This window comes from Aquarana catesbeiana, linkage group LG06, assembly GCF_042186555.1.
Source record: "Aquarana catesbeiana isolate 2022-GZ linkage group LG06, ASM4218655v1, whole genome shotgun sequence".
NCBI lineage: Eukaryota > Metazoa > Chordata > Amphibia > Anura > Ranidae > Aquarana > Aquarana catesbeiana.
Genome location: NC_133329.1, coordinates 213946331 through 214018419, shown reverse-complemented (window position 1 = coordinate 214018419; position 72089 = coordinate 213946331).

Here is a 72089-nt window from a genome sequence, read left to right as displayed (position 1 = left end):
CGCCTACAAGGTCAATACTCTAAAACTCTGACCATTGCAAGAGGAACTAGGCAGGGATGCCCACTTTCCCCCCTAATTTTTGCCATAGCTATCGAAACAATAACAATAGCAATAAGAGCAGACCCCAACATTCAGGGAGTCGCCTGCGGTGACCAGGTCCACAAATGCGGGCTGTTTGCGGACGATATGCTCCTTTTCCTCACATCCCCAACCACCTCCCTCCCAAACCTTTGCAGGCTCCTGAAAGAGTTTTCGGGGGTCTCTGGGCTTAAGGTCAATTATGCCAAATCTTCAGCTTTGAATATCTCCCTGGACCCTACCTTAGTGGCATCCCTGCAGAGTTCCTTTGATTTCAAATGGAGTGATTCTTACATTGACTATTTAGGGATAAGGCTCACAGCGAAAACTGAACTCCTTTATGCATCCAACTTCCCTCACACTTACCGCAAACTAGAGTCGGACTTATCCAAATGGGCCAGAGGGGGTTTATCCTGGTTGGGGAGGATTCATGCCGTCAAGATGACCCTACTCCCCAGAATTCTCTACCTATTTAGAGCCATCCCAATCAACATCAACAGGGAACATTTGAAATCGCTCCAACGGAAAATAGTAAAATTCATTTGGGGAGGGAAAGGGTACAGACTACAACAGAGCACTTTATACTTAAGTAGAACCCAAGGGGGTTTAGGCCTTCCGCATCTACTTTGGTATTTTCAATCGGCCAGATTAGCTCAGATTTCGACGGTATATGCGAAAGCGGAGAGACCGGACTGGATAATGATTGAGAGACAGGCAGTCCCCTCTTTCACTATTGATTTCCTTTTGTGGGTTCCCCCTAAAAAACGTCCCCCCATTCTATCCCCAATCCTCTCGCAATCCTTTCAGTTATGGGATTCTCTAAGAAACCTTCCAAACTTAACTTCCCGCAAACAACCACTGGCCCATATATTCAATAATCCTGACTTTCCCCCGGGAACCGACATTAAAGCATTCCGCTGGTGGCTGAACAAGGGGATGTACCGGATTGGACACTACTTCACATCAATGGGGCCTTTAACCAGGGCCTTCTGTGTGAGTCAGTTGGAGATGCCTGACTCCGAGAACTTCCGCTTTCAGCAGATCAGACACTTCCTCACAAATAGAGGTAAAGACAATCCTTCTAACCATTCTTTCACCCCCTACGAGGTATGGTGCGGTCGTTCCACGGAGCAGAGGGGTGGAATCTCCATCATTTATCAGTCACTCTCTAATCAAACAGCCAAGTCTCCATACATGGTAGCTTGGGAGTCTGACTTAGCCCTGGAGTGGGACCTGGAGAAATGGAGAGTCACCTATAATAGGGCGTACAAGAACATCCTGAACATCTCACTGGTGGAATCCAGCGTAAAGGTCATCACGAGATGGTACCTTCCACCAGAGAGACTGGCCAGAATGTTCCCCTCCACGGACTCCAGGTGCTTTAGGGGTTGTCTTCTTAGGGGCTCATTGACCCATATCTTTTGGGAATGTCCACGGCTGAGGTCTTTCTGGCATAAGATTTTCCAAATGATTAAAAAAGTCACCGGAGTTCAGGTCCCAAGAACCCCCGCCATAGCGCTCCTGAACGACCATTTACCCAAAACTCCAAAAATGTCACGCAGATTGATTCACTTTATTTTGCTGGGAGCTAAGTTATCTATTGCCAAGGCATGGAAACAACCCAAGGTACCCTTCCAAGCGGCTATCCGTAAGATTTCATGGATCATGGCCCAAGAGAAGGTGGCCAGTATCCTAAATAACACCACAGAGAAATTTGAAGCTATATGGGAACCATGGGCTAATTTCTTGGGCACCTCCTTGATCCCAGGGGTTAAACCCTGACGAATCAAACAGTATCTGGGCTTGGAGGACCTCCTCCCGTGGTTTGGCTTCCTTCCTCCTCCTCCTCCTCTTCTATCTCCCCTCTCTTACCTCTCTATTTTTTCCCCTTTTTTTTTTTTTTTTTTCCTTCATCTTGTTTCTTTGCAGGTTGATCTGTCAAGTAAATGATCTCCAGCCTTATTTCAGACCATTGCAGAGATCTCAGGGAACCCAGTTCCCAAGGGCAGCATGGAATGTAGACCGTTACTCTCTGTTTCGTTATCCAGAGACATGAAGCATCAACTAAGGGAGTGTCTGGGGCAGGTGGGAGAATTCCGCTCTGGCACAGTGTGTTCCCAGTTGGGGTGCAGACGGTCTCTCCTACCTCCTCCTCACCAAACGTACCCCGAGCTGCGGTTCTCCAGATCTATGCGATCTAACTTTTTCATATGTAGGTTCTCTTGCAAGGACGCAATTTTCTTTATGGTATGTTTTGTTTGTGCCATATCTAAGGTCATAAGGTATATATGTAGCCCCCAAGGGGTTTCATTTGTTTTACTATGTACGCCTGCATTTAAAGCGATGGTTATGTATTTTTGTTTTTGTTTTTGATCTATTGGAAACTTAATAAAATATTTTGAACAGAAATGATATGTAGGCTGCATTAAAATTGAGTTCTAGTTTTTTTGCTAGATTTTTGCGTTCCCGTTTAAATAGTGCCATTTGTCTTTGTATTGTACCACGCAAGACAGGCTTATGAGCTTCCCACAGTGTTATTGGGGAGATGTTTGTTGTATTATTAATTGATATGTATTCCTTTAAAGCTTGTTCAATGGCCATCTGATGTAGTGGGTGTTTGAGCATTATGTCCGGTAAGTACCACGTTGGGTCATGCGCTTTTGGTATGGCTGAGGCTATAGTAGTGTATACTGCATTATGGTCAGACCACGGAATCGGAATTATATCTGATGCAATAATTTCTGAAATCATTCCTATTGTTAGAAAAATATGATCTATTCTGGTGAAGGTTTGATGAGGGTGCGAGAAATAAGTGAATTTCTTTTTCATTGGGTTACTTTCTCTCCATGAATCTACCAGATTGTATTTGGAAAGAAGTTGAGAAAAAGGTAATCTAGAGGTTATTTTGGATGGTGTAAAAGGTGATTTATCTAGAAATGGGAGGAGGACCTGGTTCGAATCCCCACACATTATCACTGTTCCTATTTTGTGTGTATTAATCACTTGTAATATATGTGAGAGGAATGGTGTAGGTTGTTTGTTAGGAGCGTAGTAGGAAATCACCGTGATTGCTGTATCCATTATATAACCCATGAGTATCAGGTATCTACCTTCTGGGTCTTTAATTTCTGATGATAAGGTGAATGGTGTGGATCGGTGAAATGCAATTAGAGTTCCCCTTTGCTTGGTACAGGCAGAAGCCGTGTAAATTTGTTGATAAAAAGGAGAAATATATTTTGGAGTAGAATCTTTGGTGAAGTGTGTTTCTTGGAGGCATACTATGTGAGCCTTCTTGTTATGGAAAGTACGGAAGGCTTTGGTCCTTTTTTGAGGGACATTTATTCCCTGAACATTCAGGGAAAGTATATTCAGTGGTGCCATGGCAATAGATCAAATAGTTTTGACTTACTTTTTGTTATGCAGAGCTGACTGCGCAGATCAACCTGTGTGGACTGAAGAGATGAAAAGATAGAAAAGAAACCAGTGAATTCTGGAGTAAAGAGTAAACAAAAAACATATGAGATTAGATGATACATTGTATAAATTATTTTTTGCAAGTAATCACAATTTACCCGTGAAAGAGAATAAATATCTCTCTCAGGGGAATAAGTGCCTTCGTCACACTCCCACATAATATGGTTGGGAGAATGAGGAGGGTTAATGGGGGTACACGGATCTTCCGCTTACAGGAGAGAAGTGCTATGTCAAAAGACATCAAAATGATGTTTCATTAATTGGAGTGCAGAATATAGTTTTTGTTGAAATTATTTATTCCAGGGTGGTTGTATATGGTTAGTCTTGCCCTAGGCTAAATAATTCAGTTAGAAAGGTACTGTTAATAACTTTGGTATTGATGAAGATAGTTTGAATTATTTTGTGATTTTAACCTTTTTAGAGTAAACAATTACATATTTTATTCATATGTAACTGTTTAGATATGTTAACTCATAAAATTGAGGTTGTATTGCTTCAGATTAGAATAAACAAAAACATAATTCTAGGAACTAGTTAGGTAATAATATATTTGTTTTAAGAAAAGAAAGAAAAAGCTTCCATTACTTCTAGATTATTGAACATATTTGTCCTAAAAAGTAATAAATCTATTGTTATTATCTGATAATATATAACTGAACAAGAATTTCCTTATTTCACTTATATATTCTAAGGCTATATGAATCAGAAGTAATAAGAAATATAACTGGAATGTAACATGATCCCACACAGTGTGTGACTATCAGAATGCAGTTACATTCAGTTATAAATATAGGTTTTTTATAGAGAACCATCTCTTAGTATAATAAATGAAGAGATATCAGGAATTAGGATGTCAGTCCATTGAATCTTCTTGGTCCATGGATGATGTGGCATAACGGCCTCTTTTGTGAGAATGATGATTCCCATTTTGTTCTGAAATTTTCTGGGTGCTGCCTGAAGGTGAAGATGATGCCATTCTTCTCCGTGTGGGAGTGTTGCTGCTTGTGGGTTCTGTCAGATTTAATTTTAAAAGGGTTTGTTGTAGTTCATCTGCTGATCTGCTTCTGTAAATTGTACCTTGGTAGTTAAATCTGACTGAAAAGGGGAAGCCCCATTGATACATAATGTTGTGGCGTTGCAGTTCCATTAGTTGGGGTTTCATGGATCGTCTTTTAGTAATAGTAAGTTGGGATAGGTCAGCAAAAATTTGATAATTGTGTCCTTGAAAATTAAGTTCCTTTTTTTCTCTTGCAGCAATTAGTATTTGTTCTTTCGTTCTGTAATAATGGAATTTTGTGATTATATCACGTGGGGGTCCATCTTTCTTTTTGGCTGTGAGGGCTCTGTGTACTCTGTCCAGTTCTAAACGTTCAATAGGGATATCTGGCTTTAGTTCTTGTAATAGAGCAGTAATAGTAGATTGCAAGTCTGTCACAGTTTCAGGTATTCCCCTTATGCGCAAGTTTGAACGTCTGGCTCTATTTTCGTAATCTTCGAGCTTAGTTTGAAGTATTAAATTCTCTTTTTTTAATTGTTCCAATTCTGTTATATTTTCTTGGGTTGTAATTTCAATTTCATCCATTTTTATTTCTAAGGCTGCGGTGCGGTTTCCCAGCTCTCTTATTTCTTTGGTTAGGCTTTTTGTTATTTGGTCTGAGGTTTGTTTTAAAGCCTTATGAAGCATCTTTTCAAATTGTAATAATATTACTGGGGATACTGAGGAGGCTTGTGGAGAAGTTTGTGAGAGGATTTGTTCTGTATCTGACTCAAATGGAGAGTCTTGCTGTGACATTTTCTGTCTGTGAGAGCGCCCTGATGCTGTATCTTGTGAGGTGACTGGAGCTGCTTCAGCTGCAGTGAGTGCCTGTGAGCTCTTTGTGAGGTGATTTTTATTTCTGCCACGGTTTCCTCCCAGTACCATATTTCCTGCCCAAACTTTCACAGTTTGTTCCCAGGGGCAAAAAGGTTCAAATGGATACCTTTTGAGCCTGCAGGCTCTGCTTTGTCCTTCTCTTCTCTCCTCAGCGGTGTGGAGCTCTAACAATGCATGTCTGCTCCGCTAGGCTCCGCCTCCTGCCCCCTGACCAGCACTCACTTTCAAGGTTAAAAAGTTTGGATATGGCAGTAAAAACTGTGCTGCAAACTATTTCCTTGCACTTGACATTCATGAGTCCATCTTGCAAGCATTTTACAATTCACATCTGCTTCTTTCCATTTCCTATTTTAACAATGATGACCGGGTTGTGTACCTGTCAAGTACCAGAATTTGTTGATTGCCAGCCACAATTTGCTTTTGTAATTTGCTGTAGGCCGACCCCTCATTGCCTTCAATAAAGCAGTTACTTGGATCATTCAGTCCACAATTACACCTGAATGGTATACCAACATATACATATACCCCCATATGATGGTTCAGATAGAATCAGCTTGACATCAGTGTTTATCAGATCTTCTATCCAGACAAAGCGGTAGTGGAAATTCTTGCCAGTATCCTCACCATGAAAGGTAGAAAGGTCTTTTTCATCCATATATGTCATAGCCTTTAGTATATTATAAACAACTGATTCAACAAAGTTTCAACTCATGACTAGAGTGATGAATTTCACTCCCCCCTCTTATAAATTTAGGAAAACCACCCAACATACTATAATTTATGCTATGCCAAGCCATTGTGCAGCATCTCACCTTAGATGTCAAATATATTGATCAATACGCATTATGTAATATGTACATGTTATGAAAATTATTTTAGGTTTAAATGCTTCTCTTTGGTTTTAAGATAAAGTTCAAGAAATAAAACAAAGAAAATTAAAAAATGAAAAGCAAAATATATCAGGAAAAGGGAGAAAAATTAAAAATTAGGGCGTTGAAGAAAAAAGAAAAAAGGTCCATTGCTTGATGAATATTTATAGAGTCCATGGATTCTTTATAATTCCTTGTTGTCTATTCAGCATTTCTCCCATAATTCTCCCCCACTAGCCAGCAATTTCAGGCTGTGCTTCTGCTATTCACATGCAAACTAGCATCTCCAGCAGTACCTGAAAGACAAAACTCTCCAACAAAAACTCATTAGCAAGGTCCTTAAACGTTGTTTGAAGTTAAAACAAAGCACTATTTACACATTTACAGTTTGAAGCTAATTCACCCCCACTGCTAGAGAAGTGTCATCTGCATTAAAAAACAGATCTGGAGAATGTACATCTTGTACCCCCTTCAACTGCTCTAATAATTTATCACGTTCCCCTCTCATCTTGTCATACTCAATCTTCAGGTGGTCATACTTCTCTTCTAACTGAGAAAACGGTATCCAGGTTTTGGACCTTTTCTTATTATTATTTTGGTCAGCTCTGTTTTTCATATAATTATCACCTATATTTGACCCAGTGTCTCCTCTCAGGGTGTTATCATAGGATATTATCTTTTGATCTTTATGTTCAATATTTGTCCTAAACAATGTGACTAAATCAATTTTGACAGCCTGCTCATTTGACTTTCTCCATAAATGGTCTGCTCTCAACAATATGTCTTTTAAATCATGAGGATTTGGGGTAACTAATAAAATATTTTGTTTGATATCTTCATGCAAAGCATCTAGAAACATATTCATATGTATCAAGCTCCCACGCTCAAATGCAAGATTATTACCGACCAATAATTCCATAATAGTTGCTATCCTGTGTGACAATTCATATGGAGATTCATTTTGCATTTGTTGGATCCTCCCATGAATAGTAACATCAGAACGTACACCATACAAAACACATAATAATTCCAGTAATATGTCCCTTGTCCTCAGAGGCTGAATACAGATTTGTTTAATTCTCATCCAAAGACCACTTCCTAAAGAATGTTGCAAAACTCTTTCTAAGTCAGATGGGTTGAGATTGTACATATCTCTGACCTGCTGCACGTCACAAAACCATTTTAAAAATCTGTTTAAATCATGGTATGGAACCATTCCTATTTCTTTAAGAATTGCTTCTAATTCTTTTGGTTTTAAAGGCTTCATTACAAGTCAAACTTCACCTGTATTATTATTGTTGTTATAAACTGTGGTAGTCACAGTGGGGGCAGCTGGTAATGAATTATCAGATTTAATATGAGGTTCTGTTTCATTTGATAGAAAGTTTGTGTCTGTATTTTGCTGAAGATAGCTGAATCCAAGATTTGATGCATATCTGCATTCCTGAGATCTCTTCTCTAATTCCATAATTCTTCATTTTAATCTCTCATTTTCCTCTGATAATTCATCACAACGTTTAGATTTCTCAAGCAAAGCTCCCCCAATGGTAACTGCATGCAATTTTAAATTTACTGTTTCGGTGTCTGATTGGTTTTGTAACCTCTCACAAACATTGTTGCTATTATCAACTGCATTCTGTAACTGGGTAATTTCCTCAACCTTACCCTTCAAAGAACTTTCCATTGTTAAACAGCAAGATAATAAGCCCTGCACAATACAACCTTTTCTTTTACTTTCTGAAATTTTGCTCTCAAAAACATTTTTCTCTAAAAATTCCTTCATCATGGTCCATGTCTGCTTACATTTTTCTGGAATTTCATAAGGACCACCATGGCGCTTAATACATTTTAATACCCATCTGTTAACTTTATCAGAACTGACACTAGCTTCACGCTGAGTAAGCATTTTGACTATATTACTAATAATTAAAAAAATATATATATTTTACTCACCGCATTAGTTACTCCTTCAGCTTCAGGTCTTCTGGTACATGACACAGTCCTTTTTTGTTGTTTCCAGTCTCCAGAGAATAATTCTGGGGTTCCCAACTTGTTTAATTTTGTAGATCAGACTCTCTTATGTCACAGCCAGACATTAGAGTCACAGCACAGCTCTTGGTTCTTCATCAGACTTCTGTCCACCTCACAGGATTGTTGTCACCACGGACTTCTGTTACTAAGTCCGAAAATGCTCTTCTGGTCACTTGAACGGCACCAATGTAGTAATATGACCTTCAAGGAATGGGTCACGGCCCCAATGTAGTGATATAATAATAATATGTATAGTAGTATAGTAGTATCGTGGGTATGATAATTAATTAGTAAGTACTCTTCCACAGCAACCCAATTCTTCCAGAGAGATGCACTTTATTGACTTCTAACACAAAACAAAGTCCAAAGTCCACAGATGACAAAAATATCCGACAGAGTAAATATAATTCAGAGTCCCACTTTCTCTAGATTTGCGCCTTCATAGTCATACACAGACAAGACCATACTGACTATAGACTAAACACTGAATGGCTGAGCAATTTGATTGGCCGTCACCATTCAGGCCTTTGATATGCTTTAGTCTTTCAGACAGACAACAACCCCCAGCCGTGAACAGCTGCAGTCATAAACCGCCCCAATTTGCACTCCCGCATATCAACATCAACAAGTCCCCTTAGATATGTGTGATTAGATTAACAGATACCACCTGAACACCCTTTTGAGCCCTTGGAATACCTAAATTCCTAATCTGTATTCTTGCATATTAATATCAACAAGCCACCCTGATATATTAGCCCTCCAGGAGGGAGCCTCCGCTAGGCCAACCCAAAACACTCCTTGATCCCATTGTTACCCCCTCAAGTCTAATTACCATCGATAAATACTTCTTCTATGGTCCTTTAAACAATGTACCCTTTGAAATGTTCAATTAGGTTAACAGCCCATACCTCACACCCCTAGGTAGACTTGCATAAGATTAACACATCAAAGGGTCTTCAGCTGTTATATTAAAATTGAGTTGGCTCGGACAAATCAACCATTGTCAATTGAATTCTGGCCTGGTCAATATTGACCGTATGTTTACATACATATAATAATATAATGTCCCACATAAATCGGTGAACATATTACAACATATACAACACCCATCACCCACCGTGTGTTTGATGAAGACTGTTCTAATGACCGTGTGAAAGCAGAGTTCCCTCACAGATTTCCAGGCACCTCTAGCCCCCCACTGTGGTAACAGTCATCCACCTTCCTCAGCCCTGAGTCCTTGATGAGGAACTTGACCGGACCATGCGTTCTGACAGCTTCACCTGCCCCTCTGCTCCAGGAGTTCCCTGCCACCGACCGCGTGGTGACAGAGACATTGCCAATGACCGTGTAGAGGCAATGTTCCCCCACAGTTCTCCCCGGGCCTTCTCCTGTGATCGGCGCACCCCCCCAGATGGGGATGGCCTCCTGATGCTGCCTAGCATTCCATTCCTCACTTCACTCAGCCGACTTCTCCCCCCAGTGGCATATTGCCCTGCCAATTCCGATTGGGGATTGGTCAGGGCTCCCACATGAGCTGCCTGCCACTCCAGTTTTAGGCCCAGCCCCTCTTCCAGAATCTTCTCCCTGGAAGCAGGGGAGGTGCCCCAGAACTAGAGCACAGGTGGTCACACCCACTACTACTCTGACCACTCCCTGCCCCCAGATCAAAACAGACAGGCCTAGCTTGCAGCACAGGCCTGCCTAAATTTGCCTGTGCTGAAAATCCTAGTAAAATAAGGCTTACTAGCACCTATCTATTGGTAGAGGGTGCTACACTATAATGGCACAAGTTCCTCCTTCTTCCTCTAATCCCCAGATGGAGAGCTTGTAAAACTTGTAGTTATTATCTAGCCCCATATATATGTAGAAGGAAGATATACTTGTGAGACTTTGTTGAGGTTGTGATAAAGTAAAGTCACAGCATAAATGTTAGGACAAGAATATAAAAAGTAATTCAGGATACAAGTTAAATGGCTTAAGATTGTTAGTGAATAAGGCTGGTTATTTGAAAGATTGTTATCCCAATCTGAGCAAAATATATGGATTAAATTGAGTTAGACGGAGAAATGTACCTGCACAGCATCATCCCCTACCCTCCCCCAAACAAAAACTAAGCTATTGTTTGTGTATAAACACAGAAGGGCATTGTAAGAAGGAATCTATGCATGAAAGTAAAAAAAAAAATCTGTGTGAAACTCCCTCCCCCTCCAGCCCTGCCTTATACTCTACCTGAACCCGATCTTGATCCAGTGCTGTACACTAGAGCAGGAGCTTTCTCTGCTCTCTTCCTCCTCATTGGCTGAGACACAGCAGCGGAAGCCATTGCATACAGAGAGGGGCTCGGGAGCAAGAATGCATGAGTGCTTGCAAGGGGGAAGGGGCCAGGATCACCAACACCGGACCTAAGAAGAGGAGGATTGGGGTTGCTCTGTGCAAAACCATTACACAGAGCAGGTAATTATGACATGTTTTTTGATTTTAAAAAAATCACTTTTTTCATCACTTTAAGGGAAAATTTGAATTTACGGACATCTCTTTATGACTAAATGGTATTGTTATAATATATTCTATTGTGACATCAGGAAAATATGTATGCAAAAAAAGGAGAGAGTCGCCCTGGGACTTTGAATGAGGTGGGCACAGTTAGCCACTGAGTAACAAGAGTAATAGCAGTATAAATGTTTATTAAAATTAATGCACATACATGGATGATATAGCATATTAGCTCAGCCAATGGATTTGCACATAATGAAGAGAATAAATAAAGTTGATACAAACATTATACAATGAGGTACATACAAATGCAAGCATCAGAAAACCCGGCGCCCGTTTAGTGAGATCATTGCTCGCTCATCAGGGGTGGATGCGGATGAGATGTATCTAAATAGACAAAAAGATGTGTCACAGTGGTAAATGTAAGAATAATGGCAGAATGGGCCAGAGCAAAATGGCCCAATACTTACCAATGAACGAAACCAGAGTTTCCATTGCTGAACCCCCAAATGGACGGCAGCAGCCAGAGTATGGCATGGGAGCTGAGGGGGAGAAGACGGCAGCAGCAGATATGGCATAAGTGAAGGTGAATGGTCCTATTGTCTCAGTATGTAGCTTGATAGATATCAGCTGTAAACATAGATGTATATGTCTCAATGATTTGCCAAATTTAGTAAGATGAACATCAAGTTATATAAAGTAATAAATATTTTTGTATGAGAGCATGTATACTCTAGCATAAGTATATGTGTCAAGCTTTACTAAAAAAGCAGAGTAGACAAAAGTTGTACAGTTATTTGTATAGAAACATATGTGGACTAACCTGATCCAATAATGGAGCAGACATAGAGACCATGGGTAAGAAAGTAAATCCTGAAAAAATGTGTTTGTCTGAGAAAGAAAAAAAGAAAAGGTTGTGTGAAAAGCAGTGTTTTAAATGAAACAACAAAGTGCAGGGAATGCAAATAAAGCACCAGGTGAGTGCTAGGTGGGGAGAGTGTATTTACCTTGATATGCAAACAGCTGAACAGCAATGGAAATCTCTGTGGTGTGCATAGTATTAGTGAGCAGAGGAAGTGATCTCAGCCATGTCTCACCCCTGACTTATAACCCCGAAGGGGTCTGGTCCGCTCCACCCCCAATGCCATGCGAGGATGGATTGGTGTGCCGACGCCCAGGGTGTCAGCTATCAATGGGAGTATGCATGCGCAGTGGACTCCCATCCATCCAAGATGACAAACTGCACTGCCACTGGGTGACAGCGCAAACGCAGAAGCCACCCAATGGGTGTAGGAGCATAGTGCCGATATGCCGGTGGCCCCTCCACAAAGTTCATGGGATGAGGGGGGGGACAGCAGGAGACAAAAATCTCCCTTAGCATATCGCAGCTCCCATGCCAGACAAAGACCGCCAACCGCCAGAGGAGACAGCAAAGGACACAAAGGCCACAGAACACCACCACTGTTGGATGCAAGGTCAAAGGCTAAAACATGTATATGAAATATATTTTTTTGTTTCTCTGGAAAATATGTAAGACAGAATTTAAGGCCATTGTGATATATTTTATGTGCATTGCACCCTGTAATAAAAGGTTCATCCAACTAAAGCACAGCAGTAGCTGTATGTAAGGTGCTACTAGACATAGCTACTGCAATTATGCTGGACTAAGGATTTAACTTTAAAGCCTAGTACACATGGGCCAAATGTCGGGCGGCATCAGTCGGTTCAATAGAAACCGGCCAACATTTGGCCCGTGTGTACTGCAGCCGGTCTGACAGAATTTGGCCAGCTTATGTCGAAGGGGCACGGCCCAAAAAAGTCTGCCGGTCAGCTCTTAGCCAATGGCTGAGAATGCTGACCAGAGTGTGCTGGCAGGGGGGTCGTCTCCATTTAGAAGAAAATAGCACATCGCATAGTTAGTACAGCGACTCCTCCTGAGCTGTCAGGTTTTTTTTTTTGTTCAGCCCTGCTGGGTTGAACGAAAAATAACTAGTAGAGTGTACCGGGCTTATTGCTCCCATACTCAGTCCATCAAATCTTGGAAAGTTTTAAAACTAAATATCTGTCTATGTTCGGACTGCATTAATAGAACCAGCTCTGCTGGTCTCCCCAGTGTCACCATAAAAGGATGCACTGCATTTTGTCCAGCTTCTTCATGAATATGAAGAAAAAGGGAGAGTGCAGGGAGTGCAGGTTTTAATACATACAGTATCTCACAATAGTGAGTACACCCTTACATTTTTGTAAATATTTTGTTATATCTTTTCATGTGACAACACTGAAGAAATTACACTTTGCTACAATGTAAAGTAGTGAGTGTACAACTTGTATAACAGTGTAAATTTGCTGCTCCCTCAAAATAACTCAACACATAGCCAATAACCACTTCAGCCCCGGAAGGATTTACCCTCTTCCTGACCAGAGCACTTTTTACAATTTGGCACTGTGCCAGTTTAACTGCTAACTGCACGGTTATGCAATGCTGTACCCAAACTAAATTTGCGTCCCTTTTTTCCCACAAATAGAGCTTTCTTTTGATGGTATTTGATCACCTCTGTATTTTTTATTTTTTGCACTATAAATGGAAAAAGACCGAAAATTTTGAAAAAAGTGATATTTTCTACTTTTTGTTATAAAAAAAATCCAATAAACTCAATTTTAGTCATACATTTAGGCCAAAATGTATTCGGCCACATGTCTTTGGTAAAAAAAATGTCAATAAGCTTATATTTATTGGTTTGCGCAAAAGTTATTTTGGAAAGTAGACACTTCCAAGGAAATTGCTGAGAGGCATGTTGAGCCCATTAAATATTAATTTTTTCTGTCCCAAGTGATTCAATAACGATAAAAAAAAAATTACAAAAAGTTGTCACTAAATAATATATTGCTCACACATGCCATGGTTATATGTGAAATTGCACCCCAAAATACATTTAGCTGCTTCTCCTGAGTACGGGGATACCACATGTGTGGGACTTTTTAGGAGCCTAGCTGCATACGGGGCCCCAAAAACCAATCACCGCCTTCAGGATTTCTAAGGGCATAAATTTTTGATTCACTCCTCACTACCTATCACAGTTTCGAAGGCCATTAAAAGCCAAGATAGCACAAAGCCCCCCCCCATGACCCCATTTTGGAAAGTAGACACCCCAAGCTCCATGGACTCCATGGACTCCATGGAATATTTTATATTTTGACACAAGTTGCTGGAAAATTACAAACTTTTTTTTTTTTGCACAAAGTTGTCACTAAATGATATGTTGCTCAAACATGCCATGGGCATATGTGGAATTACACCCCAAAATACATTTTGCTGCTTCTCCTGAGTACAGGGATACCACATGTGTGGGACTTTTTGGGAGCCTAGCCGTGTACGGGGCCCAAAAACCAAGCACCACCTTCAGGATTTCTAAGGGCGTACATTTTTTATTTCACTCCTCGCTACCTATCACAGTTTTGAAGGCCATAAAATGCCAAGATAGCACAACCCCCCCCACCGCCCCTAAATGACCCAATTTTGGAAAGTAGACACCCCAAGCTATTTGCTGAGAGGCATGTTGAGTCCATGGACTATTTTATATTTTGACACAAGTTGCGGGAAAATTACAAACTTTTTTTTTTCTTTTTTTTTTTGTACAAAGTTGTCACTAAATGATATATTGCTCAAACATGCCATGAGCATATGTGGAATTACACCCCAAAATACATTCTGCTGCTTCTCCTGAGTACGGGGATACCACATGTGTGGGTGAGTATTTTGCAGCTCTCATTTGTTTTTGAAAATGAGAAAGACACACAAAATGTTTTTTTTTTTTCTTTTTTCAATTTTCAAAACTTCGTGAGAAAAAGTGAGGTCTGCAAAATACTCACTATACCTCTCAGCAAGTAGCTTGGGGTGTCTACTTTCCAAAATGGGGTTATTTTGGGGGGTTTTGTGTCACCTGGGCATTCCATGGCCTCCAAAACTGTGATAGGCAGTGAAGAGTGAAATCAAAAATTTACACCCTTAGAAAGCCTGAATGCGGTGCTTGGTTTTCAGGGTCCCGTACGCAGCTAGGCTCCCAAAAAGTTTACTCAGGAGAAGCAACAGAATGTATTGTGGGGTGTAATTTCACATATTCCCATGGCATATTTGAGCAATATATCATTTAGTGACAACTTTGTGCAAAAAAAAAAAAATGTGTCTTTTCCCCGCAACTTGTGTCACAAATATAAAATATTCCATGGACTCAACATGCCTCTCCAAATAGCTTGGGGTGTCTACTTTCCAAAATGGGGTCATTTGGGGGGATTTTGAACTGTCCTGGCATTTTATGAACAATATTTAGAAGCTTATGTCACACATCACCCACTCTTCTAACCACTTGAAGACAAAGCCCTTTCTGACACTTTTTGTTTACATGAAAGAATTATTTTTTGTTGCAAGAAAATTACTTTGAACCCCCAAACATTATATATTTTTTTAAAGCAAATGCCTACAGATTAAAATGGTGGGTGTTTCATTTTTTTTCACACAGTATTTGCGCAGCGATTTTTCGAACGCATTTTTTGGGGAAAAAACACACTTTTTTAAATTTTAATGCACTAAAACACACTATATTGCCCAAATGTTTGATGAAATAAAAAAGATGATCTTAGGCCGAGTACATAGATACCAAACACGACATGCTTTAAAATTGCGCACAAACGTGCAGTGGCGACAAACTAAATACATTTTTAAAAGCCTTTAAAAGCCTTTACAGGTTACCACTTTAGATTTACAGAGGAGGTCTACTGCTAAAATGACTGCTCTCGATCTGACCTTCACGGTGATACCTCACATGCATGGTGCAATTGCAGTTTACATTTGACGCCAGACCGACGCTTGCTTTCGCCTTTGCGCGAGAGCAGGGGGGGGCAGGGGTGCTTTTTTTTTTTCTTTATTATTTATTTTCTTTTTTATCTTATTTTAAACTGTTCCTTTCATTTTTTTTAGTAATTTTTATTGTTATCTCAGGGAATGTAAATATCCCCTATGATAGCAATAGGTAGTGACAGGTACTCTTTTTTGAAAAAAATTGGGGTCTATTAGACCCTAGATCTCTCCTCTGCCCTCAAAGCATCTGACCACACCAAGATCGGTGTGATAAAATGCTTTCCCAATTTCCCAATGGCACTGTTTACATCCGACGAAATCTAAGTCATAAAATGCTTGTAGATTCCGGTTTCTTAGGCCATAGAGATGTTTGGAGCCATTCTGGTCTCTGATCAGCTCTATGGTCAGCTGGCTGAATCACCGGCTACATTCTCAGGTTCCCTGTTAGGACAGGAGAGCCAGAGAAAAACATGGAAGACGGTGGGGGGGCCATTCCCTCCCACTGCTTGTAAAAGCAGTCTAGAGGCTAATTAGCCACTAGGATTGCTTTTACATGAAAGCCAACCGCTGGCTGAAAAGAATGATACCAAGATGGTACCTAAACCTGCAGGCATCATTCTGGTATAATCACTCAAATTCCAGCAACATACTAGTACATTGCTGGTCCTTGTTGGGCATATATTGTAAACTTTTTTTTCATGCAGCCTGTGGGCTGAACGTAAAAAAGAGATTGATCGGTGTGTATGCCCACCATTAGAATACCTCCCTTCATCCACCCACTTCTAATGATGGGCATACATGCACCGTTTATATATGCCGAAGCATGGGGGCATTCGCCCCAAAAGGTAGGAGCAAATCGCTCCTCCGCCCCTGCTGCCCCCATGCTTCGGCATATATGCTCTTTTTTCTAACTGTGGTGGTGAAATCACCTCCTACAGCGCTGGAGTTGCAGCTTTATGTATCGTGGGAGCAAACGCTGTTGCTGTCAAGATAAATAAATCTGCGCTGCAACTGCATGGCGTACCTGCTAAGCAAATGATGGTTAACAATAAAACAAAGTAACATTACAGTATAAAAGTAAGACTTACCATACCTGCAAAGCAAATACAAAAAAAAATAGTAAAAAATAAAACATTTTTTAACGCAACCTGTGCCTAAAATATATATATGCCGAAGCATGGGGGCATCCACCCGCAAAAGGTAGGAGCAAATCGCTCCTCCGCCCCTGCTGCCCCCATGCTTCGGCATATATGCTCTTTTTTTTAACTGTGGTGGTGAAATCACCTCCGACAGTGCTGGAGTCAGGGCTTTATGTAATGTGGGAGCAAACGCTGTTGCTGTCAAGATAAATAAATTCCCTCTGCAGCTGAATGGTGTACCCGAAAACAAAAAAAAATGGTTAACAATAAAACACAGTAAACAGTAAAGTATAAAAAAATTGCATACCTATAAAGCAAACATGATAAAACATAATAACAATAAAACATTGCAGAATAGAATACAGTAAAAAAGAGCAGAACAATAGAAAGAGAATAGAGAGAGAACAAAAAAAAAACAACTATTTTAGTTTTTTTATATTTTATATTTTTTTGTGGTTTTTTTTTTACACTTTTTTTTGTAACTGTAACTTTTGTAACTGTAACTGGTTCCAGGTTCAGGTCTATCTAAATGCGATGGCATCTTGGGAGACCATGTGAAAATGTGCCTAGTCTGCGCAGTGCTGTACCCTATGCTAATATTCAACTAGTGTATGGTAGCGTTCAAAACATTCACCAATGCAAAGACTAGGATTGTCAGGACAGGAGGGACAATAATAGCGGGTGTCACGTCTATATCCGCGCTTGCTGCAGACACGACATCTTTTTGGGGGGGCTCGTTGGGTAGGGGTAATCGGGAGGACATAAAGAAAATGCCTCTCATGTAGCCGGCTTACTGCATTTGGATGGGGAAGGTGAGGTGGAGCACCGTCTGGAAACAGAAGGGCTCTGACGATGTCTTCATGGAATTTAAGGAAGGATCCAGTCCGTCCTGAAACTCTGTATAGCACATAAGCATTTAGCGAAGCCAATTGAAATAAATAAACAGACACATTCTTGTACCAGCGTCTGGCCTTACGGGCAATTAGGTACGGCACCAACAACTGGTCGTTGAGGTCCACCCCTCCCATATTTTGGTTCTATTCGTGGACACAGAGGGGTTTCTCCACAACACCAGTCCCCGTAGTAATTTGGACCGTCGTGTCTGCATGAAGGGAGGTAAGAACGAAAACATTCTTATTATCCCTCCACTTCATAGCGAGAAAATTATTACACTGCAAGCAGGCTCTCTGTCCCAGCCTAAGACAGGAATCTACAAGCCACTGGGGAAAGCACTGGGGATTAGGTCAGACGGTGCCACATGCTCCAATCTGCTGATCAAACAAGTGACTAAAAAGTGGCACGCTCATGTATTAATTGTCCACATATAAGTGGTACCCCTTTCCAAATAAGGGTGACACCAAGTCCCACACAATCTTGCCAGCAATTCCTATGTAGTCAGGGCAGTTTGTCGGCTCTACGTGGCTATCTTTTCCCTCATAAATCATAAAACTACATGTATAGCCTGTGGCCCTGTGACAGAGCTTATACATCTTGACCCCGGGAAGGTACTGTTTGAATGACAAGCGGACAGAAAACTTAATCAGGGACTCATCAATGCAGACAAATTGATGGGGAGTAAACAAGTCTGCAAAACGTTGGTTGAAGTGGTTTACGAGGGGCCGAATTTTGTAGAGCCGATCGTATCCAGGGTCTCCACGAGGACGACAGAGTTCATTGTCATTGAAGTGCATGAACCGTAAGATCTGCTCGTATCGTCCCCTGGTCATGGAGGCAGAGAAAAAGGGCATATGGTGAATTGGGTCAGTGGACAAATATGACCGCAACTCACTCTTTTTAGTTATGCCCATGTTGAGGGAAAGGCCCAGAAAGAGCTTAAATTCGGAGACCGTAATTGGTCTCCAATCTCTGCCAAGGGAGGACTGGGGAATAGTGGTGATGTGTTGACCAGCGTACAAATTGCTTTGGTCCACAATAGATCTAGAGATATCTTCAGTGAAAAACAGTGAATAAAAATGAAGTGACGTAAAATCAACTGTTTCAACCCGAATGCAGGGTTGGCCAGTGAATGAGGGAAGTACGGGTGCTGCAGAAGTGGTGGGTTCCCAATTAGGATTGGCGAATGCAGCAGTAAGGACACTATGGGCACGACGGGCCTGTGTTCATCTTCTTGGTGGCAGCGGGACACTACTTGTGCTTGCCACCTCACCAGCTTGAACTGCACTTATGGGACTCGCCATGTCACCACGTGATACTGCAGTGCTATATTGACTACGACCAGGGTGTACTAGGCCGCTGGTGCTTGCCAGTTCACCAGAAGGAATAGCGGTTCTTGCACATTAACGACAGAAGAAGAAGTTCGGGGTCTGGTACGCCTGACCTTGGCAGGGACCACCACTCCGTCATCATAGCTATCTGTCATGGAGCCGCTGTCCTCTACAGGATCGTATTCTGAGTCTGAATTTGACAGATGAGTGACTTCCTCTTCACTATCTGTCATGCTCAGAAACGTGTAGGCCTCTTCACTAGTGTACCTTGGATTTGCCATTTTGGGCTCTAAATTTAGTGGTACACTAGTGAGACTCACAGGTAAAAAAGCTTCTGACCGTTAGAGAATGTATCAAAGGCCTGACTCTGCAAACGCTGCAGTTATGTGTGTTTAGTGTTTTGTAAGTGACAGTGATCGATCGATACTGGACTTGGGTGGGCTGGGCTGGGCGGAGGGGCTAAACGCAGGTGCTAACAGGTATCTGGGCTAATCCCACTATCACTTTGGAAACTCTAAACTTCTGGGAACGCTAGTATAGATCTGATCGCATCAGATATTGATCCGTTCAGATACTATACCACTAAGGGAGGTGTATGCTGCGTGCATGGGTGTTAGCGGTACTGGCACTAACCTGACGCTGCCTGGTGCGATGCAGACCCTATCTGACCCTAAAACTTAACTTATATCATTGCCGGGCGATCAGGGGGCTAAACCTTTATTAGGTAATAAATGGCGGGTGCCCTGACATAAACTAACTAAAATAAACTAACCAGCGTCACCCGTAACAGTTATACGGTGATCACTGGTGAAAGGGTTAACTAGGGGGAAATCAGGGGGTTAAAAGCTTTACTAGGTAGTATATGGGGGTCCCTGACGCTATAAAACGCTGATGGCGAACCTAAATACTTACCTCCCTAACTAGCGTCACCTGTGACACTAATACAGCGATCAGAAAAATGATTGCTTAGTGACACTGGCGATGGGGGGTGATCAAGGGGTTAAAACTTTATCAGGGGGGTACCCTAGACCTAAAGGTGCCTAACACTAATTGCCCTACCACTTATAACTGTCACAAATGACACCAATGCAATAATCAGAAAAAAAAACTGCTATTGGTGTCACTGTGACGGGGGTACAGGGGGGTGATCGGGGGGTGATCGGGGGGGTGACTGGGGGGTGAAATGTGTGCCTGAGTGTTCTACTGTAGGTGTTGTGTTTGTGAACTTACTTGGATGTCTTCTCTCCTCCGAAGCCAGAACGAAAAGGCTTCACGAGGAGAGATGACATCACTTCCTCTGCCGCTGTTTACATTACAGCAGCAGAGGAAGATTTTAATTTGTTGGGAGCGATCGCGAGGGGATGGCCATGAATGAGTGTCCTCCCCCTCAGCATTGATCGCTCCCCTAACAATGACAACCGCCTCGGGCACCGGGGGGGCGTGATGCCCCCCCCGCCCGCGGGAGGCAGATCACGTACCAGGTACGTGATTTTGCCTGTCCGTGCCATTCTGCCGCAGTATATCTGCGTTAGGCGGTCGGCAAGTGGTTAATGTCTAAACCACTGGCAACAAAAGTGAGTGCACCCCTAAGTGAAAATGTCCAAATTGGGCCTAAAGTGTCAATATTTTGTGTGGCCACCATTATTTTCCAGCAATGCCTTAACCCTCTTGGGCATGGAGTTCCTCAGAGCTTCACAGGTTGCCACTGGAGTTCTCTTCCACCCTTCCATGACGACATCACGGAGCTGGTGGATGTTAGAGACCTTGCGCTCCTCCACATTCCGTTTTGAGGATGCCGCACAGATGCTTAATAGGGTTTAGATCTGAAAACATGCTTGGCCAGTCCATCACCTTTACCCTCAGTTTCCTTAACAAGGCAGTGGTCGTCTTGGAGGTGTGTTTGGGGTTGTTATCATGTTGGAATACTGCCCTGCAGTCCAGGCTCTGTAGGGAGGGGATCATGCTCTGCTTCAGTATGTCACAGTACATGTTGGCATTCATGGTTCCTTCAATGAACTGTAGCTCTGCAGTGCCAGCAACATTCATGCAGCCCCAGACCATGACACTCCCACCACCATGCTTGACTGTAGGCAAGACACACTTGTCTTTGTACTCTTCACCTGGTTGCTGCCACACACACTTGACACCATCTGAACCAAATAAGTTTATCTTGGTCTCATCAGACCACAGGACATGGTTCCAGAAATCCATGTCCTTAGTCTGCTTGTCTTCAGCAAACTGTTTGCGGGCTTTCTTGTACATCATCTTTAGAAGATGCTTCCTTCTGGGACAACAGCCATGCAGACCAATTTAATGCAGTGTGCGGCATATGGTCTGAGCACTGACAGGCTACCCCCCCCCCTTCAACCTCTGCAGCAATGCTGGCAGCACTCATACGTCTATTTTCCAAAGACAACCTTTGGATATGACGCTGAGCACGTGCACTCAACTTTTTTGGTTGACCATGGCAAGGCCTGTTCTGAGTGGAACCTGTCCTGTTAAACCACTGTATGGTCTTGGCCACTGTGCTGCAGCTCAGTTTCAGGGTCTTGGCAATCTTCTTATAGCCTAGCCTAGGCCATCTTTATGTAGAGCAACAATTCTTTTCTTCAAATCCTCAGAGAGTTCTTTGCCATGAGATGCCATGTTGAACTTCCAGTGACCAGTATGAGAAAGTGAGAGCGATAACACCAAATTTAACACACCTGCTCCCTATTAACATCTGAGACCCTGTAACACTAAAGAGTCATATCACATCAGGGAGGAAAAATGGCTAATCGGGCCTAATTTGGACATTTTCACTTAGGGGTGTACTCACTTTTGTTTAGACATTCATTTTAGACAACAAATTTACACTGTTATACAAGCTGTACACTCACTACTTTATATTGTAGCAACTTGTCACTTCTTCAGTGTTGTCACATGAAAAGATTTAAAAAAATATAAATATAGATAATACAAAAATGTGAGAGTGTACTCACTTTTGTGAGATGCTGTACATTTGTTTTATGTACACTTTTGTTTCTATATTCATGATTTTCAGGATGAAATTTGTCAGCTAATAGAATATTATGTATATATAGTAATTGTGTAGAATTAACAAATGCTGAATTACTGTTTATTATCCCAGTAAAAGATTCTCTGTTAAGTAGAAAAGATATAATCTTTTATCATGTGGATCCTAATATTACACCACTGAGGGAATTCCACATACAAAGCTTGTAGTAAGATTTGATAAAGAAGAACATATACAAGAACTTGTACCAGCACTAGGGATGTTCGACTTGATCATCGGCTGTTCGCTAGTTCGCCGAACAGCGAACAATTTGGGGTGTTCGCAGCAAATTCGAAAGCCGCGGAACACCCTTTAAAAGTTTATGGGAGAAATCAAAAGTGCTAATTTTAAAGGTTTATATGCATGGTATTGTCATAAAAAGTGTTTGGGGACCTGGGTCCTGCCCCAGGGGACATGGATCAATGCAAAAAAAAGTTTTAAAAAGGGCCATTTTTTCGGGAGCAGTGATTTTAATAATGCTTAAAGTGAAACAATAAAAGTGTAATATTTCTTTAAATTTCGTACCTGGGGGGTGTCTATAGTATGCCTGTAAAGGGGCGCATGTTTCCCATGTTTAGAACAGTCTGACAGCAAAATGACATTTCAAAGGAAAAAAAGTCATTGAAAACTACTCGCGGCTATTAATGAATTGTCGGTCCAACAATACACATAAAAGTTCATTGATAAAAATGGCATGGGATTTCCCCACAGGGGAACCCTGAACCAAAATTTTTAAAAAAATGGCGGGGGGGTGCCCCTAAATTCCATACCAGGCCCTTCAGGTCTGGTATGGATATTTAGGGGAACCCCGTGCCCAAATTTTAAAAAAAGTGGCGTGGGGGTCCCCCTCAAAACCCGTGGGGGTCCCCTTAAAACCCTTTAGGTCTTGAGGGGCGTGGGGGTCCCCCTCAAAACCCTTTAGGTCTGGTATGGTTTTTAAGGTGAACCCCGCATCAGAATTAAAAAAAAAATGGCGTGGGGTCCCCCCCAAAAATCCATACCAGACCCTTATCTGAGCACGCAACCTGGCAGGCCACAGGAAAAGAGGGGGGGACGAGAGAGCACCCCCCCTCCTGAACCGTACCAGGCCTCATGCCCTCAACATTGGGAGGGTGCTTTGGGGTCCCCCCCAAAAGCACCTTGTCCCCATGTTGATGGGGACAAGGGCCTCATCCCCACAACCCTTGCCCGGTGGTTGTGGGGGTCTGCAAGCGGGGGGCTTATCGGAATCTGGAACCCCCTTTAACAAGGGGGCCCCCAGATCCCGGCCCCCCTGTGTGAAATGGTAAGGGAGTACAAAAGTGCCCCTACCATTTCACAAAAAAAGTGTCAAAAATGTTAAAAATGACAAGAGACAGTTTTTGACAATTCCTTTATTTAAAGTCTTCTTCTTTTCCATCTTCTTTCTTCTATCTTCTTTCTTCTTCTTCCTCTGGTTCTTCCTCCGATCCTCTGCTTCTTGCTCCTGTGTTCTTGTCCAGCATCTTCCTCCGTGGCGTCTTTTTCCCTTCTTCGTTCTCGGGCCGCCCATTACGTAACGGATGACCCCGCCCCCTCTGACGTCACAGGGAATGCCACAGGGAAGTCCCCGTCAAGTCCCCGTGCGTCAGAGGGGGGTGGGGTCACCGGGTGGCCCCGCCCTCAGTTATTTAAGAAGTGTCAGAAGACGAGAAGCGTCACACAGCAGGAGCCTCCCATCATGGATACGGAGCAGCCCGAGAACAAAGAAGGGAAGAAGACGCAGCGGAGGAAGATGCCGGACGAGAACACTGGAGCAAGAAGCAGAGGATCGGAGGAAGAACCAGAAGAACAAGAAGATGGAGGAAGAAACCGAAGAAAGATAGAAGAAAGAAGATGGAAAAGAAGAAGACTTTAAATAAAGGAATTATCAAAAACTGGCTCTTGTCATTTTTAACATTTTTGACACTTTTTTTGTGAAATGGTAGGGGTACTTTTGCACCCCCTTACCATTTCACACAGGGGTGGGGCTGGGATCTGGGGGTCCCCTTGTTAAAGGGGGCTTCCAGATTCCAGATTCCAATAAGCCCCCTGCCTGCAGACAAGGGATGAGGCCCTTGTCACCATCAATATGGGGACAAGGTGCTTTGGGGGGGACCCCAAAGCACCCTCCCAATGTTGAGGGCATGTGGCCTGGTACGGTTCAGGAGGGGGGCGGTCTCTCATCCCCCCTCTTTTCCTGCGGCCTGCCAGGTTGCGCGCTCAGATAAGGGTCTGGTATGGATTTTTGGGGGGACCCCACGCCATTTTTTTTTACATTTTGGCGTGGGGTTCCCCTTAAAATCCATACCAGACCTGAAGGGTCTGGTATGGAATTTAGGGGGAACCCCACGTCATTTTTTAATTTTGGCCGGAGTTCCCCTTAATATCCATACCAGACTTGAAGGGCCTGGTATGGAATTTAGGGTGACCCCCACGCCATTTTTTTTTTTAATTTTGGTTCAGGGTTCCCCTGTGGGGAAATCCGATGCCGTTTTTATCAATGAACTTTTATGTGTATTGTCAGACCGACAATTCATTAATAGCCGCGAGTAGTTTTAAATGACTTTTTTTCCTTTGAAATGTCATTTTACTGTCAGACTGTTCTAAACATGGGAAACATGCGCCCCTTTACAGGCATACTATAGACACCCCCCAGGTATGAAATTTAAAGAAATATTACACTTTTATTGCTTCACTTTAAGCATTATTAAAATCACTGCTCCTGAAAAAACGCCTTTTAAAACTTTTTTTTGCATTGATCCATGTCCCCTGGGGCAGGACCCAGGTCCCCAATCACTTTTTATGACAATAACTTGCATATAAGCCTTTAAAATGAGCACTTTTCTTTTTTTTTTTTTTTATAATACAGGAAACTAATTATAAAATCATTTCACAATGGTACAGAACCCCAGATAAACTTCAAAAATGTTTCCTGAATGCATCAGATAGATGCTGGCAATGCCAGATAGAACAGGGGACTTTGTTTCATGTTTTTTGGTCTTGTCCCAGAGTGAGAACATTTTGGAGGGAGGTCCGGGAGATAATTAAAAAATTTAGCGATGTGGAAATACAGGAAGACCCAGCTTTTTTCCTTTTGCATCTGTCAGAGATTCTGGGGAAAATATATATAGAAATTCTATTTTGTGTCATTTGGTGAATGCAGCTAAAGCATGCATCCCACTTAAAGCGGAGTTCCACACAAAAATGGAACTTCCGCTTTTCGGAACCCTCCCCCCCTCCGGTGTTACATTTGGCACCTTTCAGGGGGGTGCAGATACCTGTCTAAGACAGGTATTTGCACCCACTTCCGGCATAGACTCCCATGGAAGTCTATGCCTCTTCCCGTCCCGACCGCGCTGTCTGCTGGGAACACACAGCTCCCAGGAGAGAGCGGGGACCACTAGGGACGCGCAGCGCGACTCGCGCATGCGCAGTAGGGAACCGGGAAGTGAAGCTGCAACGCTTCACTTCCTGATTCCCTCACCTAGGATGGCGGTGGCAGCTGCCGAGAACCGAGCGGGTTCTCGGCGTCCCCTGCCGACATCGCTGGACCCTGGGACAGGTGAGTGGGCATGTATTAAAAGTCAGCAGCTGCAGTATTTGTAGCTGCTGGCTTTTAATATTTTTTTTTTTTGGCGGTGTGGGTGAACCCCCGCTTTAAGTGGAAACAGGCACAACCCCCTACAGTGAGTATGTGGCTTAGGAAAGTAGAGGAAGTAAACAGGATGGAAGATCTAGTCTGGACAACTAGAAAAAAAAGGGAAATTTATTTAAAAACGTGGTTGCCATGGACTTGTTTTATTTCTTCGGAGGAAGGGAAAAAACGAATTGATACAAATTAAAGGGGGGAGGGGAGGGGGGAAGGAGGAAAGTTAAATTTTTTTCTTTTTTTTTTTTTTTTGGGAGGGGGGTAAGGAAAGGAGGGGGAAATGGACTATAAATAGGAACTGCAGTCGGAATACTGAGAGGTAGTTGGAGTATTATGGCCGGGTCTTGGGGAAGTGTCCCCCTCCTGACGCGGCAAGAAGTAACAACATGGAGGGCGGAGATGAGAGAGGAAGATTACTCCTCTTATTTCTTTGTCTTCTTTGCCTCTTTTGTGACTTCTTTATGTTTTTTTGGGTTCATTCTTTTATCCATCTTTATTGGATAATATATTAGAAACAGACAGGAGTAGATGGAATGGAATGTAACGAGTTATTATCATGTTTTTTTTTTTTTTGTTTCTTGTCTGGCTGTATGTACAGAAATGGAATGTAATATACAGAAGGATTGTTCATTTCTCTCCTGTTTATATAAAAGAAAAATAAATTAATTATAAAAAATTAGCACTTTTGATTATTCATGTTCGAGTCTCAAAGACTTTAACGGTGTTCGCGTGTTCGAACTAATTTTTTGCCTGTTTGCATGTTCTGGTGCAAACCGAACAGGGGGGTGTTGGGCTCATCCCTAACCAGTAGGCATGTCAACATAGAAAACAGGATTATATGCACATGAAACAGCTGAAACAGCATGTATATGATTACATGGAAATGTTTGCACAGACTGCAGATATGCTTTTGCAGTTGCACATGATTTTTGGTTCTGTCTGGAAGGCTAGAAAAACTTCCTGACAGGTGTTAGGGAGTTAGTCAAGCATGCAAGCCAATATAGAGAGGTTGTGTCAGGGAGCTGACAGCAGAAGGAGGTCTTTAGGACCCAGCATCTGTCAGGGCACCAACAGCAGGAGAAGGGCTCTAGGACCCAGCGTCCCTAGCAGCACATCACTTGGGCCTTTATAAGGAAGTGTATCAGTGATTGAAGTTGCTGACTGATCTCAGCTTGTTACCTGTGTTCCTGTGAGTCCTTGCTCCTGTGATTCCTAGTTTCTGACCAGGCTTGCTCCTGACCTGTCTGCCTATCTCCAATTCCAGACCACGGCTCGTCTCACAGATAGCCTCTTCCTTCTTCCCGTGTTTGACCCGGCTTCCACCTGACTACATCTGCTCTGCTTTAAACCTGGTTCTGGTCTTGGCTTGTGTTGACTACTATTATCTCAGTGACTTTACAGACGTATCTCACCTCACAGGTGCCACCTGCCTGCAGACTGTGTTCATCACAACAGCAGCATTCCTGAGCTTTCTACAAGCAACTCCACAAGCGACCTGTGCTACTTTGTGCCCAACTCCTCCTGTCTCACCTTCAGGGGAGTCTGGAACTTAGCTGCAAAGGAAGCCCTCTCTCCATTGGCCTTCAACACCTGGTACATGATAGGTTGACAAAAGAAAACTGCCCATGGTGCACATCCACCACCCAGGGATTACAAATCCTAGGGGAAAGTAACCCAAAGGATAAATGAATGGTATCTGCGAATCACGCTGAGTGTGTAAAATATTGTAGGTAATTATATATGTTGTAGGTTAGTCTAAAACAAGGTTCAGCAACCTTTTTCCATTTAAGGGCTGGATTCAATGTATGTGAATGCATGGAGGGTCGCATTTACCTGCTAATAAATTAAGATAACATTACCCTCACCTCTGGCCCCCTTTACATTACACAGGCCCCGTACCTCTGGACCCCTTTACAGGAAAAAGCAAAACACCTGCTGCATGAAGCACGGCGAACACCTCATGGATTTGACAGGCAGACCAATACATAAGTAAAAAATATAATTTTATTGTACATAGCTTAAAAAATTTACAGTATCTCACAAAAGTGAGTACACCCCCTCACATTTTTGTAAATACAGTGCCTTGCAAAATTATTCACCCCCTTGGCATTTTTCGTGTTTTGTTGCCTCACAACCTAGAATTAACATGGATTGTTTGAGGATGTGCATAATTTAATTTACAGACCATGCCCACATCTTTTAAAGATGTTTTTTTTTTTATTGTGAAGCAAACAACACATAGGACAAAATAACAGAAAAAGTCAATGTGCATAACTATTTACCACCCTAAAGTCAATACTTTGTAGAGCCACCTTTTACGGCTATCACAGCTCCAAGTCGCTTTGGATAAGTCTCTATGAGCTTGCCACATCTTACCACTGGGGTTTTTGCCCATTCCTCCTTGCAAAACTGCTCCAGCTCCTTCAAGTTGAATGTTTTGCGCTTGTGAACAGCAATCTTGAAGTCTGACCACAGATTTTCTATTGGATTGGGGTCTGGGCTTTGACTAGGCCATTCCAACACATTTACATGTTTCCCCTTAAACCACTCAAGTGTTGCTTTAGCAGTGTGTTTGGGGTCGTTGTCCTGCTGGAAGGTGAACCTCCGTCCTAGCCTCAAATCACACACAGAGTGGTACAGGTTTTGCTCAAGAATATCCCTGTATTTAGCACCATCCATTTTTCCCTCAACTCTCTGACCAGTTTCCCAGTCCCGATCATTGAAAAACAGGGATGTGATGGGGATGGTGGGGAAACTAAGGATGGTGTTCTTTGGGTGATGTGATGTGTTGGGTTTGCGCCAGACATAGAGTTTTCTTTGATAGCCAAAAAGTTCAATTTTAGTCTCATCAGACCAGAGCACCTTCCTCCATAAATTTTGGGAGTCTCCCACATGCCTTTTCGCAAACTCAAAATGTGCCATTTTGTTTTTTGCTGAGAGTAATGGCTTTCTTCTGGCCACTCTGCCATAAAGCCCAACTTTATGGAGCGTACGGATTATTGTCGTCCTATGTACATATACTCCAGTCTCTGCTGTGGAACTCTGTAGCTCCTCCAGGGTTACCTTAGGTCTCTGTGCTGCCTCTCTGATTAATGCCCTCCTTGCCCGGTCCGTGAGTTTTGGTGTGCGGCCGTTTCTTGGCAGGTTTGCTGTTGTGCCATGTTCTTTCCATTTGGTTATGATAGATTTGATGATGCTCCTAGGGATCATCAAAGATTTGGATATTTTTTTATAACCTAACCCTGACTTGTACTTCTTAACAACATTGTCCCTTACTTGTTTGGAGAGTTCATTGGTCTTCATGGCAGTGTTTGGTTAGTGTATGCCTCTTGCTTACATGTTGCAGCCTCTGGGGCCTTTCAAAAAGGTGTGTATATGTAATGACAGATCATGTGACACTTAGATTGCACAAAGGTGGACATCAATTCACTAATTATGTGACTTCTGAAGGTAATTGGTTGCACCAGAGCTTTTTATGGGCTTCATAACAAAGGGGGTAAATACATGCTCATATCCCACATCAGTTTTTTCTTAAAAATAGTTTTTTGTAAATATTTTTCTAATTTTACCAACTTAGACTATTGTGTTCTGATCCATCACATATAATTCAGATTAAAAAAAAACATTGAACTAAAGACTGTGTAATGGAAATTTGTAAGTTCTGTATATAATTGTATTGTATTTTGTATGTATTGCACACGGCCCTCACTGTGCACACGGCACTAATAATGTTTTCAGTAAATGTTTACATTCTTTTGAGTCCTGATTAGAATAAGCCTGCCTATGTAACGCCCCTTGTTACGATAAACCTACAATTGTAATATTAATGTGATACCTACGTAATCATGTGCATAAAAACCTTCAATTGCGTCATAATAAAGCAGAACAGTAATTTGGAAAGATGCTGAGCGTATCTTTTGTGTCTGTTCCCTACTGCAGTAGTTATTATTAATTTGGAACCACTAATCAATATGAGGATAGGAGTTGCCTATCATCAATTCAACCGAGTCAGCATGGCGAGCTTTGCCTTAGGAGGGGATTCCAGGTGACCCTGAGTATCCTAAACGAGGAGCTTGAGACGATCCGGGAATTTCTGATAATCAGCCGGCTGAGGTAAGCCTTTTGCTTACATTTGAGTTATCAGACTTCCTTGATCGGTAAGGCATTTTCGGGACAAAGGGTACCTATTTTACTCCCCTTAATCGAACTGTATTGATTGGTGGTTATATGTTATGTTGTCCCTGTCTATTGTCCATCGGAGTGTTATAGATAAGAAAGGGAAGAATAGTGCTGTTCACAGGTATATGTAGTACATATGCTAGATAAAGTAGTTTAGAGGCAAGAGGGTATAGGCACACGTAGAGAAGAGAGAAGACTGGCCAGTCATTATGGGCATTGAATTAAGTAAGGGAATGAAGGGTAAGAGACCCTCAAAAATGCCCAGCGCAAGAGGAGCGCTACATATGAACCAAAGGTGCGGTTCCGCCTATACTGAGCCCCTAGATTAATGGTTAGAGTGGACAGGGATCCACATTGGGTAACTGGGTTACCAAGGTCCACAGGGACTAAGAATCGTGCAGAGTAAATAGCTAAAGAAACAGTTATCTATGTGAGCAGGATGGATCAAGGGTGACATTAACGCTAGACAGAAAGGGACATTTTCATGTTAAGTTGTGGGATGAATTTGGAGTCAGGCACTATAACTATTAGAGTCAGAAACAGAAAAATGAGAATTAAAACAGAATACTTTATATGTTGTCAGAGAGAGAAGATGGGATGAGTACTCTGGCTGCCCATCTGATCATAGAAGCTAGATATAAAAGATATCTGAACAAAAATAAAGAAAGTAGAATTTAGACAGGGAAATATTAATGAGAGTTAAAAGAAAGTGAGAGAATGATATGCATGTGTTGTGCACAAATGGGAAAAATGTAAGCGATTTTAGAGAGATATTGGTGTATGTGTGTGCGAATGCTGGGACCTTTAGTTCTATTGCTTGTGTGTGTCATGTACACAGATGTGACCCCCTCCTTTGCGCTCTCCTGAAAGAATGTCCCTGAGAGGTTAGTGATAAGCTGGAAGGACATCATGCCAATTCCAGTGTTTTAGACAAAACATTTATAACAAAATGTGCCGGGTTAACGAATCTAATGGTAAACAATGTGATCACAATTATTTTGAATCTGTTTTCCAAACATGGTAAAATGAAGGTTACATTTAACCGTGTATTACACAAATTGAATATCCTTTGATAGTGGAAACAGTGCATTTAAAAAAAGGGAAATCAAGTAAAATTAAGTAGTAATGAGTATTAATTTCTAATATGAGTCTAACAATTTTATTAATAATATAGATATATTGAAACTGGTTTAGACAACCTTTGGTTGGAAATGAAGTCCAGGTTAATGGGGAAATTTGTAATGAATGAGATTAGTTTAGATTAAGATAACAATTTTGTAATTTTACATTTATACAATAAGCCCTTATTGAGAGAAAAAAAAGATTAAGATGAGGTTGTTATTTTGAATAAAGCTGCCATAATATTTAACAAAGCCAAGATGGATGGAATACATAAGAAGTTCTTCTATAAAAATGGAATTTTAAGGTTTTTGATAATAACTTGATGTGCGGTCCATGATGTAAGAGTAATATTAAATAAAATTTAAATATAACAGACCCATCACATCAAGTCCACACACCCTGTTAGGATAGATGCCGCCTGCAGCCAGTTGTTTTATAGTTTTTGATGCTTTCTGGTCCATCATACAGATTCTTGGTCCTTTTGTTTTTATTTATTTTTATTTTTGAAATCCAAAGCAGAATGTGTGGATTGTGAAATGATGTGCCCATTTTTCTTGTAAGTGCAGTGGTATAAGCAGAAGAATAGTTTGGATTTATGGGCATCTCTCCATGACCGCAGGGTATTGTTATCATTTATTATAATATTGCCAGGAAGAAGTTGTCTTTTGAAACATGAAACTGGAGTTCTTACACAAACAGTGTGATAGAACACAAGCCATTGTAATATATTTATGCAAGCTGGACCCAGTAATGAAGGGTTCACCCCGATATATCAGAGCTGCAGTTTTTATGCAAAGGTGCTATTAGACAAAGTTAGATATTGTTTTGGTCAAACATTTAATTTTTAATGGTCCGACATTCTGTGCAGCAAATATACAGATAACTAAATGTTTGTCTAATGAAAGGTTTAAAATATGAGTTTGTTTATGTACAAATCTAACAATGAAAAATGCGTACATTTATTCAAGAGAAAGGAAGACACGTGTGTTAAATTGATGTGGGAATCAGCTGCTGTGAGCCCAGTGCAGGACACACTCCCTGAAGACCCAGATATTACATTTTTTGTAGATTTGAGTATGCAGTTTATCACCCAGAAGGATACCCTGTATTCAAAGTCATTGGATCCTTTTTCCCCAGCTCAAGAAGCAGAGCTCCATGTTTTAGCAAAGCCTGTGAGCTATAAAAAGAGTGTATATTTATATAGATAGTCGAGATATAGAGAGCTTTTGGTTCCATTTAAAGGGCCAGAAGTTTGTTTTTACTTCGGCAGGTAAACCAACCAAGCATGCCAAGTTAATTTGATCGGCTGTTTTCAGCCTTCCAGGTTCTTGCTGAGGTAGCCATATTAACTTTCACACATGGAAGCAGACCAGGTGACTAAGGATGCTGCATTTACAGCCCCGGACACTTGATGGGTCTGTGCAACTCACAGATTCCACCCTAGTTCTGGCCCAGTATAGCTGGGATTAATAATTCAACTTTAAGGACCCCAGAACGAGAAGAACAAGTGGTCCACAGGGGGCAACTTCTTATGAAACAGGACTTTGGAAAAGGTGATCATTTATGTCTGCCAGCCATTCTTTTCCCTTCAGCTTGACACATGGACCGTGTCATGAGTCACAAGCAGTTATGGCTGCCTTAGTAAATGAGCGTGGGATAGAGCCAGGGTTCACCACAGTTGTTTTTATAACACACCACTTCTTGTTTTACCTGTTACCAAAGGTGTTACCAAAAGCTGAACATCCCTCCCAGAGATTACATAAAAGATATATCCAGATGCCCAAGTTAGGATCTTACGAGTATGCATTTTGTCTGTATGGATGTCCAGTGGCAAATGCTACTGCAAAGGCCACAGTAAAAAGCGTTATCAGAAGTAGTTTGTAAGTACAGAGTGCCAGAAAGTACAGAGAGTAACAGAGGAAATCATTTTTTATAGGAGAGTCCTTAATAGAGGTTTTATTTTTACACCCCTTACTGTCTACAATGTAGCGGACAAAGTAGAGTAAGAAACTAGAAAACTTTTGCCTGAATGTTTTCTTATATTTTATGAAGCCCCTAAGGGGGATATTGGACTCTCTCCCTATGGGATTTGGTTTGGAAGTGTGTTACTCACTTGCTTATATTTTGTCTCAGCAGCTGAAGTCCTTCATTCGGATCTCACAGAGAATGTTGCTGATCTTTTAAGGTTTTTTGACAAACTCATTTATGCGTTTTCTCCCCAATTCCAGATCCTAAAAGTTTGGAAGGATCTAAAACTAAAGCCAGGTGACTTGTGGATTGTTAAGAGACATTTATATATAAGGAAATGTTTGGAGACTCAATACAGCATCTATTTAATGTACAGTTTTTGCAAAACTTGAAGGAAAAGTCACCTGGATCCACACCAGACACTGCAAAAATGACTAAATTAAAGAAATCTCTGAGTTTGATTTGTTTCCCTCTTGTGATCACAGTCTAGGGTACTTTTTGATTAAATTACTTTAATTGTAAGGGATATATATATATTTGAAAAGTAGTTTAGCCATGTTGAAGTCATATCTTGTCTTTTGTACGTTTTCCATTTTATGTAGAATTGTCTGTGTTTACATATGCTGATAAGTCAGCATGCCAACAATTAAGCTAGAAGGCCATTCTGGCCACAGGAGTGTACAGCCAGTACTCTGTAAATATGTCTTATCAATCATTTGTTTTTCACAATGAAAAGTCATTTGGTAATGAAAAAGTTGCTCAGCTATTATTTTCTCCACAATGGAGTTTTTTTGCCTCTTTGGCCAGGACTACCTCCACCTAAGCGTGTGGAGGTTCCAGGTTAAAGGTTATAGCAGGTATGGTTAGTGATCAAAATATTGATCAAAAGAGGGGAGACTGTAATGGAAATTTGTAAGTTCTGTATATAATTGTATTGTATTTTGTATGTATTGCACACGGCCCTCACTGTGCACACGGCACTAATAATGTTTTCAGTAAATGTTTACATTCTTTTGAGTCCTGATTAGAATAAGCCTGCCTATGTAACGCCCCTTGTTACGATAAACCTACAATTGTAATATTAATGTGATACCTACGTAATCATGTGCATAAAAACCTTCAATTGCGTCATAATAAAGCAGAACAGTAATTTGGAAAGATGCTGAGCGTATCTTTTGTGTCTGTTCCCTACTGCAGTAGTTATTATTAATTTGGAACCACTAATCAATATGAGGATAGGAGTTGCCTATCATCAATTCAACCGAGTCAGCTGTTATGTATCAAAAAAAAAAAGACGGGTGAATACTTTTGCAAGGCACTGTATTATATTATATCTTTTCATGTGACAACACTGAATAAATTACACTTTGGTAAAATGTCAAGTAGTGAGTGTACAGCTTGTATAACAGTGTCAATTTGCTGTCCCCTCAAAATAACTCAACACACAGTCATTAATGTCTAAACCGCTGGCAAAAAAAGTGAGTACACCCCTGAAAATGTCCAAATTGGGCCCAATTAGCCATTTTCCCTCCCCGGTGTCATGTGACTCGTTAGTGTTACAAGGTCTCAGGTGTGAATGGGGAGCAGGTGTGTTAAATTTGGTGTTATAGCTCTCACTCTCTCATACTGGCCACTGGAAGTTCAATGTGCCAGCTCATGGCAAAGAACTCTCTGAGGATCTGAAAAAAACAATTGTTGCTCTACATAAAGATGGCCTAGGCTATAAGAAGACCCTGAAACTGAGCTTCAGTACCGTGGCCAAGACCATACAGCAATTTAACAGGACAGGCTGCACACAGAACAGGCCTCGCCATGGTTGACCAAAGAGGTTGAGTGCACGTGCTCAGTGTCATATACAGAGATCTTTGGAAAATAGATGTATGAGTGCTGCCAACATTCCTGCAGAGGTTGAAGGGGGGGTCAGCCTGTTAGTGCTTAGACCATACGCCGTATACTGCATCAAATTGAGCTGCATGGCTGTCATACCAGAAGGAAGCCTCTTCTAAAGATGAAGCACAAGATAGCCCGCAAACAGTTTGCTGAAGACAAGTAGACTAAGGACAAGGATTACTGGAACATGTCCTGTGGTCTGATGAGACCAAGATAAACTTTATTACTTATTTAGTTGCATTATGTATTGAGTTACATTTAGTTACATACTTTATCAAATACACCTGCTTGTTAATGTAACTAATGAGTATATATATATATATATATATATATATATATATATATATATATATATATATATATATATATATATATATATATATACACAGTATCTCACGAATGTAAGTACACCCCTCACATTTTTGTAAATATTTTATTATATCTTTTCATATGACAACACTTAAGAAATGACACTTTGCCACAACGTAAAGTAGTGAGTGTACAGCTTGTATAACAGTGTAAATTTGCTGTCCCCTCAAAATAACTCAACATACAGCCATTAATGTCTAAACCGCTGGCAACAAAAGTGAGTACACCCCTAAGTGAAAATGTCCAAATTGGGCCCAATTAGCCATTTTCCCTCCCTGGTGTCATGTGACTCGTTAGTGTTACAAGGTCGCAGGTGTGTTAAATTTGGTGTTATCGCTCTCACTCTCGCATACTGGTCAGTGGAAGTTCAACATGGCACCTCATGGCAAAGAACTCTGAGTATCTGAAAAAAAAAGGATTGTTGTTCTACATAAAGATGGCCTAGGCTATAAGAGGATTGCCCAGACCCTGAAACGGAGCTGCAGCATGGTGGCCAAGATCATACAACAGTTTAACAGGACAGGTTCCACTCAGAACAGGCCTCGCCATGGTTGACCAAAGAAGTTGAGTACACGTGCTCAGCGTCATATCCAGAGGTTGTCTTTGGGAAAAAGACGAATGAGTGCTGCCAGCATTGCTGCAGAGGTTGAAGGGGTGGGGGTCAGCCTGTCAGTGCTCAGACCATACGCTGTACACTGCATCAAATTGGTCTGCATGGCTGTCGTCCCAGAAGGAAGCCTCTTCTAAAGATGATGCATAAGAAAGCCTGCAAAATTTTTCTGAAGACAAGCAAACTAAGAACATGGATTACTGGAACCATGTCCTGTGGTCTGATGAGACCATGATAAACTTATTTGGTTCAGATGATGTCAAGCATGTGTGGCAGCAACCAGATGACACGTACAAAGACAAGTGTGTCTTGTCTACAGTCAAGCATGGTGGTGGGAGTGTCATGGTCTTGAGCTGCATGAGTGCTGCCGACACTGGGGAGCTACAGTTCATTGAGGGAACCATGAATGCCAACATGTACTGTGATATACTGAAGCAGAGCATGATTCCCTCCATTCAGAGATGGGCCGCAGGGCAGTATTCCAACATAATGACCCCAAACACACCTTCAAGACGACCACTGCCTTGCTAAAGAAGCTGAGGGTAAGGGTGATGGACTGGCCAAGCATGTCTCCAGACCTAAACATTTTGAGCATCTGTGTGGCATCCTCAAACGGAAGGCAGAGTGCAAGGTCTCTAACATATACCAGCTCTGTGATGTCATTATGGAAGAGTGGAAGAGGACTCCAGTGGCAACCTGTGAAGCTCTGGTGAACTCCATGCCCAAGAGGGTTAAGGCAGTGCTGGAAAATAATGGTGGCCACACAAAATACTGACACTTTGGGCCCAATTTGGACATTTTCACTTAGGGGTGTACTCACTTTTGTTGCCAGCGATTTAGACATTAAAGCTGAGTTCTACCCAAAAGTGGAACTTCCGCTCATTTGTCTCCTCCCCCCTCCGGTGCCACATTTGGCACCTTTTGGGGGGGCGGATACCTGTCTTTGACAGGTATCCTGTCCCCACTTCCGGGAGCCGCGGCTGTTGACATCACTGTTCGGCTCCCTCCTCCTTTCCCTGCCTCCGGGCCAGTAGGAGAGAGGAGCGGAGCCCCGCACATGTGCAGTAGGGTTCCCGGTGTGAAGACTTAAGGCTACACTGCCGAGTTTCCTTATCCGCAATGGCGGCGGCAGCACCCGACAGCTGATGGAGATTGACAACCATTGAAGGTTTCTGTAGTTCTTTATTTGGAACACTTGTGAGAGGAGTGTTAATCTATTTAAATAAGCAGATTTAAACATCAGAGCGAACGAGCATCTAAAAAGAGCTTACGTGTGACATGTACATAGCATAAATGAGGGTAAGATAGTTCAAGACACATAGCAGAGCAATTATGCTGCTACATGCAATAAAAAAACTGATAATTGGCATGTGTGTATATATTCACCCCCTTTGTTTTGAAGCTCATAAAAGCTCTGGTGCAACCAATTACCTTCAGAAGTCACATAATTATGTCCATATGTGAGCAATCTAAGTGTCACATGATCTGTCATTAAATATACACACCTTTTTGAAAGGCCCCAGAGGCTGCAACATGTAAGCAAGAGGCACCACTAACCAAACACTGCCATGAAGACCAAGGAACTCTCCAAACAAGTACGGGACAATGTTGTTGAGAAGTACAAGTCAGAGTTAGGTTATAAAAAAAATATCCAAATTTTTGATGATCCCTAGGAGCATCATCAAATCTATCATAACCAAATGGAAAGAACATGGCACAACAGCAAACCTGCCAAAAAACGGCCACACACCAAAACTCACGGACCGGGCAAGGAGAACATTAATCAGAGAGGCAGCACAGAGACCTAAGGTAACCTTGGAGGAGCTGCAGAGTTCCACACCAGAGACTGGAGTATATGTACATAGGACGACAATAAGTCGTACGCTCCATAAAGTTGGGCTTTATGGCAGAGTGGCCAGAAGAAAGCCATTACTTTCAGCAAAAAACAAAATGGCACGTTTTGAGTTTGCGAAAAGGCATGTGGGAGACTCCCAAAATGTATGGAGGAAGATGCTCTGGTCTGATGAGACTAAAATTGAACTTTTTGGCCATCAAAGAAAACGCTATGTCTGGCGCAAACCCAACACATCACATCACCCACAGAACACCATCCCCAGTTTCCCCACCATCCCCATCACCATCCCTGTTTTTCAGCAGTCGGAACAGGGAAACTGGTCAGAGAGTTGAGGGAAAAATAGATGGTGCTAAATACAGGGATATTCTTGAGCAAAACCTGTACCACTCTGTGTGTGATTTGAGGCTAGGACAGAGGTTCACCTTCCAGAAGGACAATGACCCCAAACACACTGCTAAAGCAACACTTGAGTGGTTTAAGGGGAAACATGTAAATGTGTTGGAATGGCCTAGTCAAAGCCCAGACCTCAATCCAATAGAAAATCTGTGGTCAGACTTAAAGATTGCTGTTCACAAGCGCAAACCATCCAACTTGAAGGAGCTGGAGCAGTTTTGCAAGTAGGAATGGGCAAAAATCCCAGTGGTAAGATGTGGCAACCTCATAGAGACTTATCCAAAGAGACTTATGCCGCGTACACACGACAGGACTTTCCGTCAGAATGAACTCTGACGGTCTTTTCAATGGAGTTACGATGGAGTTCCGCTGAAACGGACTTGCCTACACACGATCACACCAAAGTTTGACCGTTTAGAACGCGATGACATACGACGGGACTAGAAAAAGGAAGTTCAATAGCCAGTAGCCAATAGCTGCCCTTGTGTTGTTTTTGGTCTGTCGGAACAGCATACAGACGAACGGTTTTCTCGATAGGAACTGATTCTGTCGGAAAGATTTGAAACATGTTCTATTTCTAGGTCCGTCAGAATTTTCGAAAAGAGAAAGTCTGATGAAGCCCACACACGATCGGAATGTCCGATGGAATGATTCCGTCGGACCTTTTCTGCCAGAAAGTCCGGTCATGTGTATGGGGCATTAGAGCTGTGATAGCCGCCAAAGGTGGCTCTACAAAGTATTGACTTTAGGGGGGTGAATAGTTATGCACATTGACTTTTTCTGTTATTTTGTCCTATTTGTTGTTTGCTTCACAATAAAAAAAAAAAAAACATCTTAAAAGTTGTGGGCATGTTCTGTAAATTAAATGACGCAAATCCTCAAGCAATCCATGTTAATTCCAGTTTGTGCGCAACAAAACACAAAAAATGCCAAGTGGGTGAATACTTTTGCAAGGCACTGTAGGTCAAGTGATGAGAATGAATAGATGGCCTGTCTGTGTGCAAATTATACCTCTGTCGTTCACCAGTGTCTCATGTCCATCAGCTTGTCAGTTTCATGCTGCAATGAATGACCACATATAGTGAGGTATGATTTCATCATACACAGACCACTTCCTCTTAATTTTACTGGACCCCTTTACATTACACAGCTCCCATACTTCTGGACCCCTTTACATTACACAGCCCCCCTGCATATTACACAGCCCCCTCCACATCACACTGCCACTTAAAAGCATTCAAAATGCCAAGTTTGGCTGTTTTGAATGCTGTCATTTTTTAAAATTTGGCTCCTTTAAGTCTTCTGTAAACCAGAAGTGATGTCATGACATTGCTTCCGGGTTGCTAGATCCGAGACCCGATCAAAGCCGATTCCGGCTTCGTTTGGGTCTCCGGCCAGCCGCAGGACTTGCTGGCTGATCACTCAGGCCTCCCGGTGGGACAGAAGAGCCTGGGCAAGCCGCAGAAGGCGTCAGGAGGGGGTACATCCCCATCCCGCTGCTAGGGATAACAGCCAAGCAGTTGTTATCCCAAGAAAGCCAACCACCGGCTCTAAAAAACAGTATTAGGGTGATGCGTGCAGCTGCACACATCACCCGGTACGACCTCTTCAAGCCAAGGCATGAAGGGGTTAAAATGTCCGTGTGCCAGGTGCACGTGAATTCATTACATGCATTGACATTTAGCGGCGGCGGGCTGGGTGCGGCCCTTGGGCTGTAGGTTGCCAACCCCTGATCTAAAACTACCACAAGATAAAAAGTAACAATGTATCAACAATGTAGGTAAATGAAAACAAAATATCAAGGTGAAAAAAACAAAATAGATCAAATCCCAGAGGTGTAGCATGAACTAGACAAAACACTAAGGCCCCTTTCACACTGGGGTGCCGGTGCCGCTATTTTAATTTTTTTCTGTTTTGCAACAACATAACAAAAAAAATACAAATAGAAAATACATGTGTTAGAAACACACACACACAGCTCTTTTCAAGACAAACTAAAGAATGCTATCTGCAAACTTTATATAACATAGGTTTGTGTGCTAATGAGGCAATTGCAAACACATGGACAGTCCATGAAACACACAAAATGCAAGTTCACCCAATGTAGAGAGAACTTCAAAGTGGGTACACCTGTTAAGGATGTCCTTAAATTACTAACCCAAAAAACACACGCTGAGCATGCCCAGAAACATCCAAGTGCTGTTCACACACAAAAAGCACCACCAAAAAAACCAAAGTCCCCGAGCATGCCCAGGCCAACCCAAATGCATTTCACACACCAAAAGGCACAGGAAAAAAACAAAGTCCCTGAGCATGCCCAGAACAACCCAAATGCAGCTAGCACAAAATAAGCCACCCCCTGTCCAAAATTAAAGCACATCATCCAGCATGCACCAAAATTACAGATGTGACAAAACACCCCCCAGTCCAGGGGGCAACTAAAGAGCCTAACATGTGCAAAAGTTATACAACAAATACCACGGCAGTCTAAGGGAACTGACTTGGCAATTTTACTAGTCCCCACTTGGCTGGCTTATCTTCTAGTTGTTGGCCTTAAAATGGGTATGGGGCCCAGGTTCCACCCTAAGGGACATATATCAATGTCACCAATTGGACAAACCCAAAAACGAAACAATGAGAAATGCCTTTAAATATGTCAAATTGCTTAAGGGCCAGTTCACACCAATGCAGTCCAGTGCATATTTGATGCATCAAAAATCCATGGAAAGTCAGTTATATGGTTTTCAATGGCATCGTTCATACCAGTGCTTGCAGTTCCAGTGCGTTCCAGTTCCAGAAAAAAAAAGTAGAACATGCTGCATTTTTTCTGCACTGGAATGTACTGGAAAGCTGTAAAACGCATCAAAAATGCACTGGAACGCACTTGTCCTTATTTAAGGTTAAGAAAAAAGAGGGGGGAAAAAAAGCACTGGACTGCATCAAAAACGCACCAAAAATGCATAAAAAACGCACTGGAACACATCAAAAACGGACCTACATGCACCAAAAAACGCACTGCAAACACCCTTGTCCTTATTTAAGGTTAAGAAAAAAGAGGGGGGAAAAAAGCACTGGACTGCATCAAAAACACACCAAAAACACACAGAACGCATAAAAACGCGCATGCAGAAAAGCACCTGGAAAGCATCCGGACTGCGTTTCTATGGTGTGAACTGCCCCTAAGATCACACCATAGAAACGCAGTCTGGATGCGTTCCAGGTGCTTTTCTGCATGCACGTTTTTGATGTGTTCCAGTGCGTTTTTGGTGCATTTTTGATGCAGTCCAGTGCTTTTTTCCCCCTCTTTTTTCTTAACCTTAAATAAGGACAAGTGTGTTGCAGTGCGTTTTTGGTGCATTTAGGTGCGTTCCAGTGCGTTTTTGATGCATTTTACAGCGTTTCAGTACAGTCCAGTGCATAAAAAATGCAGCATGTTGTGCTTTTTTTTCGGGAACTGGAAACGCACTGGAGCTGCAAGCACTGGTGTGAACTATGCCATTGAAAACCATATAACCTACTTTCCATGCGTTTTTGATGCAGAAAAAAACACACTGGACTGCATGTGGTGTGAACTGGCCCTTAAGGAATAAGTTATTTAAAACTACTCGCGGCTATAATGAAATGTCGGCCCGGCAATACACATAAAAGTTCATTGATAAAAACAGCATTAAGAAAAAAAACTAAATTAAGAAAAAAAATAATGTGGGGTTCCCCCGAAATTCCATACCAGGCCCTTCAGGTCTGGTATGGATATTAAGGGGAACCCCGCACAAAAATAAAAAAATGGCGTGGGGGTCCCCCTCAAAATCCATACCAGGCCCTTCAGGCCAGGCTTGGATTTTAGGGGGAACCCCGTGCCAATTTTTCTTTTAAAATGGCGTGGGGCCCCCCCAAAAATCCATACCAGACCCTTATCCGAGCACGCAACCTGGCAGGCCACAGGAAAAGAGGGGGGACGAGAGAGCGCCCCCCCTCCTGAACCATACCAGGCCACATGCCCTCAACATTGGGAGGGTGCTTTGGGGTCCCCCCCCAAAGCACCTTGTCCCCATGTTGATGAGGACAAGGGCCTCATCCCCACAACCCTTGCCGGGTGGTTGTGGGGGTCTGCGGGCGGGGGGCTCATCAGAATCTGGAAGCCACCTTTAACAAGGGGACCCCCAGATCCCGGCCCCTCCCCTATATGAAATGGTAATGGGGTACAAATGTACCCCTACCATTTCACAAAAAAAGTGTCAAAAATGTTAAAAAATGACAAGAGACAGTTTTTGACAATTCCTTTATTTAAATGCTTCTTCTTTCCATCTTCTTCCTTCTTCCTTTGGTTTCTTCCTCCATCTTCTTCTTCTGGGGACCCCAAAGCACCCTCCCAATGTTGAGGGCATGTGGCCTGGTATGGTTCAGGAGGGGGGGGCACTCTATCGCCCCCCCTTCTTTTCCTGCAGCCTGCCAGGTTGCGTGCTCGGATAAGGGTCTGGTATGGATTTTTAGGGGGACCCCACATCATTTTTTTTTTACATTTTGGAGCGAGGTTCCCCTTAAAATCCATACCAGACCTGAAGGGCCTGGTATGGATTTTGAGGGGCACCCCCACGCCATTTTTTTTTTTGGCGTGGGGTTCCTCTGAATATCCATACCAGACCTGAAGGGCCTGGTATGGAATTTCAGGGGAACCCCACGCATTTTTTTTTCTTAATTTAGTTTTTTTTCTTAATGCTGTTTTTACCAATGAACTTTTATGTGTATTGCTGGACCGACATTTCATTATAGCCATGAAGTGAACCAGCGTTAAAAAAGAAAAAAAAGTTTAGAGGTGCACCTGTTCAACCTATGCAAATGCATTTACGTTGCTTGACATTTACTAAGATTTTGCCGGCGCACTGAACCAACGCATTTGAACAAGCACAAATGCCGTTTGAGCATGCGTGGTGCATAAATTGACCTCCCGCAGTTCTAAATGTATTTGCCAGCACTGCAATCTTGTTCAGAGAAAGTTACTTTCTCATTCTATTTTGGGCATATTTGTGACTTGGGCAATAAGTACTATACTTCCTCACATCACCCCACATCACCCCCATGATATTGGCACTTCCAGCTTGTTTAAATTTTAAGTTAAAGATGCCGTGCCATGTCTATAGTGGCATACCGATCACCTCCTCCCATGTGCGGGGAAGAGAATAGTAAATGGGGGACTGCGCTGTGTAACCGGCGTAAATGTTTTGTAAATACGAAAATGTCATTTGTGCATCGGCGTGTGCCGAACCTCATGGCGCAAAGGCTTTGTAAATCAGCCCCTTGGTGTCACTCTAGAGGGATTTAATATGTTCTGCAAAAGGCAGCAGTAGGTTATGCAATAATCTGAGCTTTTGTCATTGACTTGGGAGAAAGCTGTCCCATCCCATGTTTGTGATTTGACAGACCAACTCTTTCAGTTTGAGGAGTCTTGCGATCATGTTGAATGTACTTGACCAGCATGTGGGGCAGTCATTTAAAAGAGTAAGGCCACACTGCACCATTATCTTCTGTGTTGCAATGGAAGACTTGAAAAAAGACTTGGAAAAGGTTCACTATTAATCCTGCTTTATTAAGGATTCTCCTAACACTTGCCTCCTTCTGCACCATGTGCACTACAAGTTGTAAGGTATGCAGTATGCACCACATATGGGTTGATTTACTAAAGGCAAATCCACTTTGCACTACAAGTGCAATGCAAGTGCACTTGGAAGGGCAGTCACTGTATATCTGAGGGGAAGATCTGTAATGAGGGGAAGCTCTGCTGATTTTATCATCCAATCATGTACAAGCAAAAATGCTGTTTTTTATTTTCCTTGCATGTTCCCCTCAGATCTACAGCGACTGCACTTCCAAGTGCACTTGCAGTGCACTTGTAGTGCAATGTGGATTTGCCTTTATTAAATAAACCCCACAGTGTCCATTCCCTGTCGATATGTTGGTACCTAACAAGAGGAACACTGCCAAATAAGCATAAAGTATACAAAAGGTTATCGTTTCCATTCTATTTTAACCCTCAACATCTTACATAGTTACATGGTTAGTAAGGTTTAGGGATGAGCCGAACACCCCCCTGTTCGGTTCGCACCAGAACATGCGAACAGGAAAAAAGTTCGCTCGAACACGCGAACACCGTTAAAGTCTATGGGACACGAACATGAATAATCAAAAGTGCTAATTTTAAAGGCTTATATGCAAGTTATTGTCATAAAAAGTGTTTGGGGACCCGGGTCCTGCCCCAGGGGACATGGATCAATGCAAAAAAAAGTTTTAAAAACGGCCGTTTTTTCAGGAGCAGTGATTTTAATAATGCTTAAAGTCAAACAATAAAAGTGTAATATCCCTTTAAATTTCGTACCTGGGGGGTGTCTATAGTATGCCTGTAAAGAGGCGCATGATTCCCGTGTTTAGAACAGTCTGACAGCAAAATTACATTTCGAAGGAAAAAACCCATTTAAAACTACCCGCGGCTATTGCATTGCCGACAATACACATAGAAGTTAATTGATAAAAACGGCATGGGAATTCCCCACAGGGAAACCCCGAACCAAAATTTAAAAAAAAAAAATGACGTGGGAGTCCCCCTAAATTCCATACCAGGCCCTTCAGGTCTGGTATGGATATTAAGGGGAACCCCGGCCAAAATTAAAAAAAAAAATGATGTGGGGTTCCCCCTAAATTCCATACCAGACCCTTCAGGTCTGGTATGGATTTTAAGGGGAACCCCGCGCCAAAAAAAAACCAAAAACGGCGTGGGGTCCCCCCAAAAATCCATACCAGACCCTTATCTGAGCACACAACCTGACAGGCCACAGGAAAAGAGGGGGGGATGGGAGTGCGGCCCCCCTCCTGAACCGTACCAGGCCACACGCCTTCAACATTGGGAGGGTGCTTTGGGGTAGCCCCCCAAAACACCTTGTCCCCATGTTGATGAGGACAAGGGCCTCATCCCCACAACCCTGGCCGGTGGTTGTGGGGGTCTGCGGGCGGGGGGCTTATCGGAATCTGGAAGCCCCCTTTAACAAGGGGACCCCCAGATCCCGCCCCCCCCCTGTGTGAAATGGTAAGGGGGTACTTACCCCTACCATTTCACAAAAAAACTGTCAAAAATGTTAAAAATGACAAGAGACAGTTTTTGACAATTCCTTTATTTAAATGCTTCTTCTATCTTCCTTCATCTTCCCACGTCTTCTATCTTCTTCTCCTCAGGCCGCTCCGCACCCATGGCATGGGGGGAGGCTCCCGCTCTTCTCTTCATCTTCTTCTTAATCCTCTTCTCTTCTTCCTTCTTCTCTTCTTCTCTTCTTCATTTTCTTCTCCGGGCCTCTCCGCACCCATGCTGGCATGGAGGGAGGCTCCCGCTGTGTGACGGCGTCTCCTCGCCTGACGGTTCTTAAATAACGGGGGGGCGGGGCCACCTGGTGACCCCGCCCCCGCTGACGCACGGTGACTTGACGGGACTTCCCTGTGACGTCACGGGGAATGCCACAGGAAAGTCCCGTCATGTCCCGTGCGTCAGAGGGGGTGGGGTCACCGTGTTGCCCCGCCCCCCGTTATTTAAGAACTGTCAGACAAGGAGGCGCCGTCACACAGCGGGAGCCTCCCTCCATGCCAGCATGGATGCGGAGCGGCCCGGAGAAGAAAATGAAGAAGAGAAGAAGAGAAGAAGGAAGAAGAGAAGAGGATGAAGAAGAAGAAGAGAAGAGCGGGAGCCTCCCCCCATGCCATGGGTGCAGAGCGGCCCGAGGAGAAGAAGATAGAAGACGCCGCGGAGGAGATGCTGGACGAGAACGCCGGAGGAAGAACCAGAAGAGCCAGAAGAACCAGAAGAAGATGAAGGAAGATAGAAGAAGCATTTAAATAAAGGAGTTGTCAAAAACTGTCTCTTGTCATTTTTAACATTTTTGACAGTTTTTTAGTGAAATGGTAGGGGTAAGTACCCCCTTACCATTTCACACAGGGGGGGGGCCGAGATCTGGGGGTCCCCTTGTTAAAGGGGGCTTCCAGATTCTGATAAGCCCCCCGCCCACAGACCCCCACAACCCTGGCCGGCATCAACATGGGGACAAGGTGTTTTGGGGGGCTACCCCAAAGCACCCTCCCAATGTTGAGGGCATGTGGCCTGGTACGGTTCAGGAGGAGGGGGCGCACTCTCGTCCCCCCTCTTTTCCTGCGGCCTGCCAGGTTGCGTGCTCGGATAAGGGTCTGGTATGGATTTTTGGGGGGACCCCACGCCGTTTTTTTAAAAATTTTGGCCGGGGTTCCCCTTAATATCCATACCAGACCTGAAGGGCCTGGTATGGAATTTAGGGGGACTCCCACGTAATTTTTTTTTTTTAATTTTGGTTCGGGGTTTCCCTGTGGGGAATTCCCATGCTGTTTTTATCAATGAACTTCTATGTGTATTGTCGGCAATGCAATAGCCGCGGGAAGTTTTAAATGGGTTTTTTCCTTCGAAATGTAATTTTGCTGTCAGACTGTTCTAAACACGGGAAACATGCGCCCCTTTACAGGCATACTATAGACACCCCCCAGGTACGAAATTTAAAGGGATATTACACTTTTATTGTTTGACTTTAAGCATTATTAAAATCACTGCTCCTGAAAAAACGACCGTTTTTAAAACTTTTTTTTGCATTGATCCATGTCCCCTGGGGCAGGACCCGGGTCCCCAAACACTTTTTATGACAATAACTTGCATATAAGCCTTTTAAATGAGCACTTTTGATTTCTCCCATAGACTTTTAAAGGGTGTTCTGCAGCATTCAAATTTGCAGCGAACAGCCTATGTTCGAGTCGAACATGAGTTCGACTCGAACTCGAAGCTCATCCCTAGTAAGGTTGAATAAAGACACCAGTCCATCCAGTTCAACCTAAGCGAGTGTGGGTGCGTGTCTACTATTATCCCTATTTATTTAAGGTACCCATATAGCGCCATCAAATTACGCAGCGCTCCATATATACATCGCACATTCACATCGGTCCCTACCCTCAAGGAGCCCACAATCCAAGTTTCCCAACTCACATTCATATACTAGTGCCAATTTTTTGGACAGAAGCCAATTAACCTACCAGCATGTCTTTGGAGTGTGGGAGGAAACCAGAGTACCCGGAGGAAACCCACGCAGGCACAGGGAGAACATGCAAACTCCAGGCAGGTAGTGTCATGGTTGGGATACGAACCAGAAACCCTTTTTACTGCTAGGCGAGAGTGCTATCCACTACACCACTGTGCCGCCCAATACTTTGGGAATGGGAATACTTTTACACAAGATTACAAAAAAAGTAAAAAAATAACAAAGATACACAAGTAAAGTAGAGCAGACAGCCCTAATATCAATCATCTCATATCCATGTGATAATTGGCTGTCATCATGTAAAAGAATAATCACAAAAATTTTTTGGCTCACCCCAGATCATTATTAGAGATGGGCCAAACACCCCCCCGGTTCAGTTCCAGAACTCTCGAACATGGTGTAGCAAGGTCCCAGGCCTCCTTCGGTCTGATGAGAACCTCCAGGGCCAGAGATGGCTGACATCCTTCTGTATATAGTGGGTTGTGAGGCATGGTAGGGGCAAGATGATTAAAGTCATTGGGCGCCAGACACTTCTTGAATGCAAAAGAGATTTTATTTCTCTTAACCACTTCAGCCCCGGAAGGATTTACCCTCTTCCTGACCAGAGCACTTTTTACAATTTGGCACTGCGTCGCTTTAACTGCCAATTGCGCGGTCATGCAATGCTGTACCCAAACGAAATTTGCGTCCTTTTCTTCTCACAAATAGAGCTTTCTTTTGATGGTATTTAATCACCTCTGCGGTTTTTATTTTTTGTGCTATAAACGGAAAAAGACTGAAAATTTTGAAAAAAAAATATTTTCTACTTTTTGTTTTAAAAAAAATCCAATAAACTCAACTTTAGTCATACATTTAGGCCAAAATGTATTCAGCCACATGTCTTTGGTAAAAAAAATGTCAATAAGCGTATATTTATTGGTTTGCGCAAAAGTTATAGCGTCTACAAACTAGGGTACATTTTGTGGAATTTACACAGCTTTTAGTTTATGACTGTCTATCGCATTTCTTGAGGTGCTAAAATGGCAGGGCAGTACAACCCCCACCCCCCCAAATGACCCCATTTTTGAAAGTAGACACCCCAAGGAAATTGCTGAGAGGCATGTTAAGCCCATTGAATATTACATTTTTTTTTTTGCCAAGTGATTGAATAATGACAAAAAAAAAAAAACTTACAAAAAGTTGTCACTAAATGATATATTGCTCACACAGGCCATGGGCATATGTGGAATTGCACCCCAAAATACATTTAGCTGCTTCTCCTGAGTATGGGGATACCACATGTGTGGGACTTTTTGGGAGCCTAGTCGCATACGGGGCCCCGTAAACCAAGCACCGCCTTCAGGATTCCTAAGGGCGTAAATTTTTGATTTCACTCCTAACTACCTATCACAGTTTTGAAGGCCATAAAATGCCAAGATGGCACAACCCCCCCCCCCCAAAGGACCCCATTTTGGAAAGTAGACACCCCAAGCTATTTGCTGAGAGGCATGTTGAGTCCATGGAATATTTTATATTTTGACACAAGTTGCTGGAAAATTACAAACTTTTTTTTTTGGCACAAAGTTGTCACTAAATGATATGTTGCTCAAACATGCCATGGGCATATGTGGAATTACACCCCAAAATACATTTTGCTGCTTCTCCTGAGTACGGGGATACCACATATGTGGGACTATTTGGGAGCCTAGCCACGTACGGGGCCCCGAAACCAAGCACCACCTTCAGGATTTCTAAGGTTGTAAATTTTTTATTTCACTCCTCACTACCTATCACAGTTTTGAAGGCCATAAAGTGCCAAGATGGCACAACCCCCCCCCCAAATGACCCCATTTTGGAAAGTAGACACCCCAAGCTATTTGCTGAGAGATGTTGAGTCCATGGAACATTTTATATTTTGACACAAGTTGTGGGAAAATTACAAACTTTTTTTTTTTTTTTTGCACAAAGTTGTCACTAAATGATATATTGCTCAAACATGCCATGGGCATATGTGGAATTACATCCCAAAATACATTCTGCTGCTTCTCCTGAGTACGGGGATACCACATATGTGGGACTATTTGGGAGCCTAGCCACGTACGGGGCCCCGAAACCAAGCACCACCTTCAGGATTTCTAAGGTTGTAAATTTTTTATTTCACTCCTCACTACCTATCACAGTTTTAAAGGCCATAAAGTGCCAAGATGGCACAACCCCCCCCCAAATGACCCCATTTTGGAAAGTAGACACCCCAAGCTATTTGCTGAGAGGCATGTTGAGTCCATGGAATATTTTATATTTTGACACAAGTTGTGGGAAAATTACAAACTTTTTTTTTTTTTTTTTTGCACAAAGTTGTCACTAAATGATATATTGCTCAAACATGCCATGGGCATATGTGGAATTACATCCCAAAATACATTCTGCTGCTTCTCCTGAGTACGGGGATACCACATATGTGGGACTATTTGGGAGCCTAGCTGCATACGGGGCCCCAAAAACCAATCACCGCCTTCAGGATTTCTAAGGGCATAAATTTTTGATTCACTCCTCACTACCTATCACAGTTTCGAAGGCCATTAAAAGCCAAGATAGCACAAAGCCCCCCCCCCCATGACCCCATTTTGGAAAGTAGACACCCCAAGCTATTTGCTGAGAGGCATTGTGAGTATTTTGCAGCTCTCATTTGTTTTCGAAAATGAAGAAAGACAAGAAAAAATATTTTCTTTTTTCAGTTTTCAAAACTTTGTGACAAAAAGTGAGGTCTGCAAAATACTCACTATACCTCTCAGCAAATAGCTTGGGGTGTCTACTTTCCAAAATAGGGTAATTTGGGGGGTTTGTGCCACCTGGGCATTCCATGGCCTCCGAAACTGTGATAGGCAGAGAAGAGTGAAATCAAAAATTTACGCCCTTAGAAAGCCTGAAGACGGTGCTTGGTTTTCGGGGTCCCGTACGTGGCTAGGCTCCCAAAAAGTCTCACACATGTGGTATCCCCGTACTCAGGAGAAGCAACAGAATGTATTTTGGGGTGTAATTTCACATATTCCCATGGCATGTTTGAGCAATATATCATTTAGTGACAACTTTGTGCAAAAACAAAAAAAAATTGTCTTTTTCGTTTTTGTGTCACAATATAAAATATTCCATGGACTCGACATGCCTCTCAGCAAATAGCTTGGGGTGTCTACTTTCCAAAATGGGGTCATTTGGGGGGGTTTTGAACTGTCCTGGCATTTTATGCACAACATTTATAAGCTTATGTCACACATCACCCACTCTTCTAACCACTTGAAGACAAAGCCCTTTCTGATACTTTTTGTTTACATGAAAAAATTATTTTTTTTTGCAAGAAAATTACTTTGAACCCCCAAAAATTATATATTTTTTTTAAGCAAATGCCCTACAGATTAAAATGGTGGGTGTTTCATTTTTTTTTTCACACTGTATTTGTGCAGCGATTTTTCAAACGCATTTTATTGGGAAAAAACATACTTTTTTAAATTTTAATGCACTAAAACACACTATATTGCCCAAATGTTTGATGAACAGTGGCGACAAACTAAATACATTTTTAAAAGCCTTTACAGGTTACCACTTTAGATTTACAGAGGAGGTCTACTGCTAAAATGACTGCCCTCTATCTGACCTTCGCGGTGATACCTCACGCTTGCGTTCGCCTTTGCGCGAGAGCAGGGGGGGACGGGGTGCTTTTTTTTTTTTTTTCTTTATTATTTTTTTGCTTTTTTATCTTATTTTTAAACTGTTCCTTTCATTTTTTTTTAATCATTTTTATAGTTATCTCTGGGAATGTAAATACCCCCTATGATAGCAATAGGAAGTGACAGGTACTCTTTTTTGAAAAAATTGGGGTCTATTAGACCCTAGATCTCTCCTCTGCTCTCAAAGCATCTGACCACACCAAGATCGGTGTGATAAAATGCTTTCCCAATTTCCCAATGGCGCTGTTTACATTTGGCGAAATCTAAGTCATGAAATGCTCGTAGCTTCCGGTTTCTTAGGCCATAGAGATGTTTGGAGCCATTCTGGTCTCTGATCAGCTCTATGGTCAGCTGGCTGAATCACCGGCTGCATTCTCAGGTTCCCTGTTGGGACAGGAGAGCCAGAGAAAAACATGGAAGACGGTGGGGGGGGTCATTCCCTCCCACTGCTTGTAAAAGCAGTCTAGAGGCTAATTAGCCACTGGGATTGCTTTTACATGAAAGCCGACCGCTGGCTGAAAAGAATGATACCAAGATGATACCTAAACCTGCAGGCATCATTCTGGTATAACCACTCAAAGTCCAGCAACATACCAGTACGTTGCTGGTCTTGGTCTGGGCATATATTGTAAACTTTTTTTTCATGCAGCCTGTGGGCTGAATGAAAAAAAGAGATTGATCGGTGGGTATGCATACCATTAGAATACCTCCCTTCATCCACCCACTTCTAATGATGGGCATACATGCACCGTTTATATATGCCGAAGCATGGGGGCATCCTCCCGCAAAAGGTAGGAGCAAATCGCTCCTCCGCCCACTGCCCCACTGCCCGCTGCCCCCATGCTTCGGCATATATGCTCTTTTTTCTAACTGTGGTGGTGAAATCACCTCCTACAGCGCTGGAGTTGCGGCTTTATGTATCGTGGGAGCAAACGCTGTTGCTGTCAAGATAAATAAATCTGCGCTGCAACTGAATGGCGTACCTGCTAAGCAAATGATGGTTAACAATAAAACAAAGTAACATTACAGTATAACAATAAGACTTACCATACCTGCAAAGCAAATACAAAAAAAAAATAGTAAAAAATAAAACATTTAACACAACCTGTGCCTAAAATATATATATGCCGAAGCATGGGGGCATGCTCCCACAAAAGGTAGGAGCAAAGCGCTCCTCCATCCACTGCTGCCCCCATGCTTCGGCATATATGCTGAAGTATGTAACTGTGGTGGTGAAATCACCTCCGAGCGCTGGAGTCACGGCTTTATGTATCGTGGGAGCAAACGCTGTTGCTGTCAAGATAAATAAATCTGCGCTGCAACTGAATGAGCAAATGATGGTTAACAATAAAACAAAGTAACATTACAGTATAACAGTAATGCCGCGTACACACGATCGGACATTGATCGGACATTCCAACAACAAAATCCATGGATTTTTTCCGACGGATGTTGGCTCAAACTTGTTTTGCGTACACACAGTTGCACAAAGTTGTCGGAATTTCCGATCACCAAGAACGCGGTGATGTACACCACGTACGACGAGACTAGAAAAGGCCAGTTCAGAACCAAGCGCGGCACCCTTTGGGCTCCTTTTGCTAATCTCGTGTTAGTATAAGTTTGGTGAGAGACGATTCACGCTTTTTCAGACTTGTGGTTTTCAGATCGTTTTCTGCTGTTCAGTTTGTGCTTGTGGGTTTGTATCTGTTCTTCAGTGCGTGCAGCAAGTGACGCGTGATACTTGTCATTCTGTTCTTGTTCATTAGTTGCTGTTTTTCAGGTCGCTCTTCATAGGCCTTGCTGTTCTTCAGTGCGTTCTGTTACTTCGTTCTGAGCAGCCAACTGTTTTCTAGCCATATTGCGTATACGTACTCCTCGTAGAGTTCGTGTTGTGCGGGGGCTTGTTGTTGGGGTCCTTACCTTGACACAAGTCCAGTCCATGAACAGGGTGGGAAGGAGTTCATGGACCAAGAATTGGTTGCTTCAGCGTTACCAGTTCTGTCACATGCCTTTGCTCTGTGAGATCCGTGAGAATAATCCTGATGATTTCAGGAACTTTCTCCGGATGACGGACACCGTATTTCACCGTTTGTTGGCTTTGCTGACCCCTTATATCAGCAGGCAGGATACCTGCATGAGGCAAGCCATCACTCCGGAGCAGTTGTTAGTCGCCACCCTGCGGTACTTGGCGATGGGGAGAAGCCTGCAGGACCTTAAGTTCTCGACAGGCATCTCCCCCCAGGCTCTGGGGATCATTATCCTAGAGACCTGTTCTGCCATCATACAGGTCCTGCAAAAGGAGTATATTAAGGTAAGATTTTTATCCTTTAATATCACATTTTATTGTATTTGATGTTTGCTAATATATTGTATTTCTTTCCTCATTCCCTAATTACCATGATTGGAATATGCTGTGAATGTCCCCTTTGTTCTCATGCATGCTGGATTTTTATTTAATTATTTTTGTTGTCCTTCATACATATTTTCCTTCACTTACCTCCCCAGCATGGTCTCCTGGCCCTATATTCACCGCATGTAGTCACTTAACAATGTATTTTATCAGTTCCATAGTAGTGCTTTACCCCAAACACCCCCCAAAATGTGTTTACATGTGATTTGTGCTTTAAATTCAGGCAGAGTGCCAGAGGCTTTTTTTGGGGGGTCCCCAAATAATTTTTAACCCTCCCTCCCCCCAACTGCTAAGTCAGCTGATAACAATTCTCTATCTATCCTCAATCATCTATCTGCTGACTTTGCCAAACCCATACACACTATACCCATCTCTTTTGTGGTCAGATTTATGGATGAATTCTCCAAAGCATGTAGTGCAAGGGCCTGCCTGTATACTTTCAAATGGTACTGTTTAAAGTTTCTGTATACTATTATTATCTTGATAGGTAATAGCAGAATGTCCAAATGTGCTCAAATGTGTACAATGTGTATTTATATCTTTGTATTATTACACTTCTTACCTGTCCAGTGGGCTGTCAATAGTGTAACTAAGGAGGGGCTGTTCAAAGTAATACACATTATTTAGGCATTCATATTTCAATGAAGTGGAGAGGGTTACTTGTCCAAGAGTCCCCCCCTATAATGTTAGAAATGGCCCATGAGGGGGGGGGGGGGTGTACCTTATACTTTGATCTTTAAAAACTCCCTCGAATAAATGTTATCTTGATGTTGGCCAAGAATGTTTGTGTCTAATCAGCTTTCCCTGTTTATGTGCAAAATTACTAATTTTTTTTTTGTTTGACTCCACAGTTTCCTTCCACACCACAGGAATGGCAGACTGTGGCCTCCCACTTTGCCCAGCGGTGGGGCTTTCCTAACTGCGGAGGGGCAATTGATGGGAAACACGTCCACATCATCCCACCCCCCAACTCGGGGTCGTACTATTATAATTATAAGGGGTTCAATAGTATTGTGATGTTGGCGGTGGTGTCGGCTACTTATGAGTTCCTGTATGTGGACGTGGGGAAGAATGGCCGGATGTCCGATGGTGGAGTCATCACCCAGACAGAGTTCTACAGGCGTCTGCAGAATGGCAGCTTGAACTTTCCACCTCCAGAAAACAATGTGGAAGAACTCCCATTTGTCTTCGTTGCGGATGAAGCGTTTGCGCTGGGGGACCATCTTATGCGGCCATTTCCAATGAGGACCATCACCCCGGACCAGAGGGTTTTTAATTACCGGCTGGCCAGAGGCAGAAGAGTGGTGGAGAACACGTTTAGGAATAATGGCCAGCCGGTTCCGCCTATTTCTTACACCCATACACATGGCGGAGTACAAACTGAATCATATTATTCTGGCGTGCTGTGTTCTACACAACTTTTTACGCCAACATTCTGCCAACTATGCTGGCTCAGTTGGGCCTGAGGCTGGACTTCAAAATGAAACAACCCTGACGGCACTTGAAAGTGGCCGTCCTGGCTTGCCCCCCTTGAGTGCCCGTGATGTTCGTCTAAGATACCTTGAATACTTTGCGGGTAGGGGGGCCATCAATATGCCAGACAATGTCTGAAACCTTTTTCAAATAAAAAAAAACAAATAACTACTCAAATCTTTGGTGACATTTACTGATTGTGTTTGTTTTAGCTGACCCTGACAGAAATGTGATGAGTCCTGAAAATGGCGTGATTGTGTAACCTTACAAAGCACTGGTGGGTGTTATTTACTAAAGGCAAAGATACTTTGCACTACACGTGCACTTGAAACTGCACTTGTAGTGCAAACTGGATTTGCCCTTAGGATATAACACCCATTGTCACAGAAAAAACCAATTAGAGCACCACAAAAGTGTTGGAGCGTTGAAACAATAATCCACACATTCTTGACTAACAATCTTTTTAATACCAGCACAATCACATGTGCATTTAGAAAAGGTTTTTAAAACAAACCAACATGTTTGCTGTATGACAATTTTTGGGGTCACATTAGAAAAAGTAGAAATGTCCATTTAAGATAAAACAGGCATGTTTAAAACTAAGAAGAAAGACACAAATCTTGAACTTACAAAGTTCACATTTGGTAGAACTTGAAGGCAATATCAGACATGAGTATTTACAAACTGTGTTTGATATTGCATTCAGATGGGGTGAAGTCACCCTAGGAAAAGCCAAATTTTGAAGATGCACACAAATTTCCGAATGTCAACATGTGCTACCTGCCATCATGGGGATCAAGGGAGTTGTTTTGGGGGTGCAACCCCTTCCTCACAGCTACTTTATTATTGAGAAAGGGGTTGCACCCACAAAACGCGTCCATTGATCTCCCGTGATGGCAGATAGCACATGTTGACACACTGTGTGCATCTTCAAAATTTGGCTTTTCTCAAATTTGTCAAAAAATGTCAAAAATTTGTAGCACACAAAAAACAAAGGGATTTTGAGGGGTTTTAAACTCTCCCCAAAACATCAATGATGTTCTTCATTTTTTGACGAACATCATTGATGTTTTTCTTGATGTTTTCCAAGTCCCTATTACACCCCATGATCTCCCCGATCAGGATCTGTGCACTTTCCGAGGTGAAAGGATCTGGATCCACAACATCACGATCACCTAAAAAGATAGAAACCAAAAAACACCATGTATTATAAATATGCCGGCATCCATCTCTTACCTGAGCGTGTGGTCGCAGACACTCACCTGTTGTGGTGCCAATTTCCACCACGTCTTCCTCCTCCTGCTCTGCTTGTTCTGGGTGGATTTCCCCTTCTTCCAGAGGTGGGGGGGTCTCTGGTCTCCTCGGATGAGGGGTGTCCTCCGAGTCTTTTCTCCCCTATGTAAAAAAAAATAGGTCTACTTAGCACACAGATATTTGATGGCAGAACTATAAATATGAAACATTGCTTGGAAGTGGGGTACAATTGTCTGTTTTGGCAGAGTTCCAAGATGTTGCATTTTTCTTGTCCTTTGTGAAGCTTCAATACTTACCTGTTTTGTACAAGCTTCACAGATGGAGACACCCCTATAGTATACACTGGCCCCCTAATAAAAAGGGTGTTCTGGGGTCCCACACTAGTGCTCCAGCGTCCAGATGTGTAAACAGCTGCCGAGTGTCCTCTCCTTACACAGAATCTAGTTTGCATTTCATTCTAGTTACAAACCCATCTAAACAACCAAATTAGTTTCACACAAGTAGGCCCTAAAAAATGTGGGCAAATGCATATGGCCAAAACAATGGTGTTTTATAGGCCAAAAGAAAAATGTTTGATACGAACGAATAATGTGCCCATGAACATGAAAGTTGACATTTTAAACTGGATAACAGTTAAGAAAAGCACATGGAGCAGCACGAACGTAATAAACATAAAAAGAATCAAATCTGGCAACCATGGATTGAACATTTCCTACCCGCTGGTGTTGACGAACACCTATTGGGACTCTGAATTAGTCCTGACCTAAATCTAAGATCACAGCACCACACCCTTGCCCATGCGCTCCGGCCGACCTACACCCCCCCCTCTCTGCTCTCCCCTTTCCCTTTCCTTAGACTTTCTCCTCTCAACCTGTTGCTATCTCCCCCCCCCCTTTTTTTTTTCTTTTTTCTTTTCTTTCTCTTTTTTTCCCTCTTCCAATACCCACTGGTAGTGTACTCTGTCTCATATAAAGGTCCTCCTGTTTGCTCTCTGGGGGAACTGCCGGCACCTCAACATGCTCATTTAAGGGACTTTGTCCCCTTTCACTATTTGCAATTTTACCTAAATCATACCAACATGTTATCTGACTGAGTATTCATTTTTTGTATAATTCCCTATTCTCCATTATATCAGTATTACATTGTTTGAATGTGATATGCACTGTTTTATGTTAACTTGATACCCTTACTGAAATGTATGGAACAGTTGCTTGTTAATTACCAATAAAATATTTGAAAAAAAAAAAAACATAAAAAGAACTGGAACACAGCACAACTACTTACTTTTTTGCAGCACTCTCCGGATCTTTTTGTACTGCTCGTGCTCTCTTCATTTTAGGTCCGACCACCGCTTCCTGAGCTGATCTTTCGATCTACGTACCCCAAAATTCTGGTGCAGACTTTCGACCACTTTCGCCATGATCTTGGCCTTTCGGACATTGGGGTTGGAGTAAGGTCCATACTTCCCGTCATAGTCGGCCTTCTTCAGGATACCCACCATCTCCAGCATCTCCCCAAAGGACATATTTGAAGCCTTAAATCGTCTCCTTCTGGATCGGGACATTTCAGGCTCTTCCCCACTGCGACGAACGAGAAGGGGCGGGGAATAGACTAGAAAGAACGTCAGGGGCAGGCGGAGTTTCACGCATGCGCAGTGCCTATAAAGCGTAACACGCATGCGTAGTATGTACGATCTGTGAGCGGAGGAAGGAGTAACAGAGGCGCCGATCGTAATTGTGACGGTAAGATTTAACATTGGGTCTATACTGCTTCTAGATTGAGGCCTGTATTTGCACAAGTTTAGAAGACTTTAGGCTGACATTAGGGTTTGTCTTGTGTTGTGTCTTGCAGTGAAAATGGATATCTTGAAAGATAAGGACTTTATGCCAATCTTCATTGATATGTTCAGGGAGCTGCCTTGTTTGTTGTAGATAAACCACCCTGAATATAAGAACCAAACAAAGAGGAAGGCAGCACTGGATAATTTGTTGGAATTTTTGAAGACGGTGATCCCCGCAGCAGACATCACCTATTTGAAGATCCTAATTGGTGGCCTGAGGAGCACTTATCTAAGGGAGCACAAGAAGGTCCAGGATTCCCAGAGATCAGGAGCTGCAGATCACATTTATGTCCCCAGGCTGTGGTACTAGGACAGACTGCATTTTTTGGCAGGTCAGACTGAACCCAGGCTAGCACTCTCCAATCTTCCTTCCACGCTTCCTTCCCCCCCAGCTGAGGCTTCAGACGCCCAACCTGGGCCTTCCAGGCAGCAACATGTGGAGGAGCCCAGGTTGAGTCAGGTATAGCATTCCTCTAAATCTTCATGGTTGTCCAATCAATGATGTTAACTAGATGTTAGTTTGGAGTACTAATTTATGATTGTGATTGATGATGCAAAAACTAAAACCATGTCCCTTTTTCATACACAGGGAAGTCTCAGCCAGGAGGTGGCCGGGCCAAGCAGGCTGCCTGATATCCAGGTCCCTCCCCTACACCTTCAAAGACAAAGTGACAGGAAGAGGAGTAACCTGGAGGAGGCTGCCATAGGCCTCTTTTGGAAGGCTACAGAGGCCCTGAGAAGCCCCCACAGTGTGGAGGAGGACTTTGCTGGCATAACTGCCTGCAAAATGATGCAGATGGAGGAGGGCCAACGACTCCTGTGTGAGTCCTTAATTTTGAAAGCTCTCAATAAGGGGTTGAGGGGCCAAATAGCATGTGCTACCCACATTTGTAACCTCACACATAGTCCTCCTCCTCCTCCTCCTCCTCCAGGTCCTACTACTCCTCCTCCTCCTCCAGGTCCTGCTCCTCCTCCTGCCACATCTCCAACACCAGAGCCACAGCCGGGAAGGAAGCGTGGAAAGAAGACCAGAGAGTGATGACCCTAGGTTCAGTCTGGTTTGGCAAAAGATGCAGCCTCTTGTAGTACCACAGCCTGGGGACATAGATGTCATCTGCTGCTTTCATGATCTCTGGGACTTCTGGACCAGACTGCACTCCCTTAGATATGGACTCCTCAGGCCACCAATTTTGCAGTAAAAGAATTGATGTCTGCCCTGGGGGTCCAAGGCTTCGCCAATTTATGATATTTCTCCAGCGTTGCCTCCCTCTTTGTTTGGTTCTGAGCCCTTAATAAAGGAATTTTTGTTTCAATTATACTCGCCTATGTGTGTTTTCCTTCAAAGAGGACAGTTTGTTTGTGAGGATTCAGGTACATTTCAAAAATACAATGTGAAATTAACAAGGGACACCAACACCAAACAATCTCCTTGAGATTAAATAATACAAGATATCAATGGTGTTGTGGTAACTTGGCACACAAAACACACACAAAAATATTATGGAGTAAAACTAAAAATAAAATCAAACAAAGATCAGCCTTGAAAAAAATACAAACCCAAAAAAAAAAAAAAAAAAAAAAAAAAACAGCCTTGAAAAAAAAAAATAAATGAATAAAACAACAAAAAAGAAATTTGGTCAGATGTGACAAATCAAAATATATTAAGGGAATCACGATAAATAATAAAGAAAAGAGTTTGTGAGAAGTCTGTGTGAATATGAGCAGCAAAACTACTTAATTCTTGTCACATTATAAAGAAGAAGAGAGTGCGCTGTATTAAACCATTTTTAACATTGCAGCGTGACAAAAGTGCTCGATCCATTCCGAACGCTAATTTTACCAGACCGAGCTATTCCGTCTCGGAATTTCTTCTGAGCATGCGTGGCACTTTGTGTGTCGGAATTGTCCACACACGGTCAGAATTGATACGATCGGATTTTGTTGTCGGAAAATTTTATAGCCTGCTCTCAAACTTTGTGTGTCAGAAAATCCCATGGAAAATGTCCAATGGAGCCCACACACGGTCTGGATTTCCGACAACAAGCTCCAATCGCACATTTTCCGTCGGAAAATCCGACCGTGTGTACGGGGCATAAGACTTACCATACCTGCAAAGCAAATACAAAAAAAACATTGTAAAAAATAAAACATTTAACGCAACCTGTGCCTAAAATATATATATGCCGAAGCATGGGGGCATCCTCCTGCAAAAGGTAGGAGCAAATCGCTCCTCCGCCCACTGCTGCCCCCATGCTTTGGCATATATGCTGAAGTATGTAACTGTGGTGGTGAAATCACCTCCGACAGCGCTGGAGTCACGGCTTTATGTATCGTGGGAGCAAACGCTGTTGCTGTCAAGATAAATAAATCCGCTCTGCAGCTGAATGGCGAACCTGAAAACAAAAAAATGGTTAACAATAAAACACAGTAAACAGTAAAGTATAAAAAAATTGCATACCTATAAAGCAAACATGATAAAAACATAATAACAATAAAACATTGCAGAATAGAATACAGTAAAAAAGAGCAGAACAATAAAGAGAATAGAGAGAGAACAATAAAACAACAACTATTTTTGTTTTTTTTTATTTTATTTTTTTTGTGGTTTTTTTTTTTTTTTTTACTTTTTTGGGGTTTTTTTTGTTTTTTTTACACTTTTTTTGTAACTTCTGTAACCGTTTCCAGGTTCGGGTCTCTCAAAATGCGATGGCATCTTGGGAGACCCTGTGAAAGTGTGTCCTAGTCTGTGCAGTGCTGTACCCTACGCTAATGCTCAACTAGTGTATGGTAGCGTTCAAAACATTCACCAATGCAAAGACCAGGATTGTCAGGACAGGAGGGACAATAATAGTGGGTGTCACGCCTATATCTGCGCTTTCTGCAGACACAACATTTTCTTTGGGGGGCTCGTTGGGTAGGGGTAGGCGGGAGGACATAAGGAAAATGCCTCTCATGCAGCCGGCTTACTGCATTTGGATTGGGAAGGTGAGGTGGAGCACCGTCTGGAAACAGAAGAGCTCTGACTATCTCTTCCTGGAATTTAAGGAAGGATCCAGTCTGTCCTGAAGCTCTGTATAGCACATGAGCATTCAGCAAAGCCAATTGAAATAAGTATACAGACACTTTTTTATACCAGCGTCTGGCCTTACGGGCAACTAGGTATGGCGCCAACAACTGGTCGTTGAGGTCCACCCCTCCCATATTTTGGTTATATTCGTGGACACAGAGGGGTTTCTCCACAACACCAGTCGCCATAGTAATTTGGACCGTCGTGTCTGCATGAAGGGAGGTAAGAACGAAAACATTTTTATTATCCCTCCACTTCACAGCGAGCAAATTATTACACTGCAAGCAGGCTCTCTTCCCCCAGCCTAAGACGGGAATCTACAAGCCGCTGGGGAAAGCCCCAGTGATTAGGTTGCACGGTGCCACATGCTCCAATCTGATGATCAAAAAGGTGACTAAAAAGTGGCATGCTCGTGTAATATAAGTGGTACCCCTTTCTGAATAAGGGTGACACCAAGTCCCACACAATCTTGCCAGCACTTCCTATGTAGTCAGGGCAGTTTGTCGGCTCTACGTGACTATCTTTTCCCTCGTATACCATAAAACTACATGTATAGCCTGTGGCCCTGTCACAGAGCTTAAACATCTTGACCCCGTATCTGGCACGCTTGCTGGGAAGGTACTGTTTGAATGACAAGCGGCCAGAAAACTTAATCAGGGACTCATCAACGCAGACAACTTGATGGGGAGTAAACAAGTCTGCAAAACGTTGGTTGAAGTGGTTTACGAGGGGCCAAATTTTGTAGAGCCGATCTTATCCAGGGTCTCCACGAGGACGACAGAGTTCATTGTTGTTGAAGTGCATGAACTGCAAAATCTGCTCGTATCGTGCCCTGGCCATGGAAGCAGAGAACACGGGCATATGGTGAATTGGGTCAGTCGACCAATATGACCGCAACTCACTCTTTTTTGTTATGCCCATGAGGAGGGAAAGGCCCAGAAAGATCTTAAATTCGGAAACCGTAACTGGTTTCAAATCTCTGGCAAGGGAGGACTGTGGAACAGTGGCGATGTGTTGACCAGAGTACAAATTGCTTTGGTCCACAATAGATCTATAGAGATCTTCAGTGAAAAACAGCGAATAAAAATCAAGTGGCGTAAAATCAACTGTTTCCACATGAATGCCGGGTTGGCCAGTGAATGGGGTAGAAGTCCGGGTGCTGCAGAAGTGGTGGGTTCCCAATTCGGATTGGCGAAATGCAGCAGGAAGAACACTATGGGCACGACGGGCCTGTGTTCGTCTTCTTGGTGGCAGCGGGACACTACTTGTGCTTGCCACCTCGCCAGCTTGAACTGCACTTATGGGACTCGCCACATCACCAAGTGTTACTGCAGTGCTGGATGTACGACTAGGGTGTACTAGGCCGCTGGTGCTTGTCAGTTCACCAGAAGGAATAGCGGCGCTAGTACTTCTCTGCTCCATACGAGAGCCCTGCGGTTCTTGCACCTCAACAGCAGAAGAAGAAGTTCAGGGTCTGGTAAGCCTGACCTTGGCAGGGACCACAACTCCGTCGTCAGAGATATCTGTCATAGAGCCGCTGCTGTCTACAGGTTTGTATTCTGAGCCTGAATCTGACAGATGAGTGACTTCCTCTTCACTATCTGTCATGCTCAGAAACGTGTAGGCCTCTTCACTAGTGTACCTTCGATTTGCTATTTTGGGCTCTAAATTTAGTGGTACATTAGTGAGACTCGCAGGCAAAAATGCTCCTGACTGTTAGCGACTGATTCAAAACGCTGCGTTTTTGGGGACCCTAAACTGCTGGGGACGCTAGTATAGATCTGATCGGATCAGATATTGATCCGTTCAGATACTATACCACTAAGGGAGGTGTATGCTGCGTGCGTGGATGTTAGCGGTACTGGCGCTAACCTGACGCTGCCTGGGGCGACGCAGACCTTATCTGACCCTAAAAACGTAATTTATATCACCGCCGGGCAATTAGGGGATTAAACCTTTAAACGGCGGGTGCCCTAAAACTATAATAAACAAACTAACTAACCAGCATCACCCGTAACACTTATACAGTGATCACTGGTGAAAGGGTTAACTGGGGGGCAATCAGGGGGTTAAAACCTTTATTAGGTAGTATATGGGGGTCCCTGTCGCTATAAAACACTGACGGCGAACCTATATACTTACTTACTTACTTACTAATACAGCGATCAGAAAAACGATCGCTTAGTGACACTGGCCACGGGGGGTGATTACGGGGTTAAAACTTTATTAGGGGGGTTAGGGGGGTACCCTAGACCTAAAGGGGGCTAACCCTAACTGCCCTACCACTTATAACTGTCACAAACTGACACCAATGCGAAAAAAAAAAAAAACTGCTATTGGTGTCACTGTGACAGGGGGTACAGGAGGGTGATCGGGGGGTGACTGAGGGGTGATGGGAGGGTGAAAAGTGTGCCTGTGTGTTCTACTGTAAGTGTAGTGTTGGTGCAAACTTACTTGATGTTTTCTCTCCTCGGTGCCGGAACGAAAAGACCGGCTCGAGGAGAGATGACATCACTTCCTCCGTTTCTGTTTACATTACAGAAGCCGAGGAAGCCTGTCATTCGCCAGGAGCGATCGTGAGGGGGTGGCCACGAATGAGTGGCCTCCCCCTCATCTCTGATCGCCCCTGACCTGAATCTGACCGCCGCAGGCACCAGGGGGGGGTCTGATCGGACCCCCTGCACGCGGGCAGGCAGGGACGTTCAGGTAAGCCCTTATGCCTGCCCGTGCCATTGTGCCGATGTACATCGGCGTGCGGAGGTCGGCAACTGGTTAACAAACTTTTTGGGGGAGAGAGGGTTAGGGCCAGGACACCCTTAAGTAGTTGCAAGTTAAATTGGCAGACTCCGAGACTTCAATAGGATGGGAGGACAGCCATGCAGGAAAAGGCATCCAGCAAGACGCCACATCTGCATGTGCGGTAATGCTGTCTCCTATGGCAATAGTCTTTTAAGAGTTTCTAAAACAAAGCTCAACAGTTTCTTTCACTTCCACTACAATCTCACCTTGTAGTTCTTCAGCCCACTGAGCTCCTGGTCTCTCACTAGACCCGCTAATTCACTGCCACTGAATCCCTTGAGCTCCTCCAATCTTCATGGTGCTATCTTCCTCAAGTGTCACCCCGCCTCTCTGCTGGGTCCCTAAGCTTGGCACTCAAGATACCTCTCAAGCTTCACCCCACTGGCCTGCTCGGTCCCTGGCTTGACACACAAGGCTGCTTCGACCACGACAGGCTGTCTGGCCAGCAGAACCGTCACTTTTGGTTGGACTGCAACCACAGTCCCAACCCTGTACTGCTCTCCTGCTTCTGGATAGACCCTCAGACAGCCTAGCAGCCAGATGTGCCTGGGATTGGCCCAATCTCCGGCCTAGTAGCCCGGACAGTACAACACATGTCCACCCAGACAGCCGTCCAGGTGGCACAGAACATAGATCACCTGACTCCACCCGAATATATAGGCTCTCCCAGCAGGCCAAGGGATTTAAGAAAACCCCTGCCCATTAGCTGAGATACCCCATATATCCATAACCTGACCTTGCATTGCCCTTCTCATATCTAGTACCACCAAGTACCTAGTGGTAGAAGAGAAAAGTGCAACAAGGCCGCACTTAGGGAGAAATCAATAGATCTCTAACAATCAACGAGGATAATTATTCCTGGCAAGTAAATTTGTGAGTAGCAACCCTACCTAAACTCCAGGATGCTACATCCTCCCCCTACCCCAGAAACTATGTTTTAGAGTTTGCAGAAAAATAATTTCTTTTTAAGATCTCCAGCCTGAGAGCCAGTGTCCTGGCAAAAAACTGGGATGGGTAGGGAAACAGGAAAGGGTTAACAATATAACAATATATATATAAGAGTGGCGTACCACATGCAATAAACATAGGTATGAAATAGACATAAAAGAAGTTATGATGGGTCATATAAGATAATAAAGTATCAAATATACCTATGTACAATTTTAAAGGCAGGCCTAAGCAACAGCTTTAATTCCTCACTATCTATCTAACACATATATACAGTGATAATATAGAAATGGGTTAGTGTTGATGGCGGGTTAGATCCCTGTCTCTCCTTAGCCAAGGAAAACGCACCGACACAGCAACACCTGTAAAAAAGAATGAACAGCAAATGCATCCTATCCTATGGTAACAAGGTGCAGTATATACAGTATCTCAAAAAGTGAGTACACCCCTCACATTTTTGAAAATATTTTATTATACCTTTTCATGTGACAACAATGAAGAAATTACACTTTGCTACAATGTAAAGTAGTGAGTGTACAGCTTGTATAACAGTGTAAATTTGCTGTCCCCTCAAAAAAACTCAACACACAGCCATTAATGTCTACACTGCTGGCAACAAAAGTGAGTACACCCCCTAAGTGAAAATGTCCAAATTGGGCCCAAAGTGTCAATATTTTATGTGGCCAGCATTATTTTCCAGCACTGCCTTAACCCTCTTGGGCATGGAGTTCACCAGAGCTTCACAGGTTGCCATTGGAGTTCTCTTCCACTCCTCCATGACGACATCACAGAGCTGGTGGATGTTAGAGACCTTGCGCTCCTCCACCTTCCATTTGAGGATGCCCCACAGATGCTCAATAGGGTTTAGATCTGGAGACATGCTTGACCAGTCCATTACCTTTACCCTAAGCTTCTATAGCAAGGCAGTGGTCATCTTGGAGGTATGTTTGAGGTCGTCATCATGTTGGAATACTTCCCTGCGGCCCAGTCCCCGAAGGGAGGGGCTCATGCTCTGCTTCAGTATGTCACAGTACATGTTGGCATTCATGGTTCCCTCAATGAACTGTAGCTCCCCAGTCCTGGTAGCTCTCATGAAGCCCCAGACCATGACACTTCCACCACCATGCTTGACTGTAGGCACTGGGCAAGACACACTCGTCTTTGTATTTCTCACCTGGTTGCCGCCACACACGTTTGACACCATCTGAACCAAATACGTTTATCTTGGTCTCATCAGACCACAGGACATGGTTCCAGTAATCCATGGCCTTAGTCTGCTTGTCTTCAGGAAACTGTTTGCGGGCTTTCTTGTGCATCATCTTTAGAAAAGGATTCCTTCTGGGACAACAGCCATGCAGATCGATTTGATGCAGTGTGCAGCATATGGTCTGAGCACTGACAGGCTGACCTCCCACCCCTTCAACCTCTGCAGAAATGCTGGCAGCACTCATACGTCTATTTCCCAAAGACAACCTCTGGATATGACACTGAGCATGTGCACTCAACTTCTTTGGTTGACCAATTACAAGGCCTGTTCTGAGTGGAACCTGTCCTGTTAAACCGCTGTATTGTCTTGGCCACTGTGCTTCAGCTCAGTTTCAGGGTCTTGGCAATCTTCTGATAGCCTAGGCCATCTTTAGGTAGAGCAACAATTCTTTTTTTCAGATCCTCAGAGAGTTCTTTGCCATGAGGTGTTATGTTGAACTTCCAGTGACCAGTATGAGAGAGTGAGAGCGATAGCACCAAATTTAACACACCTTCTCCCCATTCACATCTGAGACCTTGTCACACTAACGATTCACATGACACCTGGGAGGGAAAATTACTAATTGGACCCAATTTGGACATTTTCACTTAGGGGTGTACTCACTTTTGTTTAGACATTAATGGCTGTGTGTTGAGTTATTTTGAGGGGACAGCAAATTTACACTGTTATACAAGCTGTATACTCACTGCTTTACATTGTAGCAAAGTGTCATTTCTTTAGTGTTGTCACATGAAAAGATATAATAAAATTTTTACAAAAATGTGAGGGGTGTACTCACTTTTGTGAGATACTGTACATACATAAATAAATAGGTTTCAATTGTGCTCAGCTGAAGACAGCATAGCAGTGTATATATACCCTATGGAATATTGCATTTAAATTTTTAGAAGCAGGCCCCATCCTCGACGGAGAATGTCACCTCCTTCCCATTGATCACCAAACTTACACTTGGCACACAATGTGAATAAAGTTAACTCAGGTCAGCACTGTTCATGCCACCTGGCGTCCACACTAGAAACAGTTTAGACGTATGTCTCTTATCCACATGCATGGTGAGGATTGACCCCTCTATTACAGCCTAATCTAACTGACTTAGAGTCCATCGATTTGGACTATATTTCCTAGCATTTTCCCCTCTTCTCCAGGGACAACTCTGGGGACAAGAAGGCACAGCTGCATTCCAGGTAACAAGCAGCCAGGCCTTAGTGCAGGGGACCGCACTTCAGGACATAGGTCCCCTTGCAAAGAAATCCTCAGCCTGTCCATATGACAGCCGGGGACATAGAAGATTTTTTTTTTCATCACTTGGAAAGCAACAACCTGCTGAAGATCACAGGTCACCCTTCAGGGTGGATCACCCCAACAACTTCAAACTTTAGCCAACATGGCTCAGGTGGGCACACCATGTATCTGCCGTATGTATCTGTATCCAGCATAGTCTAGGCAGTACAGTTCTCTGGAATGTTCTCCACTGAAAACAATTTAAATGTGTGTGTGAAGTGGAAGAGGACTACAGGTTAATCTGCCTGCCGTATCCCCAGGTATTCAACAATGATAGGTACTTCCCGGACATCCTAGGCGACAACTTCAGAAAGTCAGTCTTGAGAGGGATCTGAAGGAACCCACGCACAAGATCATCCACCAATTGGATTTCCTTCTCCGAGATGTCCTCTTCCAGTTGAGGGGAAATGTAGGGGTATAAGTACCTATAATCTTCTGCCACTTTCTTGATTATTATCCTCTGTATCTTGGACGGCCGAGGCATGGTCTTTGGATCTCCATATCCGGGTAGAACCCAGGCATCTGGAGCACGCTGAACCGAGCACCCAGTGACCACATCAGGCTTATCGTCTGAAGCCAAGGGATTCAAGAAAACCCCTGCCCATTGGCTTAGATACCCCATATACCCATAACCTGACCTTGCGTTGCCGTTCTCATATCTAGTACCACCAAATACACGCCACCTAGTGATAGAAGAGAAAAGTGCAACAAGGCCAAACTTAGGGAGAAATCAATAGATCTCTAAAAATCAACCAGGATAATTATTCCTGGCAAGTAAATTTGTGAGGAGCATTCCTGCTTAACCACTTGACCACTGGGCACTTAAACCCCCTTAATAACCAGACCAATTTTCAGCTTTTGGTGCTCTCACATTTTGAATGACAATTACTCAGTCATGCAACATTGTATCTATATGAAATTTTTGTCCCTTTTTTCACACAAATAGAGCTTTCTTTTGGTGTTATTTAATCTGGGTTCTTTATTTTTTGCGCTATAAAAGAAAAAAGACCAAAAAATCTGTAAAAAAATGCATTTTTCTTTTCTATATTTTGGCCAAAATTTATACCGCTACATATCTTTGGTAAAAATAACCCAAATCGGTGGATATTATTTGGTCTTTGTGAAAGTTATAGAGTCCAAAAGCTATGGTGCCAATACCTGAAAATTGATCACACCTGAAGTACTGACGGCCTATCTAATTTCTTGAGACCCTAACATGCCAGAAAAGTACAAATACCCCCCAAATGACCCCTTTTTGGAAAGAAGACATTCCAAGGTATTTAGAAAGATGCATGGTGAGTTTTTTGAAGTTGTTATTTTTTCCCACAATTCTTTGCAAAATCAAGGTTTTTTTTACATTTTTATTTTTCCACAAAATTGCCATATTAGCAGGTTATTTCTCACACACCACATATGCATACCACAAATTACACCCCAAAACACATTCTGCTATTACTCCCGAGTATGGCGATACCACATGTGTGAGACTTTTACACAGCGTGGCCACATACAGAGGCCCAACATGCAGGGGAGCACCTTCAGGCGTTCTGGAGCACCCAGGCCAATGCTGACATTTCTCTCCTACATGTAAAAATCACCATTTATTAGCTAGAAAATTACATAGAACCCCAAAACATTATATATATATATTTTTTTTAGCAAAGACCCTAGAGAATACAATGGTGGTCATTGCAACTTTTTATCTTGCACGGTATTTGCGCAGCAATTTTTTGAATGCATTTTTTTTGGAAAAAAAACTGTTTTGTGCTTTAATAAAAACCAAAACAGTAAAGTTAGCCCAATGTTTTTACATAACGTGAAAGATGAAGTTACGCCGAGTAAATAGATACCCAACATGTCACCTTTCAAAATTGCACACGCTTGTGGAATGGCGCCAAACTTCGCTACTCAAAAATCCCCATAGGCGACGCTTTAAAATTTTTTACTGGTTACATGCTTTGAGTTACAGAGGAGGTCTAGGGCCAAAATTATTGCTCTTGCTCTACCGATCGCAGTGATACCTCACATGTGTGGTTTGAACACCGTTTTCATATGTTTGCGAGACTTACGTATGCGTTCGCTTCTGCATGCGAGCACACAGGGACAGGGGCGCTTTAAAAATTCTTTTTTTTTATTGTTCATGTTACTTTATTTATTTTAGTTTGACGCTTTTTTCCCAAAAAAACATTTTTGGACCACTTTTATTCCTATTACAAGGAATGTAAACATCCCTTGTAATAGGAATACGTCATGACAGGTCTGCTTTACAGTGAGATATGGGGTCAATAAGACCCCACATCTCACCTCTAGGCTGGGAAGCCTGAAATAAATAAAAAAAAAAAAAAAAGATCCTGGCTTCGATCATAGCGGTGAGTCGGTAGAAGCACCGGAGGGCGGTGGGAGGGGGGGACATCCCCTCTCGTCTCCCGTAAGAATGATCAAGCAGTGGAACAGTCGCTATGATCATTTTTATGGTGTAGGAAATCGCTGGCTAAAAAAGTTGATATCTGAATGATGCCTGTAGCTGCACCCATCATTCAGATATCCCCGCACAAAGTCAAGGACGTCGTATGACAGCCGGCGGGCGGGAAGTGGTTAAAACACATTTTTTTTTTAACACAAAGTTGTCCATTTATACAATATTTCTAACACATAGCATGTACATACCAAAAATGACACCCCAAAATAGATTTTCCTACTCCTCCTGAGTACGGCGATACCACATGTGTGAAACTTCTACAGCCTGGCCACATACAGAGGCCGAGTACAGCCGAGTATGGCAGGGTATGGCCAAGCATGGCTGGGTATGGCTGAGTATGGCTGGGTATGGCAGGGTATGGCAGAGTATGGCTGGGTATGGCAGAGTATTGCGGGGTATGGCAGAGTATTGTGGGGTATGGCAGAGTATTGTGGGGTATTGCAGAGTATTGCGGGGTATTGCAGAGTATGGCGGGGTATTGCAGAGTATGGCTGAGCATGGCTGGGTATGGCTGAGTATGGCAGGGTATCGCCGGGTATGGCTGGGTATCCCTGAGTATTGCAGATCATGGCTGGATACGGCAGAGTATTGCGGGGTATTGCAGAGTATTGCGGGGTATTGCAGAGTATTGCACATTATTGTGGGGTATTGCAGAGTATTGCGGGGTATTGCAGGGTATTGCACAGTATTGTGGGGTATTGCAGAGTATTGCACAGTATTGCGGGGTATTGCAGAGCATTGCGGGGTATTGCAGAGTATTGCACAGTATTGGGGGGTATTGCAGAGTATTGCACAGTATTGTGGGGTATTGCAGAGTATTGCAGAGTATTGCGGGGTATTGCAGAGTATTGCGGGGTATTGCAGAGTATTGCACAGTATTGTGGGGTATTGCAGAGTATTTCAGAGTATTGCGGGGTATTGCTGAGTATTATGGGGTATTGCGGGGTATTGCAGAGTATTGCGGGGTATTGCAGAGTATTGCACAGTATTGTGGGGTATTGCACAGTGTTGTGGGGTATTGCAGAGTATTGCACAGTATTGTGGGGATATTGCAGAGTATTGCACAGTATTGTGGGGGTATTGCAGAGTATTGCACAGTGTTGTGGGGCATTGCAGAGTATTGCACAGCATTCTGGGGCACTGCAGAGTATTGCAGGGCATTGCAGAGCATTAGGGATGGCTGAGCATGGATGGATGGATGGCTGGATGTCACTGAGCAGCGCTGTGGGCACTACAGATGCAGCCCACAGCGCTGCTGCCATCCATCCTTTCCCCTCTCCGCTCACAGTGTACCAATCGGTACACAGAGGGGAGGGAGGAACCGGCGTCATGAGATGACGCTGGTTTGTTTACATGTGATCGGAGCGATCACATGGTAAACGGCCACGATCAGCGGCCATTTACCGGGATTGGTGATGCGCCGGGTCCTCTGGACCCGGCGGTCACGGATGTGTTCGGGTGTGCGCCCCAGGGGACGCGCGAGAGGGGAATTCTGGGAGGACGTCATAGTACGCCCTCCTAGAGTTAAGCAACCTCCCTGCAGCCGTCATTCGGCTATGGGCCGGTTGTTACATAGTAGGCGAGGTTGAAAAAAGACACAAGTCCATCAAGTCCAACCTATGTGTGATTATGTGTCAGTAAGTGGTGTTAAGTGGTTAAAATCCAGGGTGCTACAATTGCAAAAGTTCGGACCCGAACCACAAACCCTATTAAAGTCTATGGGACTCGAACTTGAAAAATCAAAAGTCCCCATTTTGAAGGCTTTTATGCAAGTTATTGGTCCTTAAAATTGTATGGGGGCAAAGTGAGGCAAAGTGATTTTAACCACTTAAGGACTGAGACTCTTTCTGAGATTTGTTGTTTACAAATTAAAAACAGTTTTTTTTTGCTAGAAAATTACTTAGAACCCCCAAACATATTGGGCGGCACAGTGGCGCAGTGGATAGCACTTTCGCCTAGCAGTAAGAAGGGTCGCTGGTTCGTAATCCCACCCACGACACTACCTGCCTGGAGTTTGCATGTTCTCCCTGTGCCTGCGTGGGCTTCCTCAGGGTACTCCGGTTTCCTCCCACGCTCCAAAGACATGCTGGTAGGTTAATTGGATCCTGTCTAAATTGTCCCTAGTATGTATGAATGCGAGTTAGGGACCGTAGATTGTAAGCTCCTTGAGGGTAGGGACTGATGTGAATGTACAATGTATATGTAAAGCGCTGCTTAAATTGACGGCGCTATATAAGTACCTGAAATAAATAAAATAAAACATTATATATATATTTTTTCTAACACCCTAGAGAATAAAATGGCGGTCGTTGCAATACTTTCTGTCACACCGTATTTGTGCAGCTCACTTTTTT